Consider the following 71094-nt stretch of genomic DNA (forward strand, 5'->3'; position numbering starts at 1 on the left):
GCAAACCAATATGAACTGCCATGTTTGCTGTTGTGCTGAATTTGGTTTGGGGAGATGTCTTGTTTAAGGGTTCATGCTAAAAGAAGTGTTCATGCTACGACATCATCTATGTAGTGGTCTTTGCATTGATTTACTAGTAAACATGCACAGAAATAATACTGATTTTGCAGATCAGGATGAGGGGCTGACTGCCTTTATAGGCAGAGTGTCTGACATGCAAAACAGCCACAGCATTGACTAGAAAAGGGCACACAAGCTGTCTGACACCAACACCTTCTCTGTGGGATGCTGCTAACTGAGCACTGAGCACAACCTTAGTCATCACTGTCTGAGGGCAGGATTTTAAAGTCCTGAATACTGAGAGTCAGAGACCTGAACAGTATCCCTAAATCTACCACCACAAAATGACTTCTGAGTGAAAGTTATCTCCAGTTTAAGGTAGCTGGGCCATCCTGACAGAGGTTTCAGTGCCTCTCTAGGGGCCTGTATGTGCTGCTGAGGGTCTTAAGGACCATGACTCAAAACTCAGTTCAGATGAAAAACTAACAGCCAAAAGCAACTGCAACAGTACAGGGCTTCTGTACCCTGTTGAATCTTTAAAACCCACCATCTTGCTAAAGGAAAAGACTAAGCGATTAAATTGGCCTGCTTAACGTACATTATCAGAGTGTCCTACAGTGGCCACAAAGTTGTCTCCCTTGAGGAATAGGATGTGCCAGGCTGTGCGCCCAGCACTGGGTCAGGCAGGAGAGTGCCCTGTGCTGTAATACAACAGTTGTGCTTCGGGGAGTGCTGGAGATGCACTGGGCATTGTCACTGAAAAGTTAAAGGAAACATAACACTGGCTTCTAGCCCCAAGATGTGCCCAAACATCCCCCAAGGTCTTCTTCCACAGCATATGCACCAGCGCCTTCAAAACACACGCTCCTTTTGTTCTCCATCTCTTTCAAAAAACTCTCTAGCCTATATTAAATTGTCATATATTTCCTAATCATTAGAAGAGTTGATTTACAAGCTTAAAAATTATTTGCAAAGTTTTTGACTGTGCTAAAAAGAAAAAAAAAGGGGGGGGTTAACACCAATGAATAATGTGGAATGTAAGGACTTCTTGTGGTGGATGTCTGTCCTGGCATTTGTCCCATGAATCATAATGTGAAGTCTAATGCGTTTAGCTTAGGACACATATAAACTTTTGTTGCAACAGCAAAATAAACAGTTACCTTCAGTTATGATTCTAGTTAAAAAGTCAGAGATCTCTGGCATGGGAAAAAAAGCTGGCAATGGAAGACCCTAGCAGGTTCCAGTTCATTAGAATTTTTGAAAGAACGCTGTCATTTTATTGGAACTCAAGAAACAAGATGCAAGAAAACACTGTGAGTATTGTAACACACCCTTTGCATAGTATCACACCGGACACAAAGGAAAAAGGGAAATGTCATCCATGATAACAGAAAAATGAGAAACTGCACCCATTGCACACAGACTTATCACTGAACAAGTGACACTTTCAGGATCTGCCCGAACAGCCTTGTGCCTTGTAAATGCCAAAACAAGCCTGAAACACTCAGATAAGTAGAAGTGATGAAAAGTAATAAAAGGCCTTTCTCTTGACAGAGACTCAAAGAGCTGGAAAGGATCCCTCTAGGATGTGTGAGAGTAAGTTCGCGCAGTGCTAAGTAGATTGTTGTGGAAAATGCAGTTCAATAGGTGGGAAAGCAAAGGCGCTGGATAGGTATTTAGACACCAGGTTGACTGTAATTCAAACCCATACCTGTATTTGGTTTTGCTTGTATTTGGGGACTCTAAAACGAGGGGTGGGGGTGGGGGGGTGGGGGGCGGGCATGAACGTTTACTGCCGGAGTCAGGTGGAGAATCGCTTTGTATTGCTATCGTTGCTGTAGTTTCCCTAGCTACCGTACTTTCTAACTCGCCTCCTCCGTTTCTAGCTCGCCCCAGCAGCCGAGGGCTGTGACCGGCCCCGGGCACGCAGGAGGCCCCCGGAGGCAGGTGGGGGGCGGCGAACCCATAGCGGAGGTAAGGCCGGCGGCGGCGGCCCCGGGCGGGGGGAGGCGGGGGCTGTGCCGGCCGGGCGGGGCTGGGGGGGCACCCCGGGGCGGGCGGGCCGTCTGGGGGTGTAGGTGTGGGGCCAGCCGTGGGGCCGCGGAGGACGCTTTTCTGAGCCAGACACCACCACCCCGCCAAAAAACAAACAAACCAAAAAAAATCGAGGGGGGACATCTTTAGGAGTGTGCAGGGCGGGCCGGTGCGCTCCCCCCTCCCGCCGTGTCCCGGGGTGGCGGGCAGCGGGGAGCCGACGCCCCGCCAGCGGCGGGTCGGTGCTGCGGCGTGGCGCCGCGCAGCAGTTCGGTGGCGGCAGCGGGCGGTGGTTGTCCCGGCACCCCGGCGGGGCTGCCCCGGGCACACGCGTGGCACCTGCCACGCAGGGCGGCGAGGCCGGGGCCGACCCTTCTGCTTGGCATTTCCTCCGGAACCGCCTCGGTTTTCCTCCCGTGGGCACGCAGGCAGCTGAAGAACGCCATGCGGCTGCCGAAACGCCGCTTCTGGGACGAGCATCGCGACGAGGCGCAGAGCTGCGCCCCGCACCTTGGGGAAGGGCATGTGCGTGCCCGGTAACTCCACTCGTCAGGGGCATTTCTTACATCTTGGGGAGTCTCACTGCGCCAGGGCAAGCCGCCCTCCAGCCTCGCCGTGCCTCCCTCTGGTGTGCCAGGGCTGCCCTCCGGCCTCGCCGTGCCCCTGCCACCACAGGGGCATCTTGAACAATCCGCTCGGGCGCTCGGTACCTGGCAGCCGTGGCCGGTTTCCCCATTTCGGGCACCCAGCGCACAGTCTTGACTGCACTGCTCTGTCGGCGTGTGCCCACTCAGAGCCTCGACCCACAGAAGAGCTGTGCACATCTGTAACTCGAAGAGTAGCCGAGCCGTTCAGCTTCAGGGACGGCTCTTATGAGTTAAATGGCTAATGGCCTTAGAGTTGCATTTGTCCAGAGTAGTTTATGATCTGGGACTTTTGGGATACACTGTGTGGATACAAAAGCTACAGCAATGCCAAAATTATGATTTTGGGACTCGGATGTTCATTAGCTTTTGAAATGTCAAGTTGAACTGCCAACATTTTCAAGTTGATTTTGAACCATTAGGAATAGTTGGTTCTTATTATGAATTATCAGACTAGCATCAAGTGATAAATTTGTCTTGCATGTTAGGTTTCCTTTTTTTCCTGCTCCCTTTTTCCTCTATCCCCCCCCCATTTCCCCATGTGTTAGCTTGGTTATTTTTGTAAAGTAGTTGCAAAACTAGTTTCAACATCCTAACTGCAAGGGATCACTCCTTTCTGTAGAGAGAGGATGATTCATGTTTTTGGTAAATGTGGGCCTGGGCCTCTCTTAAACACATTTTATTTAAGTAAAAGAATGATTGGAGCAAGATAAGACAATATTAAGTTCTTGACCTAAAATGTAAATGGACTTCTAAGTGAAAACCCCCATGTCTCTTCCACCAGACTTCTTTTGAAGTGCATGACAGGTCCAAAACATGAAACACAGAGGAAAAAGCGGATCTTTGTTTTAAAGGTGACCTCTGTAAGGTTGAGTAAGTCCACTCATGCTGTCAAATTGTTATTGTAACAGTATAATGGATTTCAGAGTGGTTTAGCTGATTTATAACCTTCATTTTGCCTTTTGTAAAAATAGACCTGAGCTATTTTTAGCATTTCTCTTATCCATGCTAGATCGGGACGAGGAGTCTGTGTAAACAGATGAAAGAGATTGCTTTGTTCTGCTCAGTATTGTGGGATTGTGTGATGTTCTGAAAAGTTAGCAGCTGGATTCACCCACTCCTGGATTAATTTTATTCCTTGGGCTCCAGTCCCTGCTGGGAACATTGCTGGCAACACAATGCGATCTGTTGATCCTCATTCTTAGGGAAATGGTATTTAAAACCACTCTGGAAGACAACTGCAGATGAAGAAGAAAATTAATTCAGTGGTGGAAGCATGCTGTTGGAGCATGCTAAACCGTATGGGGTTGCCTGGCCTATTTTTCTGTTCTGTGCTAAGATAAAATGTAGTGCTGTGTTAGGACAGCCTGAGCACTTCATCTCTGACAATGAGTAAAGCAAACAGGTGGGTTCCTACGCTCAGCTTGAGGCCCAACACACAGGGATCATGATGCCCTAGCCTTTGTATTCACTATGTTCGCAGTAAACTATTTCATTCGGTCCCTTTCTGTAATCAAACATAAGTTTGCTGGTTAAACATAAACACCACAATATTTTGTTGCCTTAGTAATAAAAATAATAAAATGTATTTCTTCTGAAATACACCTTTTAATAGAAAAAATAATCATATGATCTCAGAGTCTTGCTATCTGTTTTCTTGGATGGATGTATGTAACAGGACCAGGGATAAAGAGTGTACCACAGCAGAGGCTACATTTAGAAGTTTTTGTTCTGAATCACGTACATAATTCACTGTTCTGCATTACTTACAGCAAGTCCTAGCATCTGATTGATAGAAGATGTGCTCATATGTCTTAGGATATTAGTTTAATGCCTCTCTGGGTCAGCTACAGAATCAAAGCTTGTAGGTTTGGTTCTCATGGATGTTTAAGACTGGGACTAAGGTACCAGGGTTCCTGCATGGGAACTATGAGTTACATCTTTAGAGGGGAAAAAAAAAAAAAAAAAAAAAAGCAATAAACTTTTGTTTTGAATAGCCAGGAAAACATGCATCAGTTCATGCAAGGAAATGGAATAATTTCTGTAGTAATGAATTTTCTCCATTTGCAGAATGCAGCTGACCAAGATTTTAGGCTCCAGTGGGCATGTTTGCTAAGAAAATAGATGACAAGCATAAGAGTCAACCTTGTCTTTTCTTTGGGGTGATTATTTCTCATGGTACTTTTTTCCCAGATACAACAGTGTTTGTGCACCACCTAGTCTTCCTCTTCACAGCTTGCTGAAAAGAAAGAGATTGCAATCTTGTTTTTTTAAGAAAGAATTTTTTAACGGAAGCACCAGTTACTTCTTAAATGCTGACAGGGTATTCAGCACCTATTTGAATGCTGACATTCACTATTGAAAACATGGGTCCCTAACTGTTTTTGACCCACTCAAACCTACTCACACAAGTAGGTCACACTGAGTAGGTCATATTGACTTACTCAGACAGGTAAAGTTAGGCATGTCTGCTTATTTTTTACCAATGTGCTTGTAAGTTATTGTTGGATTGCTCAAGGGATGCATTTTAAGGAAAATGCTGAATTGAGACACTATGTGGCTGTGTAAATTTTGAAGTTTTAAGCACAGAAAAAAAAAAAAAAAACAACCAAAAAACCAACAACTGAAAAAAGACACGCAGCTGACACTGGACATAGGTCTTATACTGGTGGGGAAAAGAGAGAAACCATCCCACAAGCACGTAACCTGGGATGTAGTCTGTGCCCCACTTTGCCAACTGCATTTTCCTTGGGCTTCTCACTGTAACTCTGCCCTGACAACACTTCTAAAAGCTGTTATGTTGAACCGTAAGTCCATATACAATTGAATGAGACATGTTTTTCAAAGCACCTTAAAAAATGTTGTGGGGCAATGGGAGTGCTGCAGGATGTGGCATCAGTCCTATGTATATGGTGATAGTATTCACAAATGCAGAGAATGTCTTGAAACTTGTTATACAACAGTGTCTTAGCTGAAGATCTTGCAAGTGTTAAAAGCTGCCCTACTTGATTCAGTGGTTTTCTGTTCCCTTTCTCTCTGTATATCAGTATATGTATGTGTGTGTGTATATATATGTAGACACTTGAAGAAAGGGAATACAAAATTGGATGGGTTCTTATCTTTCATAGCATATACATGGAGAGTTATTTAGATTAGCAGGAGTGGACTACGTAGCTCTTCAGTTTTTTGTGTGGCCTGAATCTTACAGTAAAAATGTTCTCACTTTCCAAATCGCATGAACCCCCAAGCACTGATGCTGCCCGTGCCAGCAGGAGAGCCAGTACCTGAATGAGGGCAGCAGTTGCTGTGCTGGGTCATCACGTCATACATGGGACATGCTCCACCTTGGGCTAGGACAGAGAAGGGAGGCTCTGCTCCTACCCAAACCAAGAAGGTTTGTTTTATCTGGATGTATTACATTCTCTATGACAGATTTTGAAGCCCTTACCAAGAGCTGAATTCCTGTGCTTGATTAATGAACATCTGCTCGTATTAATAATTAACAGCATAACATTGCTGTTGTTTATGAATTACAAAAGTTAAGGAAGAAGATGCATAGTGGATAATTTGTAATGGCTGTACTGTAGGCTCTATGTTTGTGTTTAGAAAGGGCAGTTTGGGTCAGGTTATGTAAAACCTCATACAAGCACTATTCTCTGAACACTGTTAGAGGCAGTTTCACAGTATTAAAGCACTGCGGGGGGTGAATCCATCCCAGACTTTGGGCACCATTTGAAGTATTTACCCTGGGTGAGAATAGTTTGAGTTAGAATTTTTTTTTTCTTAGTGAGTGTCAAAAGTTTGGTAAAGTGAAGGTAAGTAGAACAGGTAGGCTTTTTTTCTGAAGGCTTTTATCCAGTCTGCTTGAGAGAAGTCCCACTGAAACTGTGTGCTTAACTTACAGAACATATTTCAAAGTATTCTTTTTTTTTTTTTTCTTCTTTTTCTTTTGAACTCATTGACTAGGACATGGCAATATTGCTGTGTAGGGACATCTGCAAATAGATAAATGGTCAGGGTCCCTGCTTGTGGATGGCTCTTACCCATTAGCCAGAGCTTACCTAGGTTTAATAGGAGGGTGTGTGAAGGACTACACTGTGTTTCAGGGAGAGGTGGGGTAAGAGAAGAACCTCAAGCATCTGAGGTACATATTATCTTGAAAGATGGTGGTTATAATTTCTGTTACAAAGTGCTGTGGAAGGCACAAAGGTTTTGAAAAAGCCAAGTCAAACAAGGAGGGTGTGGAGGGAATTAGTGGCATAGTGCTGACCTGCACCAGCATATTCCTGCTCCCTGGAGGGTGGGGAAGGTATTCCTGGTGTAGGACATGCATGAGAAGTGTTTGCGAGAGGAAGTGAATGGAGTATCAGGCATAAAGAAGAAAGAATTGAAGTGCGGTAAATGTAGAAAATAGAAGATGACTTACATATGGCGACAGAGGGAAGGTGAAGATCCTCAAATCCCAGAAGAGCTAAAATATCAGACTCTGTATTTTAACAGCACTCCCTACTCAGAGCTAAGAGTTGGCCCATGATTGGTGTTGCAATGAGGTCAGTAGCTTGAGAAAGCTGGGAGCTGGATACCTGAGAAAGCATGTTCACCTGGGAGGGCTCAAACGGAAGACATCGGGAACTGAGTTGTGGGCAAAGTTTTATCAGAAAGGGTGGTCCCTGGATATTTTTATATTTTTTCAGTAGTGACTGCATCATACCAGTGAGGCTATACTAGCAATCTAGCCTGAGTAAAGATAAAGAGAAGGAGACAGTCTCTCAGAGAACCCCGATGTTGTGTAGTTCACCGACCGCAGTAGAAACCATCTTGGGACAGCAGAGGCATAGAAAGAGCTCTTTCTTTTTTAATGTGCTTGCTTTGAAAGAGTGACTGAATACATTTAATAACCTTCATCGGATTTACTGTCAGAGATGTTGTAATCTGTAGGAAGAAATTATTTTCTGGTGCAAAACACCAGCACAGGACCAAATGGCTAGAGTGTTAAAAGTGTTTGGTTTATGTTTTGGAAGCAGTTTAAAAGGTTCGTTTTGAAGGGGGTATCAAGCCGTCTTCATCATGAAAACTGATGTCTTAATTGAAATTAGTGACGGTACCATTTGCGTCTGTGTCTTCAACTTGTATCCGTCTCTGCCTCCATTTGGCGAGTAGGTTGGTGTTAATTCTGTGTTTATGCTGAACATGTAGAGTGCACAGAGTATGTGTGTTTTGTATTAGCTGACACAGCTGAACCATGCTATGTAAAGCCCTAGTGCTTTTGTTTCCGGAATGCGTGTGGTTAGAGAGGTGCTAACAACTCACTGCAACAAGCTGGAGTGCCTTTAACAGTGTGCGTTTGGTTGCAACCCAGATGGTATTATTAGGATTTAGAGTAGATGTGTCGTAGACATTCAACAGGTGCCTCTTTTGGAGTCACAGTTGTGTACCATTTGATTTACTCAATTGCATTGCTTAGTTAGCATGGTTTAGTGTTATTTTTAAGCTTTGCTATATAACATAAAAGTTACTTTGATATTTGGTGTTTCCATCTGCCATTCCACTCTCCATGCTTTCTAAACCCCAGCTGCATTTCAAATAAAAAAATAAATACTCTTCTGTTTCTGTGTTTTCAGGATATTTTAGGGCTCATTATGAATATAGAGAAACAGCAAGAAACATTTTGCTTTTTAGTGAGATTAAGTAGATATACATTGGTAAGCTGAATTATCGCATATTTAAAGCACAAGCAAAGAGCAACATCAGTAACCTTTGAGCTATATAACAGCTATGCATTATTATATTTGATTATTAATCATATTTAATAATGAAAAGTAGTAAAAAAAAATACTGGTTATGTTACTAGAAGCTGTATTTCTTTTGCCTAACTTCTGTTGATGTGGGACGATTTTCTGGAAATGCTGTTTAATTGTTCAAAATGTGACAAAGATCTCCAGGCCTGTGCCGCATCTTTTCAGCTAGCAGCAAGGAGAGGGCCAGTTCTACAGAGAAGTTAATAAAGAAGAAGGGACACAAGTTTGCAGAAAAGCATCTCAAAGGTTAATTACAGTGATGGAGCAATTTAAAGCTTGACAGCTAAAATAAAGAGAATGTAATGTAGAGGAGTTAGAAGACAGCATGTGAACAGGATACATGAGTAATCAGCACAAAAAAATTATGTCCTTTTGCAGATAATGGTAGTCATACACCTTTGCTCTGGCACTGGGATATTTGTAGTCAGACACTGCAGAGTCTGACTGCAGTGAAACAGCTTTCCAGGGGCAGGTACCCCTGCCTCTCGGTGCTGTCTGTACACCCAGACAAACCACCCTCTCTGCTCTGTTCTGCTGCAGTGAGACGTTTCTGTTACTCCAGAGCTAGGTCAGATATTTCTGTGCATTTGTAGCCCTGAGCTGTATAGTTTTAGCCCCGTTTGCCAACGGCACACTGAGTTTGCTTCTACTTTCTGCTGCTCCCAGAGAGGGGTCTTGTTCACCCATCCGGTGCATCACAGTAGACCTGTTCGTATTTTGATATCTTTACATGTTCTGCTCCCTACACGTTGTTTTATGGACAATAAAGAATATATGAGTGTGGGAAGCAAGGGGATAATATATGTGGAGGAATAGTTTGATGTACAGTGCACCCAATTCATGCTGAGATCAACACTCCAATGTACTTAATCGGAAACCGAAGGCTTTATTTTTAACATAGTAAGAAACTCTGGAAACCTGCCAGAGCAGGCAGCATCCTTCCAATTAAACATAGGTCAGGCCATCCACATAATCATACTTTCTTTCACCTCCACATTGATTCTTGGACCATCTTAAGTAGCAGGTTTGACACAAATTAGTATTTTTCATATTCTGAAGACTTACAAGCTGAAGCCAATAGTTGACCTGCAGTAAATTGTAAATTAGGGAGAGGGCAAATGGAGTTAGAGACCAGCCCTCCTACCTACAAGGCTGGTGAGAAATTTTGTAAATCAGACTTAGTTTCAGTTTTTGTTCCCCAGCCCAACTGAAACTAGTAAATGATAGAAACAGGACTAGAATTTGAGATACTTCCCCCCCCCCCCCCCCCCAGGAATTTTAGTGTAAATCTCCTCCCTTGTGCTTGCACAGAAATCCTTCCAAATGCAAATCCAGGTTGTCTTCAGGTAGGGTTGTGGTTTACCATTCGGAAACAGCCTGCTGTGGGAGGTGTGAACTTCCACACTCTCCAGTGGTAGAAGTGGAAAGGCTGTTGCAATAAAACCAATAAATGGTTTGGTGGTAATATTAAGTCTTCTACCATCTGCAAAAATCGGTCTTTTTCTCTGTACAGGAACCAACCACATGTGGTACTGATCTAGCTCTTGGACTCACAGTGGTATTACAATAACGCAATTACTGTTTCTTCTGCTACCATTAATGCAAAATAAGCAACAGGACAGAAATGCTAAGTGTGGCAGCGCAAAACTGAGTAAGTAGTATTTACACTTAATCCCTTTTGTCATTAGATGTATATTCAGACTGAAAAAATAAGCTATCTTTAAAGAAATGCCTTATTCAAAAACATGATATGGCTGTTTCTGGGAGAGGCACCCTTCCTGTTCTGCCCATAGCAGTAGCTCAGCATCAATCCCAAGTGATACACAGGCATGGAAAGAAGTGTTCAGTTGTTGAGCAGTATTTTTCAGCTGTTCTTCATCACTGGGAAAGACTAACAAGCTGGTGGGAAGTGTAATGTCAGGGAGTAAATGTTTAACAGCATAATCCAGGAGATTCTTGTTGAAAGCCAAAACTGAGAAATTAAGGGGAAAAAGTTCTGGTTGTGTTATATGATTTTCATATAGCGTCTTGCTGAAATGATCCTGTATATAGAAATTTGTGCTGTGAACAATCTCACATGCACTGTAAGTGTTGTGAAAAGCTGATTGCAGGGCCATGCTCCTTCAGAAACTGCCCTGGTGGTGGTGAAAACAGTTTTTTTTAAGAGGATCAATAACTTACTGCAGTAATAATCAGTGTGAGCAAGCATGAGTACGTTTTAATATCATCTGCTGGAGGAAGAATTGGAGGTAGTAAAACTAGTCTTCAAAGCCACACGATGTAGCATTATTAAGCTCATTCAGTAGAGATGTTCCATTCCCTTTGGTAAACTACAGTGAACAGTCATGATTACAAATGTGAGACCCTGTCTCCCTCCCATCCCCACTGTTCACATCAGCAGGAGCTTTGTGCAAAGATCAGAGGGAGACTCTGACCTCTGTCCTGTTCTTAAGCCAAAGGGTTAGGACAAAATGGCATGTGATCCTGTAGTGCAGTTGGTGGCTCTCAGCCTGGAAACTAAGGATAGCAAGACACTGTGTATGGCTCAGCAGAGAAAATAGTAAAATAAATTATTTTTTCTTAAAAGTTACATAAATATCAATGCAGACTCCAGATAAATCCTAAAATTCATGGTCAGAAGTATTCTCCATCTCCTTAGTGGTCAACAGCTCTATATATTGATAGGAAAAGACCTGAAAGTTCAGTTTTCTTTGACTTTCTGGGGGAAATGAAGCCATGACAATCTTCACAAATTTCTGTGAGCTTCGGGAGCACTTAGTTTTTCTTCAGAAACTAACTGTCCCATCAGGCACATCATACATTCGGTTGTCCTCACAATAGTTCTGGGAAGGACCATCTCCATCGTAGACTTCAGCAGAGCAGTATCATCTGTGGGCAGATTTCCACCATAAGTAAATTAAACTGTGAGGGTTTCGAATGATCTGCAGGACACACCATGGGCTCTTCACAAAGTTACCTCAAGCTCTTCTTTTCCCTGGTGGTAGAATAGGTTTGTACCCCTGGTAATTTTAGTAGGAACCATCGTCACCCGTATACTTTATGTATCCAAAACCAGTGCTTGCAGTTGTTTTTGTAAGGCATCACATTATAGATACCACATTTCTAACTAACTTAGTGGTTCCTGCATTTGCCTCTTCATCAGCCGTTAGAGGAATGGATTTGCTGTGTTATTCATAAGCTGAATGCCTTAGCAACAGCAGCAGCTTTCCAGGCCACTCAGCTCAAGAGGAGCTGCTTAAGGTCTTTAATAGTGGTTGTCTTTGACTTCTTATCTGCTTTTGATGTTGATGAATTTTATTAGTTAGGATGATAATAGATCATATTCATTGGACAAATATTAGGTTAGTTTTTTGTAAAATTGAAGACTGGCCCTGATCTTGCAAACATGTAATTACGGGACTATCTGCATGCCTGTGAGTAGCTCCATTGAAGTCATTTAAGTGTTTGCAAGTAGCTAGTTACCACGTTCTCAGCACCCTGTATACTTAATTCCCTCTCCTGCTGTTTTACTACATAGAGGAAAACTGGGGGTTTGTGTGTGTGTTTAGAAAAGTAAATTTGTTTTCTCATATTTGGCAATAACCAGTCATCTGGTCATTTCCAACTGCAGGTGACAAAGACGACATAATGTATTGGAATTCTAAAAAACTGAAAATTGCATTAGGCATCATTGAAGGAAAGTACCCCTTACATCAGACTGACAGATGAGTGTCCCCAAACAGATACTTGTTGTTAAAAATGACTGCGTATAAAATTAAAGTTCTTTCCAATCCTTGAAAAGGAAGTACGGAAAAATGGAAAGACAACAAATAAAATCAGTTAAAAATAAAATTTGTTTAAATAAATTTACTATGTAATAAATACATTTAAATAAATATTAATAGAATTAATAAAATGAAATTAATATTACTTTATTTTCAGATTAGATTAATTTTATTCAAATCCTATTTTAAAACCTTACATTTAATTTTTAATGTGTTTTGTATGAAGCAATAATTTTTAAAAAGCCTCTTAACACATTTTGATGACTACTACAGCTGTAGTTTTTTTATATAGTTTATGCTTTCATATAAAACCTGTAAAGTAAATTTGTTGTGATTTTTAGAACAGAACACTAACTCATTACATTTGCTGCTGTTTAGAGCTTGTCTTTTCTGTTCCTGCCATAGCATTTTGCTGGGATTATATAGAACTAATGCAGTGTGGCTACTTGGTTTTCTGGCTGCTATTCCACTGAGTTCCGCAGTTTAATAACTCAAACTTGCCCTATAAAAGCTGAAATACCAAAGGTTTTTTAAATATAAAAATGCAACATCCTTAGCAATGATTCCTTCTTACCCTACAATATCCCCGTCCTAAAATAAAATTTTTCAAAGTCTGCTGATATGACTAACAGATAAAAGATAACTTGAAAAATGCTTTTGAGACCACTAAATCAGAACAATTTCATTGCTGGAGATTAAAAAAAAATCCCATCATTTGGACTAATGAGAAATGGGTAATGACTACATGGGGATTTTGCTAACTGGCCATGTATAATTGCCTGTTTTAAGATTCCATAACTGACTATATATCTGGCCTGAATATGCTGTTGTGAAATTACATGCAAAAGACATTGATAGCCCAAACCTTCCATGAAATCACATCATCATATGTCTGGTTTAGAAGAATTTGTTTCCAGTGTTTATGAATGCCCATCTCTACTGCAGATTTCTGGGCACCAAAAGAAGAGGTGGTGTGTGCACTCCTGAACTGACATCAGACTCATTCAGCCCCCAAAGTCTACACAGAGTTAGTGTATCCACATGCATAAACTGTTCAGTGTATATTTTATTTGAAATTCTATAGCTCTCAAAGAAAAAAAAGTGCATTTTAAAGATTAATTTTGACAGCTTGTTGCTTAATAAACTGTTTTATTTGTGTCTTCAGGATGTTGACCTGAAAGCATGTCAGGAAGCTTTGGATGTCTGTTGTCCACACCAAGGAGATGATCAGCTGGAACTGCAAGAGGAGGAAGTCATAAATCAAGTAAATGATGAAAAAAAAGAAGAGAAAACTGTGAAGAGGAAGTGAGGGAGGATATAGATCTTATCAGTGAGATAAAGAGTAAAGTAAACAGAGAGAGTGGTTTTGAAAGGAATATTTGATTTCCTATTTTCTTCTGGAGTGTCCTTTGCAAGGGCAGGATAGGAACAGCGGCTTTAGACAATACTTTGCAAATGATGCCCTTATATACCTTCTTGAAAATTTCCCCCCCTGCCCCATGTAGTTTATGTAGTTGAAACGTTCTAAAGTTTACAGAAATCTCTTGCAACTAACCTTTTTTCACTTTGGTTTTATCTTCTCCATCTTGAAAGGTGTTGTGTCTGTGAGCAAGGATTTTTTTGACCTACAAACACCTGAGATGTGGATGCTAAATTATACTGCTTTCATAATTTATGTAAAGATTGATGCTTAGATGTAGAATTACGTTTGGGAAGCTTGATTGTTCAGATCTTAATGTGTACTGTAACTAGAAGGCAGAGAAATAATCTTAATGATGTTAAAACGAAATGGGTGCACTTTGGGTTTTGTTCTCTGTGAGAACAAAAAGAGTATTCATTCTTCTTGAGACCTTATGAGAGCTGAGAACATCAGATCTGGTTTTCCTGACAGCCCCTCTGTTCACCACTGCCCTGGCAGCTAGGCTTTGGAAAAATACTTGATTTTTCCACAGTGGTGCAGGTGCAGGCTCAGAGAGGAGGAAACCCCAGTTCTGCTGTCGTGGGGCAGAGTAGGATGCTCTTGCCATGGAGTTATTCTGCTCGTTCTAGTAATGTGTCATCTCCCATCAGGATGAAGACTTGAAGAAGGCAGGGTCAGCAGCAGTGTTTCACAAAGCTGTACTCTGCTTCCTCTCTGACTTTGATTTTTACCTCCTTTTATGTAAAATAACTGTGCTTTACAAAGTGTTTGTGTCTTCTGTCACAGAGCAACGGCAACCATATAGATTCCCATCTCTCCTCAGAGGGCTATTTACAGCTTCTGTCATCGCAGGTGGAAAACATGCTAGAGGTAAATGGGAAAATACATGTACTGCTAATAGATTGGGATACAGTCAGTGACTACTGGATAATTATTTGCTCTGTTTTGTCTAATTAAAAAACCCCCAGTGAATATATCAACAAATCAGTGCAGTAAAACATACCGGAAGATGTTAAAGACACTAGCATCCATCTTTTATAGCAGCTGTTATTGGCTCCACTCAAAAAATTTTCCCCAATAATTTGTCTGGGATTTGAAAACTGTAAAGTCATGTCTTCTCTGTCACCAGGTGTTCAGTTGGATGGAGCCACTGGACAACTTAATGAGTTCAACTGATAATTCCCTTTCTGAAACCTAATGCCTGTTCATTTTTATACAGCAGCTCTTGGTATGTTTCTCTGTCTAGCAACACTGAGTTATTAAGCACTAGCAGCTATTAAGCATTTGCAGCCAAAGATTATAGTTGCCATAAATATTTGATCAAGTGCTTACAAAGATACTACCCTCAAGAAGAACAGACCCATCTTTGCTACATTAGCGTCAAAACCATTTTGGGTTTTTTTTTATATCTTCTGGGCTTCTGATACTATTCTTTACTTTCTGGGTGCCCATCTTCACAAATAAACAGTTGTTATCTTACTTGGAATCTCTCTCTTCTCCTACAGCTCATAGCTGCAGTCATTAACCATGAAGCTACTCCCTACATTCCTTAATTTGCAGGACTCCAAGGGCATTTTCTATATGCTTTCCATTGGAGGAGCCTTATAGGGTCATTAGTGTTTTCCATATAACTTCATGTTTATCTCTGGAACAGCTAGTTTTGGGAATCTCTAGGTTGGATAGCACCTCCCAGCCTATAAATTAGCCTCCTCCTCTGCTCAGCTTTGGTAATGGATTCTACACTAACAAGGTTCAGAAGTTCAGCAGTTTAGTTTTCTCTATTCTTTTCATAATTTGAAAGGAATTTGGCTGTAGCCTTTATGTAGCTATAACAATACACGGTTGCATATTTTATTTAAGACTATTAATGCACTGCCATCTTGTGACAATCTATCAGTTGAAAATGGGTTACTTGTTTCTTCCAGGTACCAAGTCTTTACAGTATGGGGGATTTTTTAATAGTTAATTTGCTAAGAATATTTATTTTCAAGGACTTAACTGAAATTACCAGCTCTGTCGCTCAGACTACAGATGGTCTAGTAAAAGGTAACTCCCTAGGAGAAATAAGGCAAGACTTTCTTCTGTTACCTGAGCTCCGAGTAAGCATAGCAGAGAACTTAAGACATTCTGGTCTTTACACCACATCATTCCTTCCGTGTGGAAAATACTTTTTACATTGTTTATTCAATGCACTGCAGTCAAAAAAGTCCTTTCCTGCACCACAGTAGGGATGCTCAGCTATGGAGGAATCATATCATACACTTCCCACTTTATATATTTACATTCTCAAGATTTTTGTATTCATGTATTTTATGACTACTCTACTTGTTAGCAAGCACCCTGAGATAATCTTACGCAGTGGCTTTGTACTTCTAGGGCCCAGCAGCTATAACCCAGGCCCAGAAAAGGTAGGCCTAAAGCCTACTTGTTTATTGTCTGAACTTCAGGACTGAAGGATCATGTATCAGCTTTATTTTTGAAAGTAAAAATGAGTAGTAATTTAAAGTCAAAAGACATTCACAGAAGGTATGATCTGGGGGAGTGCGGCGGGCGGAGGAAGCAAGCAGCCGATTCAATGTGAATGATAGAGCAAGCTTCAACTTTATTGAAAGAAATCACACCTTATATAAGCACTCTACAATAATCATGCATACTACTCACAGATCTATTGGATACATGTAAAAAGCTACATTATAATATCCCAGCCCCCTGTGGCATCTCAGACATGTCACGACATCTTCCCTCTTCTGGCCTGCCTCCTTTCCCAAGGTTGTTTTTACCATCAAGGCCATTGTGTACCTCAGTTTCTCTCTTTGTTAACATAACAGTCTGTTGTTTGGCATAACTGTACCCTGGGTTTTTTCCTTTGTTTACCTCAGATGGCTGCAATCAGCTTTTGCAGAGACCCATGGCCTTGCTCTCTGCAAGCCGTTCTCCAACAGGGGAGGATGTTTTCTCCAAACTGATTAATAAAGGAGCTGAGTTGAAATCAGAACACTATAGACCTTGGTTAAGAAGGAGCTATGCCAAATATGGCAGCTCACAGCCCCAGAAGCTTTAGACACTGTGAAAGAAAAGCAGTGAGAATGTGCCAGCATGACCTTAAGACCTCAGTGTTCCTGTCCTCCTTCCCTCTTTTCTTACACCACTGTTCTTACCGGTTAAGTCCTGCCAGTGAGCTGTTTATCTTCTTTACACAGTTTTCTAACAGTTTAGCACTGTGAATCAGCTCATCCTGGAATCAGATGATCATCAAACCCACTACCCAGGAAGGGGCAGGACCACCTCTCCTAGGCCAGATCAGATGTAACACATAGGCTGTAGCTTGATGTACACTTAGCAACAGTCCCATTTCCACCTCTTAACAATCATCAGTCCCACACTGTCCTTTGAGAGTCCTCCTCCCATCCCTTCAGTCACTTTTCTTCTGCACCCTTCCTGCCTCCTCTCACCACATACCAACGCAGGTTATGCTGTGTACAAATGGGAAACAGTATTCACGATAGCTAGAAGGAGAGTTCAACATACAAAATTTTGACTTTAATAGATTCAAATAGTGGAATATTAAAAAATAAATTGATCAAGCCTGTATAGGTGAGGAATGTAAAGGCACTAATTTTATGAAAGATCCCATTTTTCCCATCTTTTCATCATCTTTTAGGTGAGTTTACTGGAAGATATACAAGTTGCTACTTCTAGTAGAGGCCAAGACCCATCATCTTCACTCTACAATTTAAGTTTGACCCAGACACTTTGCCACTGTTTCAGTCCTCATGATGCCATGCTACTAAGAACAGACTATCCCACTCAATCAAATTCAGAAACAAGACATTTACAAAGGCAAGAGTCTTTTCCTCAGTCAAGCTCTAACATCACAACTCCAGAATCACTACTTTATGAGTCAGATTTGACAGGGCTGTTTTCAGATGCTGATGTTAGAAACCTAACAGCCTATGATGATAATTTGGATGAAATTAAACTCATCTCTTTGGCTTTGGAGGAAGGCTTTCATCCTATAGAAGTTTCTCAGCTCTTTGAAGAACCTGGCTCAGATTTAGGACTGTCTTTGAATTCAAGTCACAGGACTGCCTCTTATTCAGCCTGCAATGAAAGTGCTGTTGGGTACAGCAGTGATGTAAAATCTGCCTCTTCACATGGCTTAGGAGTTGTTGGTGGCCATAGCCAAGAACACAGCAAATACGTTCATGTCGAATATCCAGGTGATTCAGAGTGTTCTAGAGAAGCCACACTTCAGCAGTTTCTTTGTAACCACACTTACAATCAGCTGCCAAGTCATGCAGCATCCACTCCAAAGCATCACCAGCAAATGTGGATGGAGAAACAAAATAAAGTAAAGGATATGTGCCATAATTCTACTGATACAAACCTTAGCAGCGATGAACGCCACGCAAAAGCTCTGAGAATACCACTTTCGGTAGATGAAATTGTGAGCATGCCTGTTGACTCTTTCAACACTATGCTAGGAAAGAACCATCTGACAGGTATGCAGGTATCACTGCTACGTGACATGAGACGAAGAGGGAAAAACAAAGTTGCTGCCCAAAATTCTCGTAAACGTAAACTGAATGCAATTCTTAACTTGGAAGAAGATGTATATAATCTTCAAATACAAAAGGAGAACCTTAAAAAGGAGCACTCTCAGTGTAGCAGATCAATCGGACAGATGAAGCAAAAGTTAAACAATTTGTACCGTGACATTTTCAGTAGACTGAGGGATGACCAGGGTAGACCTGTTAACTCTTGCCAATATGTCATTCATTGCAGTAACGATGGCAGTGTTTTCATAATACCCAAACACTTGGTCAAATCAGAACAGAAACAAGATAACGAAAAAGAGCAGAAACAAAAAGAAGATGGTTGAAGGTCACTTAAGTTTTATTTTTCCTGAAAGAATGATATTTGTGTGAAGACTGTAGGTCAGTGATTACAGTAGTACAAACAGAAAAGACTACATTTGAGGAGAAAAACTGCATGTTTAAGGGTCTGGCAAACCCAGCCAACTGATCTGTTAGAAAGTCTACTAGCTGAGGCTTCTGAATAAGGAAATCTGTTTAATTAGAATTAAAGGAGCTATGCCATCACTGTAAGTGTAGTTATATAGGCCTATGTAATACTAGGAATTTAGTTTCTGGTGGTGGGCTAGAGGGGAGAACATCAGTGGGGGGGAAAAAAGCAAGCTTTAGATCAAAGTTACACATGGAAGAAAAATGTGGTTTAGTCTTGAGCACTTGATACTTCATATACAAAGTGACCTTATTATTCTTTTTTATCACTGAATGAAAAATTGTAGCTTAAATTCATCTTTACCTTAAATTCACTGTGGACTTAGGTATTCCTAGGAGATAACTGTGCTTTGCATTTGTTCAGAACTGTTCTGCTTTTCCTAGTTTACCTTTGAGGAGGGGCCCAGGAAGCTATTGCATTTTTCCTCACTACTTTCACCATCGTAGCTGCAAGCAAACATAATGTACCAATTGATTTTACAACTCATATGGTCAATCTGCAAATAGATTCTGAAAAATTAGTATCCGATTCAATGTTGTCTTACCTTTATCCTCTGCAACTGAATTGTTCTCAACTCTCCTCCATGAAAATTAGTGATAGTGAATGAGTTCCTATTTTGTTTCCTAGTCTGTGATACATTTACTTGTGTACCTTTGCTTTTTCCCCTATTTGGATACCTTCCTAAAGTAGAAGTACTAAAGTTTTTCTTTTTAGCTTCTTAAAACTGGTATTAAGTATCTTCAATGTTATGGATTTTTTTTTTTTTTTTGGTAAGATTTTCCCCAGATCCTTAAAGTAAATTAAATTGAATAAAATTACTATTTTTCTGCACTTGTGATAATGAGGCTACACTCTCATAGTAGTAGCTTTGAAGGAACTTTTGATTTTGATATTTATTTGTGCTGTGAAAAAGATGTTATATTCACTCACATTTATTCAGAATAGCTTATCCTTTTCTATTTTACAAACTGAAAAGGGTCTGTGAAAAAGGTGGCCTAAAAGGCATGTAGAAAATAAGGAAGAAATGTTGAGTTATACTAGTTTGTAAGGTATTAAAAGAATAATTAATATTAACAACTAGATAGCAACAAACACTTCCTACATCTTTTATAAACAAAACCTGTAAAACTCGTATTAAAAAAAAAAAAATCTCACTGGTCATGGCATGATGACAACATAGCAACTTCACAGTCTGGTGTGTTAAAAATCACTTGCACCAAAGGCATAAGAACTACACATCTATGCAATATAAACTTAAATGCCAAATTATACCTTTTGAAGAAATAAACTGTCATTAGCATGTAAATCATGTTGTCTGTTTGCACTTATGTTTATAGTAACTGGTAGCACCAAGTGGTGTTTTCTAAAAAGGGAGCACTGCCTCTGCAAAATGCAGTGAATGATCAATAATGAAATCAGCCGGTCTGAACAATTTGCCCTGCATTTTATATTAAAAGACTTCTTTAAATAAATGTATCTGTTTTATTTATCAGTTTGGCCACAGCCTCAACTTGATAGGGTAAATTCATAGCGGAAACTTTCATTGGTAAGGCCCTGAAATTTCTCTCTATTGGTTAAGTATCAGCATGAGGTGTATCTATGCTAGCTGGTATTCACAGGAATTTCTTGTCATGAACTTCAACCAAAGCATGCAACAGGTAACAGATACGTATGAATTGTGAACTTTATTTCTAGTTCCAGGAAAAAACCCAGTATGTATTTTGAGTCAGCATGATTACCATCTTTTAATTAAATGACATAAGCTTTTTGAATTCTGCGTGTGTGGCCTTTGCAGGACCACGTCTTTTAAGTCTACTTCACGGCCCCGTGTGCACAAATTCTGATAGATACTAGATTAGGCCCGTAACTGATAAAACCAAAACCTTAAGTATTTCTGGTTTAGAGCCTTGCAACACAAGTTTCAACAGTTCTGAAGGGAAGAGAGGAAAAAATATGTAAAAATAGCTAAACCTTCTGATGCCTACTCCTTCAGTAGCAGTAGAGTGAGCACTGCAGACTTTTGTAAAGCCAGCTTCTAATGACATACACCCAACCAATGACATACACTCAACTGGATAATAGTTACATGACTAGATTTTGGCACATGCTGAAAAAAAGGAAGCATGCTGGAACTCTTTCAGAGAGCAATCCTAACAGTAAGCAGTATACTCTAGACGATCCATATAAAGTGAAGACATCTGCCCCAACCCCATTCCATTATCTGTAAATTTCCAGATGGGAAAGTACAATGAACTGCCCTCAGCTAATTCCACTCTTGTTACTGCTCAACGGTTGTGTTTCTTTAAGACATCTTTGTATGAATCTCAATTTCTGAGAGCTCAGCTAAAAACCTCTCAGGTGAATTATTAATTTTGGGTGGACTATGACTTATAGCAGCGCTGATGATGCAGACACCGAGCACTAGGTCTGGACGTACTCATTTTCTCAAACCTTCAGCTACCTACCCACAGAAGAGACAAAACCGTAGGCAGAATTCAATATCCCACTTTTTTCAGTTTTAGTAGACTGCCATTAAGTTACACCTAAAAACTCTCGGTACTTTCTGTGACTAGCTTATGTTTAAAAAACAAATTGCTTAGTCTTGGCTGCAGCTTACATTTTCATGTCCTTAAATTATCTGTGAAAGTTCAGCTAGACAAAAAAGGAAAGCTAATTTTACAGCAAGCTTTCCTCCCAACACAAAGGATTCCTGAAACTACTTTCCATGTTTCAGCCTTAGACTGTATTTTCAACCTCTATACAAAAAGGAGATACTGGACAGGAATTCAGCAGCTATTCAGCTAAACTTGTAACTAAAATGGTTGCAAAAGGTAGGAAACCGCTATCTTAGCTTTACTGATACATTGTAACTTTCAAGAAACCAAACTCCCCAGTGTACAAACCTGGAACTAGGCTATGTAAAATCACATAATGTTGTACCAAAATTACTCCAGAGCCAGATGTCTATTGATAAAGCTGCTGGTGCCACCTCCTACCTTACTGAATACTAACATGGAGAAAGGCATCTCTCTGAAGTAGGAACAATGAAAACCCTTTTAAGACTTGTTACACTGCTAGAATACTGCAAAACTGAGGATTGTAGATGAGGCCGTCGATAAAGCAACAAAAAAATGGAAATGCCAACGTGCAAGCCCTCATTATTGTTCCCATGGTAAAGCTATTAAGCAGTCTATAACATCTGAGCAGTAAACTGCATTTTCCTTACATTAATAATAAAAAGAGGTTATCTGCAAGAGGTTAGGTCATATTAAGTATAGAGGAAAAACACTGGGTGGTGGGGAAATAGCAAAGTGTAGATTACCTTCCCCATTATTGCAGGTAGCAACATGCACAGGCACTACAGAACAGCATTAGCTGGTAGCTGCTCTTAGATCCGTACCTTTTGTAGAGAAGCATCCATTGGAAACAAACACAACTTCAGTACTTTATTAGAACGCAATACCCTTATGACAGGTAAGGCTGAACACTCACGTACAGACACGCCGCAAATAAGCCCTCCCAGAAGAGACATGGCACTCCGCTTTGAATGAGCACTGACAGTGCTGCACTGAAGTGCAGCTTTAGCTCCACGGTTCAGTTTTATTCAGCAGACGCGGCTTTTTACAGCAGCTAAATTTTACAGGCTAAGGTTGTTCCTGCTCAAGAGCTTACAATCTAAGTTTTAAGATAGGGTAACCAGAGTAATGGACTTCAAAGAGTAAAGAAAGGACAAAGCAACTTCATCAGCATGTTTTGTCAGTTTTAACAGCTCAGTTATTTGTCCCAAAATACACATGCTACAATCGTATCTTACGGGAGTCACAAGTATGGTTTTAACAAGAATCTTGACAAAGTAGAGACCTATAAATGAGGCAACATGACACTTGGCACCAAGTTCTAGTGAAAAACTATTTATTAAATAAACCAAATAGGGATGACACATGTAACCATGTGGTCTTACTACCACAGCATACCTCATAAAAGCACTGCAACTCAATACCTGCTACACAGCTACTAGAACTCCATTAAATGCATCAGCCCCAAAACGGACCAAGAAAGAGCAGAACAAGAGGAAGGGGGTGGGGAAGTCATGTGTTGGCGAGAACTTGGGGGAATGACAATTTTCCAGGACTTGCACAGACACCTTTTTCACAGACTGAAGCAGCACGGGAAGTCACACAAGCTAGTTTGTAAACTACATGGTCCCCAAACACTGTTGGCCTAGTATGTTCGTAGCACTCGGTCAGGCAAGTCACACAGCCATTTAAAGTTAAACAGTGTACATTTACTGTTGATATATAAACCAGTTCTTAGTACATTAACTGGAGTAACTTTGACAACACTCAAATGTCTGCTGCAATGCAAATCAACACTAGCTGCAAAGCAAGAACACAATTGTTAAAAGAGATAGTATGGTTTCTGCCAAGACAGATCAGTGTTACCCAGGAAAACCCTTCGACGTTACACTCCTCTGCATTCCTACTAGTATAGCTGTATAAACAAGACGAGAGCCTGCCAGCTCCCTTAGTAAGGAAAAAAAACAGCAGTACTACAGGATTTCACCTTGCATCATGCTTTGAAAACAAACCCAAATGCTGAAGCTACAGGGAATGTAGTGTCCAGTATGTTATCAGCAAAATCACCCTCTTTCACAAATGTGGTCAAGCTGCCAAAACAAACTCAGCTGACAGCTCCTTCAAAATGCAGGTATGTTTTGTGGGGTTTGCTTTTCCTCCCCCAGTAGTATGATTTCATGCCCAAGATAGTATGTATGCTCATCATAAAACTAGAAGAATGCAATCCTCTTTCCCACATGACAGAAGTTCAATTCCTGCTAATTTACAATATTGTGGGGCATTTTTCGCATTTCCCCAAACACTTCTCAGCACCTGAAGCACAAGTAGTAAAAGTGAATAAAATTCAACTTTCATTGCAAGAACACAAAGTCTGAGCATCCAGAACCCTAGGATTGACCTCTCTTCACTTTATAAACGCAAATCATACTCCGTAGTTTTTTTGGGGATTTTTTTTTCTCCCATACATTACCAACAAGTTATGTTGCCTTTCACATTCTTCCCTCAGCTTGCTGCAGTGTTTGCTGGGGGCAACCTGACATCAGTTCTTAGTACACTGAAACATACTGACCAGCAACGTTACCCTTACTTTGAAAACAGGAAGTCTGTAGAGTGACACAAAATCAACTTCTTAGAAATTAAAGGAGGAAAAGTATACACTGTCTACAAATTGAGGACCAGTAATTGACCACACACTGGGGTTTTTTTATTCAAAGTTGCTAGCGTTCAGAATCAGGTTGACTCAAAACTTCTCTCACTGAATTAATCACTAAACAGTGTCTTGTCACTTGCTTTAATTAAGAATATACTGAGAAAAAAAAAAAGTCATCAAAAGTTCAACAGCAAGACAACACGAAAAACTTACTCAGATACTCCAAGCTTTCAAGACTTTAAATATCCAGTAGCTTAGTTTTTGCATACTGCTGTTCCCTATATGCTCCTCCCCCCCACGACAGTATATAAAAATGAAAACATCCTCATTATGGAAAATATAATGTACTTCAGTAAATTTTGAACCTCATTGCAAAACTCAAACAGAAAAAGAGAAGGGTTATTCCCCTTTGAAGCGGTGTTTGTTTTGTTTTTGTTTTTTTTTTAATGTCATATGAATGTAGACTTGGCAACTGTAAAGAAAAACTTCATCAACTAAATCTAAGTTATAGGAAAGAAGGCACATTCCTTATCATCTGGTCAACTCATTCTGTTGGAAAGAAGAAAGTAAAGCAGATTGTGCATGTCTTCATTTTCTGCTTCCGTTGCAGCCCACTGGTTACCTATGCAAATATTTCAAAGTTCAACTTAAGGAACAGAAAAAAATTTTATGTGAATCCTTAAATATTTTGGAATTATATAAAGAAGGTTAAACACATGACGATTCTGCCAAAGCTAAGCATATAAAGTTTAGAATAAACTGTGTTTGTTGGTAACATGTTAAAACAATACAGACTGAAGATACCTTCCCTCAGATACATTCCCCAACCAAAGCTTTCCCAAGCTCACACTTGCAGTTTGGTTTGGTGGTTTTCTGGGGTTTGTTTTGGTTTGTTTTTTGTCAGTTTTTTTCCCCCACAAGATGTAGCTATCTGTAGTAACAGTTCTGGTACAGCAGGAACTCTACATTCCATTCAGTTTGTCTTTCTTGGTGCTAAGAGCTCTTTACAGGTGAAAAGGATAAAGCTATTGTCCTATTCCATTTTGACAAACTTTAAGTCTTTAAGTGGTTAGTTTCATTTACATAAAAGGAGGAGATATTTTTATAAAGTGATATAAAACACAGCCAAAAAGCTATTTTAAAGCAATTGTGTCCAACAACAAAAAGATCAGCATTTTTAATTTGTAGCACTGTTTCTCCCAACAGAGAACAGATGCCTACGGTCAGAGACCCAAGTTCTGTGAATACACTTGCCAAGTTGACTGTTTTAAATCCACCTCGAAATGGAATGTTTCAAATCATGAAAGGGCTAAAAGCTGCACATAAACATTATTTAATGTTAGACACACACTAAGTTTTATTAAGCATTACACTAGAACTACTTTGGTATAAAAAATACTTTATTTTAAAGCTATGAAAGTTATAAAAATATGTAGTTAAACTTTCTACTCACAGAATGTTTGCTATTTTTAACATTAGTGATTTGTTTCTCCTAACGAATCTGAATTTTATTCGAAAGGTTTACAAGACATTATTACTATAATTTTAAAAACCCAGCATTACAGGGAGCTGTACTAATTGTGATGTTTTATCAGTATTCATTTAACCTCTAGATTTTTAATGAAGGCAGCAAAAACAACTACTTTCTGATGATACAGAATTTCTTATTTCTTGAAGCGTTTCTGTGGTTGACCACTTCTTCATTAGTTACCTGCAGCATGGCACCTTCCTGCCAAAGAAAAAAAAAGTGTATCTGAAGATGTTTATCACATATGTCTAAACCAAATTACCAATAGGGGAACTTCAGCCATTTTTTAAAAAAAAAGTATAAGCAGTTCACTGGTGTGTCTAACACAAAAGGAACAGGACTTTTGTTAGCTGAGTCCACGTTCTTCAGTGGGTAGCCTTTTAAAGGCAATGGAACTTTGAAATTAGGGCATTTTTTTGGTTGCCTTTTTTTTTTGGATGGGTTTTGTTGATTTTTATTTAAAAACCAAATCTAGTAGAGTATGCCACCCTTACTCTGAATAACTCATTCCTTGATCAATTTTCATTAATTTGAGGTGCAAACATTCAATGCAGTGAGAGTAAGGCTGACTGAATTTGGCACTAAGGTTTATTAGCTGCAAGAACTATAAAAAATGGTGGAAACCTCAACATTCTAGCCAAATTCCAATTTACATAATTACATTACACGCTTATGAAATACCACCTGCAGTTTCATTTGAAGTTTTCACTTCCCCTCCTAAAGAACTGCTTATGCAGTTGTTAAAAGAAAGGACGACACATTCCTTCACAGAGGCAGATGTATTCTGTGGTGCAATTTTTTTCCTTACACGTAAACAGTCTACAGTTACTTGGGAACCTTCAGGATGAAACATGTTATGTAAAATAGATTACAGTAGACAAGACACATAACAACATAGTTCATTTTCAACAGCACATAACTACCTTCACTGCATTACCTTGCAACCACCATAATGCATAGACTCCCAAGAAAAAATAAAATGTTGCAGGATGCAAAAATAAAGTTGTATGATTTAATTAACTTGTGACCTACCATTTTAACTACCAACACCAGGGATGGAACCCTTGCAAAGCTTTACTAATGGACACTTGCAGGTCTCATTTGTTCAACTGTAGCAGTGTACAGTGGCAGCAGTCTATGCTTGTCCAGGGTTCATATCATAGCTAGATTCCAGTAGGAAAAAAATATGTTAAGTAGCTGAAATTAACAAAAATTTGTTTGTAAAAAATTTAATAATACAAGAAAACAGGATTCACAAATTTCAATTGGTAATTGTTAACTCAATTCATTGCTATGTTAAACTACATAACAATCACTATACTGAAAGAATACTGTCATACAATATTAGTTTCTTGGTTTTGGAACATTAAGAAAGGAAAAGTAAATAAGATCTTACCTAAAGAAGTTTAACTGAAGCTTAGAACTATTTTGCTCTACACCCTCAGCCTTCGTTGGCATCCTTATAAACTACTGTAGTTAAAGCTTTGCAGAAATACAGCGCAGCTTTTTAAGACTGGCTGAACTTAGTGACGTTTTCAAGAGTTCTCTTGTACTAGACCTGTGTCCCTGGAAGAGTACCTCGCTGGGGATATTTCCTTTCCTTGCCATTGAAGAAGCAGCATCTAAAAGATCTAAAAAGGTGTTTCTCCTTGCAGAGATATCCCTTAAGTTATCTAGATATTTTAAACCTGATCATTTACAGACAACATACTTTTTTCTGACCAGCATTTAATTTTACATGTACAACAATAGCTTTATATTATTTGTGGGACCTTATGCTACCCACTCCTTGCCTTATTTTACAATATTAAAAAAAAAATCTAAAATTACACAATAGTTCCTTTAGAATTATTTTATTAAATCATAAATGTACAACAGCTTCTTAACTCTACACACGCACTTAAATTTTTAAAAGGAAAACGTTATGTCTTATTACACCATGATCCTGGCTAATAGCTTTTCAAAACTTTGAGAAAAATCTTAAAAAAGGTTTCACATGTCACCTGAAACTTACAAATTTAACATTATCAAAGGAATGCTTCTACACTTACAAAGACCACTAGAAAGAAACAACAATTAAAAAGCTAAGAAACTGTCTCAAAGGCATTTTTACAATCCTTCCTCCACAGTAAGGTAATGTTATTAAATAATCCAAATCCATTCACAAAATGGCTCTCTGCATCTGCTCTGGTGTCTTCTGCCATATCACTGCATATTTATGCATGACTGAGATAAGTGTTTCCTTAACATTGTTATTTCGATAACCTGAAGCTGTTCTGTTACCTCTGGGCTCTCATCCTCTCCTATTTATACAGTGAAGCCTGTTTCAACAGAAGTAAAGAGTAAAAAAATAGGTTATGAAATTATTCATCTAACCATTTTTTAAAGGAAAGATAATACGATCCTAAAAAGCTTTTAACTCCTGCAGCTACTCTCAAGAATCACTGCAATTTTAACACTTAAAAACATACTTACCCATGACATGCTTGCAAAAACTCAGTAACGGCTCCTCCCTCCATAGCCACCACTTCCTCCACTGCCCCCGGGACCATAGTTTCCTGCAGTTGCAGAAAAAGGACAGAACAAACATTACATCAGTACACTTCTTAAAGCTTGGAATGCTTTTGATTCTGTACGAAGATTAACATCTGCTTTACTTCTAGAGATGGCATATACAATGAAAATTTTAACATTTCACTGTCTTACTCTAAATAACTTTCAAGAACTGCCACAAGAACTACATGCTGAAATTGAAGAATATTCAACAGTGTCACATGTAATTTGATGCACTGTACTGTTGTAAGCCTGTGAGGGCTGAATTTATTTTGCATGCTAAACCTTACAAGAAAGGGCTTAGTGTTTCACATTCCATTTCACAAGCTTTACATGCCGAATTAAACAACATTCAGACAACAAAAAGCAGCAAGTGTCATAAAAAAGTGACACTACAACAAAGGGGGGAGAGGGGAGGAGAAATCCAAGCAAGTTTAATGAACATTAACTGGACTCTACAAATAGTGTGAGCCAACAGCAAAGAATATGAAACTTTGCAGACTGAAAACTACAAAACATTTCATAATGTTCTGGGAAAAGTTAGTATCTTGTTATTAATCTTTTAAGAAATAGTAGAAATTTTCCCAGAGACAAACTTTGCAGTCTCATGATGAGAAATTGTAGACAACTTGCATGGGCAGGGACACCTTCCACTAGCCTAGGTTGCTCAAAGCCCCGTCCAACCCGGCCTTGAACACTGCCAGGGAGGGGGCAGCCACAGCTTCTCTGGGCAACCTGTGCCAGTGTCTCACCACCCTCACAGGAAAGAATTTCTTCCTTGTATCTGATCTTAATCTATCCTCTTTTAGTTCTAAAGAGTTACCCCCTATCCTAGCTTCCTTTCCACCTCCTCAGAAGATTAAATCCCACCCACTGAGGCTCCAAGGCACGTCAGGACATATACAGTACCTCCACCATATGGTCCCCCCATATTCCTGCTGCCACCAAAATTTCCACTCTTCATTGGACCGTAATTTGAAGGTTGTTGGTTGTAATTTCCAAAATCATTATAGTTTCCACTTCCGTAATTGCCTGCATTATCAATACAAAAGTGGAGAAATACCTAGATGAGCTAATACGCATACAGCACCCACAAAGTTAATCTCATTATTAGAATTTTAAATAAGTACAAAATCACACATGTATTCCAACAGTGTATGCAATGAACTACTTTTTCATACTATTTGGAAAACAAGAGCTTCCTTAGACAATGTTTACAACACACTCCCCCCTTAGCCCCCCCATCTCAAATGACTTGCAGTAATCTACAACTGAAATGTCTGGTCGTTTCAAGCCAGTAGGTTACCTCCTCCATAGTTGTCATAACCACCTCCATAGCCCCCACCCTGGTTGCCATATCCAGGTCCTCCTCCACCATATCCTCCTCTTCCTCCTCCGTAACCAGGACTGCCACCAAAGTTGCCACCTATGACAATATAATCCTTTAAAATAAACTTTTCAGTGTAGAAGGCAACCAAATTCTACAGAATCAGAGGGTATTTTCTGTTTAGAATTCTACATGGGAAGAAAACAGTAGGAGTTTTGTAATGAAATTTCTATGAATACTGTTTTTAAAGGAATGTAACAACTCCCACCCTAACTGAACTGTGACCAAAACCCACCAGTCAGACAGCCTAAAAGTCTCAATTAAAAAGCTTAATTAAAATCTTGATTTTTCAGGAAATTTAAGAAACACTGCTATTCTAAAGACAATAAAAGGGCATGGTTACCCAAGAAATAATCAAACAATTTGCCATATAAAGATTTAACATAAGCCAACAGCCATGTGTGCTTCTTAAAGCCAATCAAATGGTTTTGGCAATTAAATGGTAAGGAAATGTGAAAGTGTTTCTGAATGAGAAAAAAATTATCATCACAACAGTAAACTAACCTCCGGGTCCTCCACCATATCCATTATATCCATCACCAAATCCACGGCCACTTCCATATCCATCTGTAGAGGAAAAAACCCGAAGTATTTCAGTTCACCTGTACTCGGAATTCTCAAACCCTATGAGCTTAAGGACCAACTCTCAGAGATTACTGATTAAGCACAAATAAACTTGAATTTAGAAAAATATACGTGAAATAAACACATCCAATAATTGCTCTACATTTTACATTTTCTTGTATTTGTAAGGTACCCTGTTTTAATTTTGGACATAGTGCCTCCATTACAAAGGTCAGGCAAGCGCTGCATAGAATTACAGAGAAGAAACTCTTGAATAGAATTATCAATTTTAGGTTAGTTTTAGCATTTAATAAAATCCTTAAGAAAAGCCCCCAAAACAACAACTTCACTTTCCTGAATATTCACTTAATCCATTCATGTGCCTCAGAAGAGGTTTCCAAGTTATTCTTCCCAAAAACTTCTCTGACTGCTACATCCACATTTAAATTAAACAGCAGTAGTTTACAAAGTTACCCAGAACCAGACAGACAGTATAAATAAAGAAAAAAAAAGCGCTACAAACATGCCTGTCTTACCGGCTCCCCCTCTGAAATTGCTGCCAGGTCCTGGACCAAAGTTGCCACCACCTCCACGTGCATCACCAAAACCAAAGTTCCCTGTAACAGTTATAAATGGTGAGATTATGGAAAGTGAACACAGAATCAACCACAGACCATTAAACATTACTTTGTACATACCTCCTCTCCCACTCCTAGAATTTTGAACTTCCTGCATTTCCTGTCTAGAGAGAGCTTTCCTTACTTCTGCATTATGGCCATTGATGGTGTGATACTTCTGCACTGTAACCACATCAAATAAGAAAGCATCAGCATTTAAGTACTGAGCTGACAACAAGCAGTGTATCAGGCTTCCAAAAATGAAGTAATTTCCAATTAATCCATGCATGTTGTACATTAATTAAAAAACCCCTCAAACATACGATTTTTAAGCAAAGTGGCCAGAACTTATTTAAAATCTGTGTTCCCACACAATTCATCCAAACTATGATGTAGCAAATACTCATGCACATAACTAATTCCATTATCTCTAAGTTTAGTTTTACACAATTATGACTGCAAGGATTAATAACCACCCAACTGAAGAACGAAATGAAGCTTACTTACATACAATTTTATCCACAGGATCATGGTCATCAAATGTAACAAATCCAAACCCTCTCTTTTTACCAGACTGTCTGTCAGTAATAATTTCAATAGTGTCGATTTTTCCATATTCCTCAAAGTAGTCACGAAGATGGTGCTCTTCAGTGTCCTCTTTAATACCACCAACAAACAGTTTTTTCACAGTAACATGAGCACCAGGTTTTCCAGATTCCTGTTAAAATAATCCTTTAAATTACCATCAAGAAAAACAGTTTCACTAATGACTATTTTGCCAGGATTTCAGAAACAAAATACTGATAAGCTAGGATTTTTCAAGCACTAAGATAGCCCTCTTACAACATCTGTCCCTGTCACCTTGCTTGGGGGGCGTTCTGGGAGAGAAGTAACATGGGATAATTTGGTGGTTCTTCCTCCCTCCTGACCTTTATGCCAAAGCCCTAGAAAGCACTGAGAAAGATACAGATAAAAGTGCTATGAAATGCATAAAAGTAAATAAGAAGACTTTAAACATATTTGGAGAAAACTGTTTTAAGCAATGCAAGTATTCAGTAACCTGAATTAAAGCATGTTTTTTATAATTTAAAGATGTGTCAGCTTCCTCTGCCCATTTCCCCAACAGCAGTGAAACCCCATACTCCTATGAACAGCAAAGGTCCTTCAACCCCAGCAATTCCACAGCTATGCATTTTAACCCCTACTCAACATATGAAGACAACTCCTCACATTCATCAGTTATTTTTACACTTTGAGCATGATATCCAAGTTACTGCACTAGGTAAGAATGACTTATTCTTAAAGCTAAGCAACAGCTTTGTCTGTATAAACAGTATGCATGTATGCTGCTTTAATTACCTTTTTCCAAATGCTATCCAACCCTACTTTCTGCAGGGAATGGAAAGAAAACTGGGATAGCTAACAGAGGTACTAGTGGTTAAGTTTTCCATTTTTCTTGACTTCTGGGACAGCTCATTCAATTCCAGTTCATCAGTACAAATGCAGTAAACACCTGGGTCCAACCTGAAACTGGCAAATCCTCCCCGAGCTCCCACAATGTGGTAACAGATGTCACCTAGACTCCTTACTCTGTGCCACAGTAACCTGGCTGAAAAGTTTACAGGTGCACTGCACTCCTGTGCACACACCTAATTTGCACCCTTGAAGTTTAAAACCCAATATGCCTGGGGCTAAACCCAGAGTAGTTCAAAGCTGATCTGGTACACCACCACTGGAAAAAAAGAGTTTCCCACTACATTCCCTGGTTTTAGTCTCTTCAGTTACATACCTTTTAGAAATACTCCAAAAGATCTTGGAGTAGAGTCAGGAGAGATTGACAGGACTTTATTAATTTAGAGGTTTAGTGACAGTAACCATTCCACAGAGAAGAGTTAGTTTGGAATTTGCATAATTACAGGCATTCAACATGTCTTCAGACCCCAGCTGCATCCCTTGCAGACAGGATTCTACAACCAGAATAACTTAATATTTAAACCCAGGCAATTTCAAACAAGAACAAAGCATAACTGTCCAACCAAAACAGAGATTCCTATTTCAAAGCGTACAAAGTATCTGCTTTCAAAGCCATGCTTACCTCTCTAGCCACAGCTCTCTTAGGCTCAACCACCCTTCCATCAATTGTGTGAGGTCTTGCAGCCATGGCTGCATCGACTTCAGCCATGGAGGAGAATGTTACAAAACCAAACCCCCGTGATCTTTTGCTTGCAGGATCCCTCATTACCTAAAAATAATAAACATGTTTAAAAAATTTCTACCTGTCTCATGTTAAGCTTAACACTAACAACATTTGGATAAAACATGTAAACTTAATTTGCACTTTCCTTGATTCAATTTCGAAACACAACTATAATAAAGTAGCAGGCTATGCTGATTTAAGTACACGAACGGCACTGCTTGGCATCACAGAAATTCAACCCATTGCTGTCCTCCAAGACTGTACTGTAACTCAGAAATGCTGCTATATCAGTGACATATGTTTATATTTTTTTATATTAAAAAAAAAAAAAAAAATCAACCACACAATTGCCTTTAAGCTTTCTGAAGACTAGAGACTCTGTGTTATAAAATATGTATTTACTGCTCCCAAAACAAACTGAGTGGAGAAACTTCTGCAAGAGTCACCATCTCTGGAGGTATTTAAAAGATGTATACACATGGCACTTAGGGAGGACATGGTTTAGTAGTGGACCTGGCAGCATAAGGTTCACAGCTGGACTCACTGATCTTAAAGGTCTTTATCAACCTAAATGATTCTGTGAAAACACACAGGAAGACATCCTCCTCTTCCCGCTTTAGTGAGGCTGCTTGGCAGACACCAGCTTTCTGCTAAGGTTACCAATCACACAGATGTTAGTGCTCTGCCTAAGCACTCCCTCAGGCACTTCAGCCAATCATACCCAAGTTAACTTTAAACTGTTGAAATCAGAGGTTAGAAATAATCTACAAAATTTTACAGGAAACAGACTGAAAATGCTCCCTAACTCTACCGCCAGAGTTTGTATGGGAGAAGTCTGTGCATAGTTTCAATGGACTGAATAAATCAACCAACTGTATGCTTAAAAGAATTTAACATTCCATCTTTTTATTAAGCTCTTCAGAAAACAAACTTCCCACTTCTACAATTTCTAAACATTCTATGCCATCATTGTGCGTTAGTATGCCAAACTTACCACACAGTCTGTAAGCTTTCCCCATTGCTCATAGTAACTCCTCAAGCTTTCCTCTGTTGTTTCAAAGCTTAAGCCACCAATAAACAGTTTGCGGAACTGCTCCTTTTCCCTCTGTCAGAGAGCAGAAGATTACATTAATATAATTAATAATACCCCCTCTGCATCAGCATAATTAGGTAAGATTTTTCTAAGTGTCGAAGACTTTCAGTAAGAGATTTTTTCAAAATTAGGCTTGGCTCTTCTACATGTTCCACTATTCAAGAAATTAAGCAAATTATACAATTCTATGGGTTTACTTTTACGATTCAGATTTCAATAATGTGCTTCTTCCCATCTCTTACTCCAAATATTAAGAAGGAAACACTCCAAGACTTCCAGAACAGTCCTCTCAAAGATCTTTAAGAGATGCTTTTTAAAGAAAAGGAAAACAAAAACAATCCCAAGAATTCTCATTACAGATAACACAAATTCATTAATACTGTCTGATTCTATTCCAGAGGACATTTATTTTTAATAACGATTCTGGCTCAAATTACATGAATACTAGCATACTATTTACTCAAAGCATTAAGAACAAAACCAAATGAAGATACGGCTAAAGATGTTCTAAAATGGGTCATCAATTCATATTTTCTCATCAATTATTAAAATTAATGAAAGCTGGGGCATCTGTAGAATTAATCTAGGATCCTGCATCATTTGAATTAGCTGTAAACCTATCCACCCTCAACAGCAGCAGTATAAAAAAAAAAGTGGATTCCCTTTAAAATGAAAATGTGAATAATAGATATTCATATATGTATCTGCTAATTATGCTTTCAGCAAGACTTTGTTGTATTACTTTTCTTTCAGAGACATTATCACTTCACTTGTACATCATTAAAAAAATGCAGGACCGATAATAAGGTACTACATTTACTGTTTTGTATGTAGTATTACAGCAAAGCAGGAAGGACAACCTTCCAACCTCTACTAGTTAAAAATACCTTTATGCTCACTTTTTACACCAAGCAGGCATCAGAACTGTCATTTTCTACACACAACAGCTTTGCTAGATCATACATTTTGCCATTTCATATGTCAAACGGCAACAATTAAGGAAATGCACTAAAAAATAGTCCCCTTCCACAAAACTTAAGATTCCAGAATATTCTTGGAAAAATAACTGTCCTGCTAGGGACAGGAGAATGCAAATGCAATGATTACATCAGCTTTATACTGTTAACTAACTTCAAAAACCAAGACAACGTGCTTGGGTGTTTGGTTTTGTGCTTTCTTTAGGGTGGTGGTTGTTTTTTAAGCAACTCAAAACCTGCACAGTCAGCTATAACTGACAGACACAACATAACCAACTATGCACTGCACACTAATATAAACCTAAAAAGAAAATTAGACAGCCAATGACAAAACAATAAGATTTGGGAAATAAGCAAATTATTCAGTGCACAAATGCTTTTAAAAGTATTAAGCCAATCTAATCTGCATGTAGACCAACATGTTTTCTGAGGTGGTCCAAGGCAGGTCTGTATCTAGATGCATGTCACACGAAGACAATTACTGTAGGTGGTACTGAATCTATTTTTGTTCAAAATGCATCACCCTATTACCAGCTTGAGATACTGCAGTCTGAAAAGGAATTTAACCCTTAGAAAAATAAACTTTTCTCCCCTCAAAAATAAACACTGTATTTGAGAACTATCAGTTTAAATGTCTCTTAAAACCAGTTGGAACTTGCCCCTGATCTAGTACTTTTTCTTCTAACACAGAGGAAGCTAGTACTGTCTTCTCTTTGTACACAGGCAAAATTAGACACAAGAGTTTAAAAGCAGCAAACCCATGCTATGTCAAGTTTCCTTTCACCTCATCTCAAAAAAAAAGGAAAGGATGCTGCATTATCAGACTTGGACTAAAATGTCACATGCTTCAAGTCATACTATTCTTTATAATGAGTAAGTTAGCAGAGAAATTATTTTAAGCGACGATATCACAAAAAAAAAATCCTCCTTTCAAATTACTTCAATTCTGCTGCTTTAAAATTAGGGACTACTTGCAACAGCTTCATAAGCCTGCAGGACACTTTTTCCTATAGAACCAACTGTCACGTGTCTAATAATGAACATTTATATTCTTACAAAATATATGAGAATCAAGCAAATTTAGTAGGCAGGTAGGATTTTTCCAGTGTTAGGTTCACCTTTGAAAACAGTTATAAACATGTCAACAAAACTCCGGGAAAGAACAGTATGTCAGCTGTAACTACTGCATTTGGTTTTTAAAGGACATATACAACACATTACTAATAAACATTAAACATAATAACAACAACAAAACCACACTTTATGGATTTATGAATTATTAGACATCGTATTCTAACATGCATTAAGTGTTACGCAGCACATGCCCTACCCAAAAAACCCCATCTGACACCACACATGTCAGGACAGGGCAGTAACAAAATTCACTACTAGTTCATCAATGAAAACCACCGTGGGAAAGTATCACAAACATGTTATTCCACTAATACATACACTGCCTCTGGACATAGAGAGATCATCTGTCTTAAATGTATCAGTTGTAAGAAACTCTGGTCAGTCTACCATTAGCGTCCCACCAGGGTCCAGACAGCTCTGACCATCTGAAGTTTATGCTGAAGCTATAAAATGCATGATAAAAATTATTACCACACCCATCCCTCTCAAGAATCCTGATGAAAAGCCTCATTTGGTATAAACAACCCCCTACACATACAACCCATCTCTGCCAAGGCCCACAATATAAAAGCTGGAAGAATAACCTCTTTCAAGGTTTTCATAGTACGCTCCCTGGCAGGAATGGACTGTAAAGGGAAATCTTTATGAACTCTGTAGAATCATTAGTGTTTACTTTAAGCTTTCCTTCACAGGCTTAAAACAACACTTCAAAGGACTGGAAACTGCATAACCTTTGCTGGAAAATTCACCATCAGAGCAAGGAAATGTGTTTCATATATAAATAGTGCGTGCACAAATATTCCAAACTGACTTCCTCGGCGTTAAGAACCCGAGTAACAAAAACGGTAAGCAGAGACCACCAAGTGCTATCTCCGAACTACTATGGCTAGGCCTGCGAAAAGCAAAGCTGGGTTTACTGCTCCCGAATTAGAAAGAAACTGCTCCCCGCCCCCTCCCCGGGCCCCGTTAGCCCCTATTACGTTCTACAGGGCTTCGCAATCCAACTCTGGTTTTCCCCCCCCGCCGCCCGACGTTATCAGGAGCGAAGCGGTTCCCGTGCCGGCTCCGCCATGTGGCGGGTATCAGGAAAACAGGGGAAGGGGAAAATGGCGCCCAGAAGCAGCCGTCACCTCCAGGGAACAGCGATGCGGCGGGAAGGAAAAAACTTTTGGAAGCACTGACCCCCGATGGAAAAAAACCCCAACACACAAACGAAAAAAAAAAAAAACAACCCACAAAAACACCCGGGTCCTCGGGCGAAACAGAAACCAAGTGCTGCAAACCGCTTCTACCGCGCACCTACACCCAGGGTACCAGGAAGAGCTTGCAAGCGCTCTTTTCCTCCCCCGCCGGTACTAGACGATTGCAGCTGCCATGCAGCCCCTCCTGCCCCCAGCCTCACTCGCCTTCTCGTCCCCCGGGTGATCCTCAGAGCCTCCCGCACCAGCGCGTCTCGGAGCCGCCATTTTACCCCTCCCCCTCGGCACCGCCATTACTAGCAGTGCCACCCCAGCCGGTCACCGCCTCGCAGGGCAAAGGCGGCCCCCGGGGCCGCGCAGTGATCGAACCCCCCACAGCCAAGTGTCTCTCTCCTCCAGCGCCGCCTTAACGGCAGCTAGGCTAACGGGTACATCAAGGGATTTAAGAATTAGCCACCCGCCATGCACAGCTACCACAGCTTCCGCCTCCTCTCTCAGCTGCGCACTAGTCCCAGACGCCCCTTCCAGAACCTTCCTCCCCACTAACGTTTCCTCTGCGGATAGACATCCAGCCCCCGGCCCGCGGCACCCCAGACCGGCGCTGACAAGGGCTCAAACCCGCTCGCAACGCCCAGACCCAGAAAAACTCCCTCCGCACGCGTAACCGAACGCACCACCCTCCTTAAAAAAAACAAACTCCGCATTCTCCCTTTTCACGTACCATATTCTTCATGATTTACGTATTCCTGCTTGAGAGTACCGTACAACTGGTCAGTAATGGCTGCCTTAACTGTTACGTAATTTGAAATTCTGCTCCGCGTAGTGCTAGCGCCCTCCTTCTCCAGCTCAGGCTCGCTTCGAGCTTTTAAGATTTTTTTTTTTTTTTTAAAAAGCTTGAATCTGGAGCTTAACTATCTCCAAAGGGGCAGCACTTCTGTATAACGCCCCTACGTGTTTTTATCACGTAATAAAAAGTCATCAACTCCGTTAGTAATGGCTGTCTCCGAAATGAGCCGAAGGAGCCGTCGTCGTCGAGCTTATCCGTTTCGACAGTCGCCGGAAAAAGCCGAAAGGGGCATGGAAGCCCATTCGACTCGCTTCGGCAATTTCCGGAATTTGCCGAAGCAGAGAAGAATGGCGCTCGCAACCTGCTCGGCAATTTCCGCAGAAAAAGACGCTGCAGTCCCCGACTATCCAGCCCGTTCGGCAATTTCCGACAACGGAAGAGACTCGTGATACGTGCCCGAACGGAGCCGAAAAGGCCCGATCACGATTAGCACCTTCGTGTGTGGTTTTTTTTTTTTTTTTTTCCTCACGGAAATTGCCGAACTGCCCCGAAGGCTCAAACCTCAAAGCGAGCGGTTATAATTAGCCGAAGGCGGCCTCGCATCGCCGCCGCCCCCCCCCCCCCTCCGTTGCCACCTGTGGTACTGGCAGGGAGCGGGCGGGAGTAGAGCGAAGCACACCCCCGAAATCTCCTCTTGTTGTTGGCGGCCTGGCTCCCCGGCTCCCCTCCGCCTGGGCAAGAGGAAGTCATAACTACCCAGATTTTGGCGCCAGCGCCGACACAACGCGGGGGCCCGGGAGGCCGCGGAGGAAGGCGGACTTCGCCGCAGCCTGCCCCGCTCTACCCCGCACCATCGGCGTCGGGCGCAGCGCCCGCTTCGGCACTCTCTTCTTCCTTCCTCCCTCCCTCCCCCCCTCTCCCTTTTTCTGTCTCCAGCGGCCCTGCACGCACCGCGACAAAGGGTGAGTGCTGCCGCCCCGCGCACCAGGGAAATGGCGCTGGAGCTGCTCCTTTCTTCCCGCCCCCTCTTCTTCCCCCCCGCCCCCCTCCCCCAGCTCCCGGGGAAAGCCAGAGCGGCTTCACCCGCGGCTGCTCAGCCGGAGCGAAGCCCCCCACGGCTGACTCCGACTCCTCTCCCCGCTATTAAAAGAGTTTCTGAGCCCCCCTCCCCTCCTTTCCGAACCCCCTCGCCCCCCCGCCGCCCGCACTAACGACTAGGCCTCCCCGCCGCAACGCGGGAAATGGCCGCGCTCCAGGCGGCCCCTCAGCCACGCCGCAACGCGCTTCAAACCCACACCGGTGCTCCCCGCCCGCCCTCCCTGCTCTTGGGGCTGGCCGGGGCCGCCCTCCCGCACCGACTGAGAGCCTCGCTCCGCGGCGGGCGGCGTCCGCTCGGGCCCAACGCGCCCTCATGGCGGAGGCCATCATGGCGGCCGCAGTTACCGGGCACCGCGGGCCCGCTCCCCCGCCCGCCCGCTCGCCCACTCCCTCCCTCCGGCTCACCCAGTCGCTTTCTCTGTCGCCGCGAGGCATCTTCCTTCTTTTGGACGCCTGACGCGGTCCTGCGCTAGCCCCCCGTTGGAGAGACGTCTTGGCCCCCCTCCTGTGCTGGCGGCGACGACGGTAGGAGGTTGCAGCTCGCGCGTAGGCGGTGTCGTGCGCTCTGCCCCGTCAGCCGCCGGCGCGCAGTGCTCGGCCAGCCCAGCCCAGCCCAGCCCCGCCAGCCGCCGCCGTGCCCGCCCTGCGCCGCGCCGCGCGGCCGCCCAGCCGCTCCCCACCCCCTCCCGCCCTCCCTTCCCCCACCCCCCGCCTCAACCCCCCTCAGATGTCGCTGTTGCCGCCGTTGCTCAGTGCGCGCAGGGCGAGAGCGAGGAGGAGACGGGAGACCCGAGCGGCTGGGCACCATTGAAGTCTGTATCCTTCTTTCTCTCTCCCTCTTTTCTCTCGCTCCAGCCGCCTCCTTCCACGCCCGCCCCGGCTCCCCTTCCCTCCGCGCCCCGCGGCGTGGGCCTCGCCTGCGGGCCGCCGCAGGGAGATGCGGGAACGCAGCCCGCCCGCCCGCTCCCCCCCCCCCCATCAATACGCCGCCGCTTCCTTGGCGGCGGGGGGTAACGGGGGGGAGCCGGGGAGCCGCGGCCCCGGCCCGCACGAGAAGGAGGGAGGGAGGGCCCCGGAGCGAGCGGGCTTTGCCGCGGGGAAGGAGGGTTGCGCCGGGGGGCGGGGGCAGCGGCACCCGTGCGACGGCGGCGGCGGCCGCTCTCGAGAGACAAAGCCAGCCCGCCACTGCCGAGGGGCGGCCTCCGCCACCGGGCGTCCCAGCTCCGGGAGGCGGCGGCGGTGTGTGCCGGGCCCGCGGGAAACGTGGCGGGGTGGGGTGGGGGAGGCGGCGTGGAAGGGGCCCTGGCGGCGGGGGCGCGGCGCGCAGGGCCCGGCGGGCGGTGGCGGCTGCCCGGGGCGGCAGCGGCGGGGTCCCCTCCCCCGGCCCTCGCTGTGGGGCGGCGGGCCGGCCCCGCGCCGCCCGGGGAAGTCCCGTTACCTCGCCCGGGGCGTCCCCGGCGGCTTCACGTGCGCCCACCACAGGCCCGAGGCGCAGGCTCCCTCCACGGGCCTCCTCCGCAGGGCGGCCGGCATTTTCTGGTGGGGGTGGCACGGGAGGGAGGGTGGTGTTTCTTATTGTTGTTGTTTCTTTTCCCCTTTCTCCTGGCTTTCAATCGGGGACAAGACAAGCCCCCCCCGCGCGGGGGCCCTAGCCCTGGCCCTTCTCCCGCCTCACCTACCCCGCCGCCTACGGGACTGCCAAGATCCACCTCCCGTGTCAGGGGAGAATTGGGCGGGATTGCCGAGTCCGGGAGGTTTTCTGGCCTTGCAAGACTTTCTCTTTTGCCTTGCCCGGGCATATGGGGAATTCTAACAGTTCTATAGTTTGCAGTGGGGCGGGGAAAATACACGCCTAAGGAGGTGGCCAGTCCGAGAAATGACATGGAAAAGGGGATGGATGGTGTTCAACATCATTTGCGTGGGTTAGATAGGTAGTATGTACAGCTTAGCTGAGTTAATGTTGCTCTAGGACCTTAACTCTTGCAAACTTGAGAATCAGAAGGCAACGTTATAGTTGCATTAAGATAAATATTTGCTGTTTATAAGCATTTACTATGATGTAAGAGTAATGGGTAACTCATGACACCACAGATATGTAGCTGCTCCCCACCAGATTCGCAGTTAATATACCTAGGTGTATCTCGATTAACTGCTAGAATCTGAATTCCTGTTCTATTGGGTTTAAGGAAATAAGCATCCCTGATGGTCCTCCCCCTTTTCCCTAGAAACATCTCTATGCCTTAGAAGGCCTTGGGAAAAACCTTTTTTCAACCCTATATACCACTTTGTCAGTGTCGTCTATCCTGGCTAGCATAATGGTGCGTTACTGGGTTATGCCAGACAAAGTAGTAACCTACTTTTTGTTCTGGATTTAATCCACATTAGAAATGTTATATGCAGTGAATACATGGGGGTTGGAACAAGGACCATGCTTGTATTGGGATGCCTTTCTTTGAGTAATGTAAACTTCCTTTTAATTGTCATGCATTTTTCTAGTAAAAGCTCTGCAAGTCTGCAATAAAAATGGCCTCCAATAAAACTACATTGGTAAGTTCACGCACACCTAAAGTATATAAGGATTTAATCAACATATTTTTCTTCAAACTTATAACTTGGCATCTCCATTTAAAAAGATACATCCACATCTCCCCTCCCCAGCATTATTCTGACCAAAATTTCAGATCCAGAAAGTAAGGCTACTAGAAAGGACATTGTCTTTGGCTTTAATAAATCTGCCATTTGTAAAGAGACTTGTTGGGAAAAAAAAATATTAAAGGACTCTGCACTATTTCATTTTGTCCTACAGTAGAAAACACTAAGGATTTTTTTAGCCTCCTTTCAGCACACCATGTAATTCATCATATACGTAAAAAATAAAATCCAAATCACGTATTCATTTAATTTATCCTGGTGTATTTGGGGAAGACTTAATTGCTTGAGAAAAGGCAGTCTTTGCAGATGAAAAATACATTATTGGAAAATGATGTGGCGTAGTTAAGATGCCTTTTGAAATGATTTTAAACGAATAACAGTTTCTTTGAATTTCATAGGAGCAGAGATTATCAGATGCCAACCACTCCTGGACCGTTTTAATGATGCATTCATGGATCTCAAGTCCTGTAAAGCTTTGCTTGACATTAAAGTACAGACTTCTAAGGGCAGTTGGTTGCTGATTACCATTCAGCTAATAATGTTACATAGTTTTGGGAAAGAACGAACTGAAAAAGTATAGCATGAGGCGCACCTGAGTTGGAGGCGGGGAAGTAAGCAAAAATACATCTGTACAATTCAGAATTTGGGTTGCAGAACAACTGATCTATAATGCACCCAAAAGGCTTGTTCTTAAATTTACTGAAATGATTGCTGATTGGCCCAGATCAAGATATATTAAAAACTTGTATTAACTCCTGGCTTAGAAGTTCAGTAGAGTGCTGCCTTTATATCATATGATAACAAACTATTTAAAAAGATTTCACCAAGGTCAGTGTCTGAACTTCCTGTTAGTAATTGATTGCCTGCTTTTCCCTAATTTGAGGAAGAGGAGTTAAGTCAGCCTGCGGAGGGGATGCTTCAGGGAGAGGAAAGAATGTGTGAATGCAGTATTTTTAATCTTTTGATGTTGTTGAGAATTTTGCTGCACAGGTCAGGAAAATCAGTTATGGTTCCCATGGGAACCATAACTAATTCTGCTTCGTTATCTATTTGCATGCAAAACCCAAATGTATTAAGCGATAGCATAGCTCTGAAACCGTAATTCTGATTTTGTTACCTTTTGTATGTTAAAACCCTTCACCGCAGTGTCACATCAGTGTTTTAATCTTGCCCCTCAAAGAAAGAGTGATTATCCACAGATCTGCATCTGTCATATGTGACTTCTGAATGCAGAAAGGGAAACAAGTCACAGATGAGCATTCAGTGGTCAAATCCCCTTTAGAGCTTACAACATACAACCCTAGAGAAGGGGGAGCTTCAGGGCTCTAGTGTGTTGACATTTAGTACCCTTTAACTTCAGTCAGGTACCACAGTCACTTGTGGGCCCAGATTTACATTGGTTTGTGTAACCTCAGAATGTCCAGGTTTTTAACAAATGGTTCAGTATTTCTGCAGGCTCTGCAATCAAGTATTATTATAATAGGTTGGAAAGGCTTGAAAAGGAGTGCTGATGCACACAAGACCTAATTAAATTTCCCACTATTTAAACCAAAAATACTCTCAATTTTGTTATTTCTTACTGCACTTCAAGAAAAAAAATACAGACTCGCATGACATTCGTTTCCTTCTGTGGAAGATTATATAGATACTTAAGTCTTAGAAATCTGTTTTAAAAAGTGTTGCTTTGATACAGAAATCCAAAACATTTATCTTTAAGTGACAAGAATTAGTGAAGCTGAAAAGAGTACCAGGAAACAATCTTCCATTGAATCAAAGACTTTTAGTCCAACGGAGAGCACAGATGGAGATGTACCCCACTTGTAGCCTGCTTGCCTCATCACCAGTAATTATAATGTTATTACTATGGTATAGTGAGTCTGTTGGTTTGTTTTTTTTTTTTCCCCCTCTGCTGCTTTTTTTTTGCTTGTTTATTTTCCTCATCTCTACCTGTTTCTCTTCTCATTCCTTGAAAGAAGCTGCCTTCATAGAAGTGTTGGATGTCTTCATCTTTTTATTTTCCTTCAATTTCAGTCTTACATTATTTTTCCTGTGGAGGCAAAAAAAGCCAGTGTGCTGGTTGACACTTTTCAGACATGAATGCTGTGGTCAAAATACACCTGGGATATGCAGGCAGTTAAAATCTAATTGGAAATACATACTCTGCTTTAGATAATCTCTCTTCTATGTTTCCAAATCAAAACAAATGTCACATGAGATATAATCATGTACAGAAACTTGCTATTTGAAGGAGAAACTTGAAACTTTTCCTCCTCTTTGTTGTTTGCACCTTCAATTTATGGGTTGCTAACCAGAGTAAAGCTATTTTGGGAAGGGAGGGAACAATTAATTGTGAAATATAAGGGGCACAGAGACAGGGCTTTGGAAAGAAAGAATCATTTTCAAATCTTCATTTTACAAAAAGACAGTTTTGCTTGTGTGTAACATACATTTTTTTACCTTTCACCACATTTAAGACAAAATTCTACAAAGTCTAAAAATTTGACAGTCTCAGAATTACTTTGCTATATTCTCAACATAACCCACGTTAATTCTAGAGAGGACTAGAGAAAGGCCATCAAGCAAATAGAGGTGCTCCGTGATTTTTGCTTGTCTGTTTTCTGTTCCATAGGAAGTGCATTAGTGAGGAATTAGTTCTGTCCACTTCGATTTAGGGTGCTGCATGACTGTACGTTTTAGGAGCCTAATACTACTCCCATTAGTTTATGGCTGCCACTTTAACAATCTCCTTTATAAGGTGCAGTCCAAAATGGCAAGCAAACTTCTTTTGGTCTGCTAGTGCTCCAGAAATGTGATACAACAATATGATAGGCTTGTTCCAACCCTTTTAAGATTACAAACAAGGAAATTCTGAAATGTGTCCTTCTATTACTATTTAATTGTGCCTTATTAAACTGGGAATGCCTTGAGGATGATGTGGATGTAATATTTATTTTGAGAACTTAAAGAATATTATTTCAAGTATCAGATGTAAACTTAAAACACTTACAAAGTTTTTTTAAGTTAGCAAAATTTAATTTACGTGTTAAGTGCTGTACTTAAGTGTAGCTGTCTTAAATTTTTTCACCTTTGTGACATCTGTAAGTTACATTGGTGCGTGGCTAAGAATGAGAAGGGACTGCAGTAATGGAATGCTCCTAGCATGCATCCTGTTCAATAGTTATGGGTTATTGTTGAGTATTTTGCTTATTGTAGCAATACATCATAAACTTTGCTCCCATCAGCGTCTCTTTTTTTTTTTAAAAAAGGTAGTAACCACCTTTTTTTGAGTACCATCCTTTTTCTATTTTATGCATTTTCACAGTTCCCTTATTACTTTTCTTTACTTCTGCTTTATGCTGTTTCTTGCCCTCTGCCTTTTCGCAGGCATAGAGTTAACTGTTAGAAGCTTCATAAATTTATGAGCATGTAGCACTAAGAATTAAATTTATAAGGGGAGTAGAAGCACTGAGTAGTATATGGACAAAAATATTTCACCTTTTTAAAAACTGATGTTGGGTGTCTCATTAAGCAACTGAAAAAACCCAAAACATTAGCCTCTTGCCCAGGTTACCCGAGCACATGCCCTAACATAAAAGGAGTCTAAGCTGGCTTTAGTGTGAATAAGTACATGATTCTTTGCTGTTTACTGAGCAAAGTTGGGTTTGGCCAGTGAATTAACTGTGTAAAGCAAAAGAATGAATAATGTCATTCTGAATTTATTTTGTAGCACAAAATGGGAAAGAAACAGAATGGCAAAGGTAAAAAAGTTGAAGAGGCAGAGCCTGAAGAATTTGTTGTGGAGAAAGTCCTGGACAGACGTGTTGTCAATGGAAAAGTGGAATACTACTTGAAGTGGAAAGGATTTACAGAGTAAGGCATACCTATCATTTTTTTCTAATAGAATGCTAAATAGTAACCATTTATTTGAAGTAACTATGCAGAGAGGAGATTGGATGATGTGGGTACATTTTAAAGAACCTCAAGAGAAGGACATCCATAAATGCATATTCAAGTGGGGCAGTCAAGTATGGAAATAAAATGGAAGATATGTAGCTTAGTGTTTGTGCTACATAAAATGTTCCAAGACTTTTACCAAGTCCTTAGCAATTGTTCTTTTAGCACTGTTCTTTGATATAGCTTCTGTCAGTATTTATCAAGGTAAGCTAGACTAACAGTTGTTCTATTTGTGTATGTGAAGGAATGAACTTTACTTCTGAGTAAGAGATTTTGCAAGGATTTAAACTGTAGACAGCTCTGAAGTGATGAATTTGAAGCAGATAGTCTGCTTATTATACACTTTTCTGAACTGCTCTCAAATTAGATGAATTTGCATAAGGAATTCTGTGGCATAGTTGCCTTCATCAGGCATACCCAGAAGGTATCTTTTGAGTCTCTTTCCTAGGACATATGGAAGCACAAGAAAACCTTACAATGGACTTAAAAAGTTGATTGTTAAAGAAGGTTCATAGTTGTGACTCCTCCCTCCTTCCCATGATACTTTCTGGCAGACTGCTTTGCTAGCTGAAAAAAGGGTCATGCATCTACCATTTGAACACAAGTAGTTACATACACAGTCATATTGTTGTTGCATACCACTCAAAGTGATTGCATTGCAACATTCTGCATTCTAGCACTCGAAACTTGTGTAGTTTCAGGTAAGTGCATCTGCGCAAAACATACTGTGTTTAGTATTCGAGGGTCTGATTTGAAGTTGTAAAAATATGGTTTAGTAACTGAAAATAACTTGCAGGCATCCTGCTTGTGCAGTAGAACTGGCAGTATTTGTGCATGACTGATGAGGTGTTTAGTTGTTGTAGGGAACATTCACAGACGTCTTAACATTTTAGTTAACAAAATGCACACTTACTGGAACATTTGTAGTGCTCAGCTCTGGATGTGGAACCTTTTTTCCCTCTTGTAGTCAACTGAAGGAGGGAGATAGTTCTAGGTATAGTCGATGTCAGTGCTCAGAGACAACTTTTGAGAGCATTCCTCATGCATAGAAGCTTAGACGTACATACCTACACTGTTTGTAGTAAGTGTTGTGTACATTCTGTTCTCAATAAGTCTTAGTGCTCATATCATATGGTTTGTTTGCATGGACAGCCTTTGGAGGAACCAGGGAAGGGAGTCAGTTTAAATGTACCGGTAGGTTTTGGTAGGGTAGGGATTGCTTCTTTTAACTCCTATGATCCCACACAGATCATGGGAGTTAATGGAGCTGCTTATTCTGTATCTCCAGTTTAAGAATATTGTTTTTCAACAGTAGCAGAGCATACTTCTTTCAGTCATCAGGTGCAGTACATAAAGGATACTAAAGATGGCAAGATAAGCATCTTTAGGTTTAAGAAACCTACCTTACATAATGACAAAAAATTAACTTGCTTAAGGTGAGCCATGTGGCTAGTTTTGTTTTTCTTCTTTTCCTAGTTTTACATACACACATTTATGTTTCAGTGCTGACAACACATGGGAACCTGAAGAAAACTTAGATTGTCCAGAGCTAATCGAAGCTTTTCTAAACTCTCAGAAAGCTGGTAAAGAAAAAACAGATGGTGCCAAAAGAAAATCTTTGTCAGATAGTGAATCTGATGATAGTAAATCAAAGAAAAAGCGTGATTCTGTAAGTATATGTTCATGTGCTAAGCTTTGTTTTTCCTGTGTCTCTTCCCTACCTCTCCATCCCTATCACCCCCAAAATCCTGTTGTGACTTTGAGAATGAGACCAAACATGGGTTTAAAACTGTAAAAATCACATGACATCTGGAACTGTGGTTTGAAAAGGGTAATCATGCATGGTGGATAATGAGACTATCCAAATGGTGGGTAAAAGGTGATTGATTGACATGATAAATAAAAGTTCTTGTGTTGTCCCATGATGCTTACTGAATAATTGGAAGTAAGATTGCTTACGAGTTATTTAGAAATTATATTAAGTGGTCAGTTTGTGTTAGAGCAAAAGGTTCATGAATGGAACAAAGATGAAGTTCTGTTTTGGTTGTCATGTTTAGTATATGATTTTAAATATGTGAGTGGCAAGATGACCAAATGTGAGGACCAGGCAGTTACTTAGATTAGAACCAGACATGATGATGGAGAGGGAGTTAAAAAGGGTGACTGAAAAAGCCTACCTTTTCTTAAAGGTCTGGGTTTCTCCTGCAATTTAAAGGAACGAAAACCACAACAAATTTAGCGCGGATAAGTACAAAATAATGCGCATATAATGATGTGCAACGTAGTTCACATTTTTCTCTGTAAACTTTCAAATAGCAATTTGAAATGGAACTGGTTGGCAATGTCAATGGTTTACTGAAGACAGCTGTTGGATGTGTGATTACTGTCAAAAAAGTTGGAAGGCATCAGAAGGAGTAGTTGGTGAATAATACAAAGAATAGTTAAGTTTTTTCTGTATAAAATCAGTTCTGTGTCTTCATCTGGTACAGTAGTGGCCACTGTCTCCAGAAAGGATATTGTGAACCTGGAGGAACTAGTGCAGGAAATAGTCATGATATTCCTTACCACCAGTGCGATCTCAGTGAGCCAAGAAGAGTTGGTGCAGTTTCACGTTTGGCTTAAGACAACACAAGTCTGTTGTTTTGCTGAAAAAGATGTGTTTTTCCTGCTTCTAGGAGTGCATTTTTACTTCGCCTCTTTGTTACTTTTACTGGCAATGCTCATTTGTTTATCTGCTATAAGGAGTTTTAGGTCACTTGTTTCATCTATTGAGTTTTCAGAAATAAATGGTAGAAACATTGATGTAAAATTCCTTCATTGTTACTCTGCATCTAAATGACTCGGCCTGAAGATCAGTCATTAAAAAATAAAATTAATGTAATCTTCAGACAGTTACATGTAATTATTACTTCTGTAATTATGTAAGGCTATGGTTTTTTGTTCTGATATACACATATGTATATAAACACAAGAATGCACATACCTAGCTCTGATGCCAAAACAGAATTTTATCTTAAACTAGATAACAATCTTCTAACTTACTTAATAGGTTGATAAACCAAGAGGGTTTGCAAGGGGTCTTGATCCTGAGCGGATAATTGGGGCTACGGATAGCAGTGGAGAGCTTATGTTCCTCATGAAATGGTAAGTCTGACATCCACAGTTCTTGTCCATATTAAGGGAGGGCAGGCAGTTGCACTTAAGCTAATGAGACAACTTCATTTCAGGGTTAAGACAGACAAGCTGGTAGTCTGCTTATTAACCTTGTATTCTTACTAAAACAAGGCTTTGATAATCAGTTAGTACTTAATCCCTTTTCCTTCAAAACCCCAAATAACTTTAGTCTCTATTGGTTCAGATTTACAGAAGTAGAAATTTGAAAGGTTAGTGCTAATGAAATAAGGAAAAATTGACATTTATATGGAAATACTGGGTCTCAGTAGTCTTCTTGCTGAAGCAATGGCAGGCAGAAGTCCAGCTTTACGTGTTTCAATAAGCAGAAGCCATCTGCTGGATAACCAACCATTTAACCAACCATAGTGTTAGCTGTTCTGCGTGCAGGGAAGTGGAATTGGAAGCAATTAGTGGAGGAAGCTGAGGCTGAGAAGAAGAATAAACAATATGAAGGAGAGGTTTATCGTTATTGGCTAGTAAGAGGGGAGAGTGATGGGGGAGGTTTTTGTCGTTGGGAGGGTAGGTGAAGACCAGTTTCATTAGCTACAGTGTTGACAGAAGGACTTCTTTCCTTGTGAACAAGTAGCACAAAGCTAGTATTTTTTTTCCAGTGCTGAGAATACAAGAGATTTGAATTAACATTTGCTGGGGTCAGATTTCTTACGGTGGTCAGATGAAATGAGTGATAGCCTGTGAGAAGGGTGTAATTTTCTGAATGGAGTCAAACTGAGTGGTCTCCAGAGAAATGATTTGTCATGTGATGTGCCTGGACTGCTGAAGATCAGTGCTCTGGAAGATTCCCTCTCCCTCTGCCTTTTCAAATTATCTAAAAATTTTATGTGAAACTTAGAAGAGTTACAAAATACTGATTGTGACTATTTGAATTTCTATAGTGTTAATTGGCAAAATCAAACACAAAGGAAATGTACAAAAATAATCTTTTTTTTTTGTTTAGTTCACATGCAGTTGATTAGTTTTTCATAATTGATGATAGGCAAGAAACATAGGTATGAGTATGTATGCACAAAACTGACTTGTAAAGGCAGCATACACTTTAAAACGGAATGTGAAGCACATCAGGCTGCGAAGTGTATTACCCCCAAGGCAGTATCAAAACAGCAGTATGAAATACAGCAAGTTACTTGAATAAACAGTAAATATAATTTGGATGTTACTTGCATAAACAGTAAATACAATTTGGATGTAAGTGCCACCTCTTAAGAACTGATGCTATTGATTTTTAAAAGTCTCACTTCGAAGTTTTGGTTATGCTTTAAAAGACAAAATTAGCAGTTTTACTTGTTTCATTACATACTGCAATAGGTAACTGTATAAATGGTTCCCTTTGAATAGCATTTTTCTTTTAAACAGAAAAAATGTGGGAAGGAAAGGAAAATGCAGCTATGAAGCCTTGCCATTAGCATGGAAATTCTTGGTAGCTGTAGGGGAAGGTTTACTGAAAACTGATTTCTAGCTGACATTCTTTTCAGAACTTATGACCTATCAAGAGATGCTAAATTTATTGAATTGATGAATATGCATTTTCTTAAATTCCACTCTCTTCTACATCAGGAAAGACTCTGATGAGGCAGATCTGGTGCTGGCCAAAGAAGCTAACGTGAAGTGTCCTCAGATCGTAATCGCTTTTTATGAAGAGCGACTAACTTGGCATTCATGCCCAGAAGATGAAGCACAATAATTGTTTGCATTGCTTTTTTATATATATGAATATTAAAACCTGAAATTTGTTTTATTAGCAATGTGAGAAGCATACATTCTAACAAGAATCAAATTTGATATTTTTTTGAAGTAGTATGTTTTGCATCAACAGCAAGTAAATAAAAGCTTTCTGCAACTTGTTCCATTTATCACAAGAGAGCATTTGATACTACTTCCTCCATATTAGGTAAAAGCTTTTATAAAACATTCATAAACTTCCATAGTTATTACAGAATCATAATGAATGTCTAAACAAACTCACAGATGTTTTGTAGTCTTCTATACTATTGATGTGCATGTATCTTCTTTACGCAAACCTAGCCCTTTAAACCTGTAGAATCATTCTTTTTAGTATTTGGGATCACTTGGTCTCAAGAAGACCAGGTGAAAACTAACTTTGTAGTAATTTGAATGTTATCAGACTGTATATTGTTTACTTTATTGTAAATAATGGTGAACAGTGGTCAATAAAATAGTTTTATATTCTTCCTTTATACTGATAGGCTGTGACTCTTTTGAAGCGGTATGATATTTCTGAACTTTTGATATGTTAAGCTTTCAGTTTAACTGTAAGGGTTTTTTTGAGCATAGATTGATTAGTTAATATTACCCCATTGCTACTCTGTAATCACAGTACCAGACAAATACTAGGCTTTGATTCTTTGTATCTTTGTGGTGAACAATGGCTGAAGCATAGGGTTTTTTTCAGTGAGGAAGGGCCTGCAAAATGAATGTGCTTTGGGTACTTGTTTAAGTCACAGATAGCAACTGCCTAGGTATAGCTGCTGGTCTCAAGACCAAGTGGCCTCTGCAGGACTACTAGGAAATATTTGACATGTGTTGACAGTGTCAGTCTTTGCTTTAATTTCAGGTCTTAATACAAGACTATAGTGTAACTAGCAGTGGTTCGGACAGAATTATTCTTCAGGCCACTGCCTGAAGAATACTTCCGTGTAATATCTTAATGAAGATATTTGTCATATACTTAAGTCATATATGACTCATATACATCATCGTGTACAAAAGACTTTGTTTCTAGTTCAGATTAACTTTTAAAATGAGTCCTATAATGAGCTGTTTGGAGAATGCCTTCAGGAGGGCAGAAGTAAGGGGTGGGAACTCAGGAGGGGGAAAGTTGCCTTTTTCCATTCTTTCTCCAGTTGCCATTCCTCTTTTCACTTGGTTTACTCTACACACCTTCTTTTATTTCTGTTTTAACTACCATGGCATAGTTTGCCTGAGTTGTGCCTCTCCATATGTCAATGGCCAACCTTGTTTCAGAATTCCCCTTAATTTAGAGTTTTGACTAAAAGAATAAATCCTGTAATATGCTACTGTCAGTGTCCTAGGTCAGACAGTTAAAATTGCCTAGCTGTCTTTTCTTAGAAGGTTAAAAAAAGATGGATATTCCTGGAAACCCTCATATGGTGTGCTGAGGAGCAAATGAAGGAATTCAGTCTGTGCTTGATGTTCTTTTGATACTGTTTCATAAATTGTTACTATATTTGTTGTCACATAGTTTCAAAAGCTATTTACATTGTGAATCAACAGGTGTCATTGTAAAAGATAGCTAGACACTGCAGTGGCTAAGCTGATGGTAAATTACCTTTTTATGTGTAATTGCTTCGTCTTGTCAAGATATTTTATTGCTGGGTTTGGGCAGAATTCAGTTGCCATCTATTTGTGGCTCTAGGAAAAATCTGATATCTCTGTTAGTGCAGGGGTTCCCTTGCAGCAGGTAATGATAATTTCAGAGCTTAGCTAGCTTCTCTTGTCTGTTCATTAGACAAATTACCCCACCTTTGTCATATGTGTAAGTCTTTTACAGAGTTCATGGCTTAATTCTTTGGGGCCTATAAAAGGAGTATTTATATACCTAGTATATAGGATTCTGAAATCCTTGCTTTTTTACTCAATAGTTTGAGAAATACATGGGCTAAACAGGAATTCCAAAGCAGCTTGCCTTCTGCCTGCTTCTTCAGTATGGAGTGCTTTTTCAAGAGTCTTAAAACTGTTATTCTATAGTTTGTATTTTATTGTCTGAAATTTAGCAGTTTCTATACTTTGTTTCAAGTGTGGCTATCAAGTTTATATGAAGTTGCTGATTTGAAGCGTTAAAGGTTAAACAGTTGATTTAAATTATTGGTTATTGTAAGTAGTAGACATAGAGATTTTTGTTGAAAGGTTGACTCTCCTCAATTTGTAACTCTTAAAATATAGATTTTTCAACTAGATACAGCTTTTACATTATATTTGGTTCTTCCTTCTGACTATCCATAAAAATGCACTGTATTGACATTTAAAGAACTTTACAGCTTGTTAGACAATTACTTAGATTTATAATCTTTTACATTATGATGGTAGAAATGCTGACTGGTGTTTGTTTCCTTTTTTTTTTTTCTCCTCACTTTGTGTCAAATTGCGTTTTGATAGTAATGAAATGCAACACTTTAAAGTTACAAGTTATGTAAAGTTATGCTGAATGTGCTGCATACATATGCAAAATAGTTAAGAAATGTTATTAATTTAAAATTGACTGATTAAATAAATGAGATATCTTCTGTAGTTAGTGAGTTGTGCGGAGGTTTCTGGTCATTGTCCTTTCTTATACCAAAACAAATAGGTTTCAGGATGTCAGTTCATGATCACTCTCTGTTGGTGCTGCTGTCCTGAAAAAGGAAAAAAACAACCCACCAAACAACAAAAAAACCCCAAACCAGTTGTACCTGCTCCAATACCAATCCCTACCTGGCTGAAGAAAACACTCTTTCCAGGTAGTATTAGGTTATGAAAAATTTATATTGTGATCAGTTATGGCATCCTCTCACAGCCTGGTTGTTCTTTGCCAGGAAAAATAAAACTCCTAATTTCTTCACCATTATTGCATTAATTGCAAATTAATTAAAGAGCAGTTGCTGTTAAATGGAATAAAACAATTATTCTTAGTACCTGCAAAAAAAGCCATCACCATTGCAAGTGAACTTTATCAGTTCAGCACAAATGGATTCTACCTGCTTTGTGGGAATTCTAGATTTACAGTCCAGTTCCCTTTAAAACTGCTTGACAGTCTCTTTAACAGTAGGTTATAGTACCTTTCAGGACTCAATATATGTTGCCATAATTTCACATCTAACTAGAAGTATGTTTTTCCTTTAATTGCAGATTATTACTTATTTATTTGGCTGAATTAGGCTCTTGCACTATAAAAGATTGTCCTTCTTTTCTGTTCTAACAGCTTTCTCCAACATCATCAGCATTTTCCTTACCATTGGTGTCCTCTTTCTGTTTGGACTTTCTTCTCAAAATGCCACCTTTTATTCAAGTTTAGAATTTAGCTGCTTATATCTACTCTGCTGACAGAGGCCTCTCAACTTGGACTAGCACCCAAGCCAGATGGGCCCAGATTTGTTTCTGAGGTGCCTCCTCCAAAATGAAAAGTTACTACACACAGTCTTATCACAAGCTGAAGTGCAATACCATAGAAATATGGCTGTATGGTTCCTGGACCAAAACATTTCAGGGTCCAACAGAGCTACGTTTTTCCTTGTTTATTTATGAAGCTGTGTCTCCACTAGCTCACGGATCTGTGCTTTGCTTTGCAGAGCGAATATGCTCACTAGCTGTTGGGTTTATCTGACTCAGATGTATCTGTTTAGTTTCTGTCTGATAGTGTTTGGCTGTTTTCCCAGCCTTTAGTTGTGACAGCACTTGAGAGGGTGTGCAGTGGCTGAGGTAAAAGTGTTTGGTAGTTCCTTCATCTCAGCAGGACCTGGAAAGAGCTGCAGAAGCTTTGAGCTTCGCTCCTGCTCCTTCCTGTTGGGACAATCGCAGCTGTCAGCTTGGGTAACATCAGTTTCTTTAGAAGTTCAAATGGAAAACTTCCCTTTCGGGGACTCCTATGAAATCACTCTGGGCTCTCATTTCAAATAAATGATAGATGGTTTAAACTAAAAAAAAAAATAAATATATATATCAAGCAAAATTGAAGCACTTGTCCCAGAGAAAGAGCTTGCAATTGATCCACCCCCGTGAAAGCCAGAGCAGTCCTTGTAAAATGCTATGGGATTTATTAACATTGGATATGATTCCCAGGGCTCCAGATGGCATCTGCCAGATGGGAGCTCATATTCTTATGTCTAAAGACACTGGTGTTGATGGTATGGTGTTTTGAGAATGCAATAACCTTTTGTCATGGATTTTCTTACTAGATAATGGTTTTAGTAAATGGCCAAGTACTTCCATTTAATGCAGCATCTACAAAATTATTTTAATCTAGTGAAAAGAAAGCCCTTCTCAGTATGGTATTGGCTGGCAAGGTTTGGTTTGTTTCCTTGGTTGAATGTACAAATCCCTCAGATTTGCTGGACCAGTGAAGGCATCATTTTCATCTTTGTCTGCTTCCTCCTTCCCAAAAATGGTTTTCTTATTCAGGTGCACTGAGTTCCCCTTTTGAAATCTGTATGTATTTTTGTTTCAAAATCTTTATCAAAAACCACTGGGCCTTGTTTGACTTTTTATAAGCAGAGTCAACAATCAGGAAGTTCTGTCTTTATAAAGAAAAGGTATGTTAAAGAACTTAGAATCACAGAATCACAGAATCATTTAGGTTGGAAAGACCTTTAAGATCACTGAGTCCAACTGTAAACTTAACACTGCCAAGTCCACCACTAACCATGTTCCTGAGTGCCACATCTACACGTCTTTTAAATATCTCCAGGGATAGTGACTCAACCGCTGCCCTGGGCAGCCTGTTCCAATGCTTGACACCCATTTTGGTGAAGAAATTTTTCCTAATATCCAATCCCTAATATACCTCCCCTGGCACAACTTGAGGCCTTTTCCTTTCATCCTATCTCTTGTTACTTAGGAGAAGAGATTGACACCCACCTCACTACAACCTCCTCTCAGGTAGTTGTAGAGAGCAAAAAGGTCTCCCCTCAGCCTCCTCCAGACTAAACAACCCCAGTTCCCTCAGCTGCTCCTCATAAAACTTGTGCTCTAGACTCTTCACCAGCTTCGTTGCCCTTCTTTGGACATACCAGCACTTCAATGTCTTTCTTGTAGTGAGGGGCCCAAAACTGAACATGGTATTTGAAGTGTGACCTCAACAGGGCCAAGTACAGGGGGACGATCACTCCCCTACTCCTGCTGGTCACACTTTCTGATAAAAGCCAGGATGCTATTGGCCTTCTTGGCCACCTGGGCTCACTGCTGGCTCATATTCCGCTGGCTGTCCACCAACACCCAGAGGTCTTTTTCTGCCACTCTTCCCAAATCCTGTGGCATTGCACAGGGTTGTTGTGATCCAAGTGTGGGACCCAGCACTGGGCCTTGTTGAATTTCATACAATTGGCCTCAGCCCATGGCTCCAGCCTGTCCAGGTCTCTCTGCAGAGCCTCCCTACCCTCGAGCAGATCAACACTCCAACTCAGCTTGGTGTCGTCTGCAAACTTATTGCACTCGATCCCCTCATCCAGATTACTGACAAAGATACTAAACTGAACTGGCCTCAATATTGAGCCCTGGGGAGCACCACTTGTGACTGGCCACCGACTGGACTTAACCCCACCACCATTCTTTGGGCCCAGCCATCCAGCCAGTTTTTTACCCAGCAAGGAGTGCACCTGTCCAAACCATGAGCAGCCAGTCTCGCCGGGAGAATGCTGTGGGAACTGGGTTCAAAGGCTTTACTAAAGTCCAGGTAGACAACATCCACAGCCTTTCCCTCATCCACTAAGCGGGTCCCCTTGTCATAGAAGGAGATCAGGTCAGTCAAGCAGGACCTGCCTTTCATAAACCCATGCTGACTGGGACTGATCACCTGGTTGTCCTGTATGTGCTGTGTGATGGCACTCAAGAGGATCTGCTCCATAACCTTCCCTAGCACTGAGGTCAGACTGACAGGCCTCTAGTTCTCCAGGTCCTCCTCCATCTCTTCTTGTAGATGGGCATCACATTTGCTACCTTCCAGTCAACTGGGACCTCCCTGGTTAGCCAAGACTGATGATAAATGATGGAAAGTGTCTTGGTGAGTACTTCCATCGGCACCCTTGGGTGGATCCCATCTGTTGTGATGTTGCTACACCACTTAGACTTGTGTAGCAGGTCACTTGAATTATGGGGGCTTCATTCTACTCCCTGTCCCTGTCTTCCAGCTCAAGGGGCTGGGTACCTGAAGAACAACTGATGTTACTATTAAAGACTGAAGTAAAGAAGGCATTAAGTACCTCAGCCTTATTCTCATCCTCTGTGACTATGTTTCCCCCTGCATCCAGTAAAGGATGGAGATTCTCCTTAGCCCTCCTTTGCTGATAATGTATTTATAGAAACATTTTTTATTGCCTGTAGCCAAATCGAGTTCTAGTTGGGCTTTGGCCTTTCTAATTTTTCCCCTGCATAGCCTCACAACATCCTTGTAGTCCTCCTGAGTTCTCTGCCTCTTCTTTCGAAGGCTGTAAACTCTTTTTTTTTTTCCTGAGCTCCAGACAAAAGTGTCTGTTCAGCCAGGCCATTCTTCTTCCCCGCCGGCTCGTCTTTCAGCACATAGGGATGGCCTGCTCCTGCAAATTTAACATACCATTCTTGAAGAACGTCCAGCCTTCCTGGACTCCTTTGCCCTTCAGGACTGCCTCCCAAGGGACTCTGTCAACCAGGCCCCTAAACAGGCCAAAGTCTGCCCTCTGGAAGTCCAAGGTGGCAGTTCTGCTAACCCCCCTCCTTACTTGTCCAGGATCAAAAATCTATCATTTCATGATCACTGTGCCCAAGACAGCCTCCAGTCATCACATTACCCACAAGTCCTTCTCTGTTCGCAAGCAGCAGGTCCAGTGGGGCACCTTCCCTAGATGGTTCCATCACCAACTTGTCTTAGATACAAATGCTTAATTTTATCCAAGGAATTTTTACAAAATAATCCTAAAGATAGTTCTAATCTCAAAATAGGATGTAGAGACTTTATGCAACATAGTATCACAAGATTGTAAGTGGAGTACCATTGCCCATCCAGGGCAAAGACAATTTATGTCTCTAGGTGGAAGATGAGCAAATCTCCACCTTGTTCCCAACTTGAAGGTATGTTAAAATCAAGAACTGAGAATATTTGTTCCCACATGTATGTCTACAAGAAGATTGTGGTGGGTTTTTTTACTTCTCAATCATTCAGAAATTGACTCTTTCAGCTAATGCCTCTGCTGTGTACTGTAGCACTGAGCCACTGCCATTTTCTTTTTCCATTGTCCTCTTCATTAGGCTGAAGATTTTTCTTGAGCCTGAAATCCAAGAGTCAGAATTGGTTTAACTTGTTAGAGCTCTTTATTTGTAGGAGTTTTTACAGACTGGAAGACAACCTTGGTTATGCTTATCATTAGTTCTGGTTTTATTTTGATTCTCAGCTAACCTGCTCCTAAGTTTCATTCATGCTTAGTGAAAGATGTATTCCTCTTTGTTTTCTGCAGCAGTTTGATATTTTATGATGGTGTATATAGAGGCAGCTGTTCACAGACACAACATGTACATTGAAGCAAATTGATGCTCTGCGTGAACATTTTTCATACTAGAACACTGCTTTTTGGGCTGTGGTGTTTGACCTTGTCTAAATGCCAGGTACCCACCAAGTCGCTCTATCACTCCCCACCCCCCTCCCTTCCCCCTTTTTTCTCAACAGGGCAAAAAGGGGAAGAGAAAATAAGATAGGATAAAAAACAACCCTTGTGGGTAAAACAAAAGCAGTTTTAATGTAAGTAAAGCAAAGCAAAGGTCCACGCACGGAAGCAAAAAAACCCCAGATTTATTCTCTACTTCCCATGAAGAGGCGATGTCGGGCCTTCTCAGGAAGCAGGGCTCCAATACGCGTAGTGGTGGCCTTGGAGAACCAAGGGTGACCCCACCCTTCCTCCTTTCTCCCAGCTTTATACTGAGTAGACGTCATATGGTATGAAATATCCCTTTGGTCAGTTTGGGTCAGCTGTCCTGATTGTGTCCCCTCCCAAGATCTTGCCCACCCCATCCCACTGGGGGGGAAATGTCAGAAAGAGCCTTGGTGCTGTGTAAGCACTGCTCAGCAGCAGCCACAACACCAGGGTGCTATAAACACCCTGATAGCTCCCAATGTAAAAAACAGCACCGTGGGGGCTGCTATAGAGGAAAACAAATTCTAGCTCAGCCAGACCCAGTATATGGCCATAACTTCTGAAATTGTTTCTCACAGTATTTCTAGCTGAAGGGAGAAGAACAAGGAAGAGAAGTCTAACAGGAGCACGCTTCTCTGGCAAGTCACAGCTCTGCTTTTCACACTCAGCAGATTTAAAACAAGAGTTTATACTTTCTACATGTTTCCTCAAGCTGAAACTTCAGACCTTCCAATGCTCACTTTCTTTGGCTTGATCACTTTTAGATGCTTCACAGGACACATTCTGTTGTAGAGGAATTAGTTTCTCTCTGATCAGTATCGCATTTAGCCACACAGAATGACTTCAAGCAGGATAGGTCTAATAAGGAGCATCATAAGAGATTGGTCATAATATATTAAAATGCTGACAAGCTGGTGATTTTCCTTCAGCACCATGATACTTGAGAGTTTGTATGCTCAATGCTTCTGTTTCAGTTCTTGCTGTAGAGTTTTTTGGCAGAAGAATATAGGCAGAGGAAATATTTGTATCCCAACCTCTCACCCGCTTGACAGGTAAAAGCAGTGAATTCTAACAATCACAAAAGGTAGTAAGTGTAGTAATGCAGTAATTAATGTAATAATGTCATAATTAAATGTAATAATTTAATGCATTATCTTTATGTATCAGCACATGGCATCAATATAACACAGATGTTGGCAGGAACGTTAAGAAGAGAGGTGGTTTGCATGGTCAGGAAAACAGGTGATACCTGTAAAGCTCTTTGAAATGTAGCCTATGCCACAGAAAGCTTTGCAAGTCCTTGGTTTTGATATACGTGGTGTGTATCTGTGGGTAACTATGACAGTAGCAGGACGTCTAGCAGCTCCTGAGGTGTTACGGGCTGTGGACTGCTCTTTCTGTAAAGAGACCATTGGTACAAGGCTGACTTTGGGGCCTACGAATGGATATGCCAGTCAGTGCCGAAGGACACCAGTCCTTCGCCCAGCAGAGCAAAACTTGTCAGTATTGCCCTTTACCGAGCACGCAATGTGTTTCTCTGAGAAGGAGAGAAGAGATTTTGATCCACTGCCTCCTTTCCCCCATGGTCCAGCTCTTGTCCTGGCTAGAGAGATCCCTATTTCTTGATCTTTCCCTTCCCTTTTTGTACCAACTCAGAACATTGTGTGAATCAGCAACAAGCTGTCCGTTCATGGCTTCTCCTGTTTCCTGCCTTTGCTTATGAACAGCCCTTGCAACAGCATTGCTGCTGCAGTTGTGTCCAGCTTGTCTTCCTTGGCCTTGGCTGAAGCTTTGGTGTTTCAAACTGTTGTCCTCAGCATATGCCCCGCACTGGACTTCCCAGTCCCGCTGTGATGTGAGGGTTTATTTGCACTAAGCCAGGAGATAGGTATAGATACAGAGAGATATAGATACAGATACAGATATAGATATAGATATAGATATAGATATAGATATAGATATAGATAGATGTGTGTGGTTGTGTGTGTATGTGTGGTTTTTTTCCTGTTTGTTTTTAAGAGGTGATTATGCTCATTTTGTTCCAGGAGTGGGCAGAGGCAGTAGCATTTTCTACTGTTGTTTTCAATGTGAATAATGGTGTTTTGCCTAAAAGAACAGTTTATTCAGACAGACACCAAAATTTACTAATTTCAAATAGGAATCCAGCTGGAGCTGGATCTGCAGCCCACAGCACCACCTCCAATAACAAGCTTGGTGACTTTCCCTTTTGCCCTGATATAGCACTCCAGAAATAAGCCTTATGAGAGAGAGACCAACAGTCCTTCTGCATTTTAAGGGTTTGAACAAACTTGCCAGGGTGTTTGTTGTCAATCTCTAAATCTCTATCTTCTGTAAAGTACCCTTAAGTGATATTTAGCTGAGGTTTTTTCAACTATTCTGCACAACAGAGTCAGTTTCTTGTTTTTCCTGAGTGTTGCAGGGAAAACCTGCTCAGTCCACTATGGCTTAAACCAAACTGGGATCAAAGCACTTTATTGATCTGTAAACAACATGGAATAAAGCAGCAATGTGTGAAGTGTTGCATTCAAGTGGTAATACAACAGGTAAAGCCCCAGAATAGATGCATGAATGTTAATAAACACCAGCAAATTTCTAAACGGCCTCCATAACAAATGTAAAAGAAATTTCTTAGATGCTACAAGCCTTTGTATGGGAAAGGCAAGCATTGTGCAAAGCCCTGGTAAGAACTCACCTGTACCACTGTGGATGTTTCTCACTACTCAGCTTCAAGAAAGATCAATTTTGTCTAGGATAGAGACAAAGACTAAACAGTTGACTAGGGGTATGGAAAAGAAGACAACTAGAAGGAGCAAGACAAGGCTGGGAGGGCTTCCATCACTTTCAAGAAAGATACCAAGGATAAAGCCCAAAGGAGGAAAAGAGTGATTGACATGCAAGGAAAAATATGTTCAAGAACACAAAACAATTCAGGACTTCTTTCCAGGAAGAAGACCTCACCATAAGCAGTGCAGTAGCAAATGTCACTTGATGCATTGGTAAGGAATGGTGAGGAAATCCTGCATGCCCTCAATGTCTCTGCAGCGTTCATGCAGAGGGAACCAAACCCCTTCCCTTCACCTCTGACATTGTCACAATCAAATTAATGTAGATGGTATAAATGCTCTTATTTACATAATCTGAACGTATAGATTAATTTACAGGGATGCCCAGCAACTGTGCCCAGTGCATGGCCACCAAGGGCAGGGACAGCCCCTGGGCGTCCTGGGCACAGGGACTGCCAAAGGCTTCCTGTGAGGGATGCTGGGCAGGGCTGCGGGGGCCCTGTCACCCCCATGTCACAGTGCTACCACCCACCAACGCCTCAGTCACAGTGCCCGGGGGCAATATGAAAGGGGCATCGTTCTGTGTCCCACTGCCAGTCTGCCCGGCTCGGTCCCTGGGACAGAGCCAGCCTGAGGGCAGCCCGAAGACATCCGAGAGGAATTCCTTGAGGAGCTGGTGGGATTACTTGGAGGGGGCTGAGGGAGGAAGGCTTGAGGCTGGGAGAGGCTGCTGGAGGTTCTGCACTGCAATGCCAGCTCCCGGTGGGGCCACATTCAAAGCTCACCTGATGGATGGAAATCCTGCTTCAGCCTTTGGGGAAGAGAGGCAAGCTCCTTGGGAGATGAGAAGAGCCACCAACCCCTGGAGGTGCCCAAGGATCTTGGGCTGTTTCATCTGGATAACAGCAGCAAGACCAAGGGAATGCCTTCTCGGCACTTGAGGAGCACCGCAGAGCTCGCTGTCCTCATCCTCTGCGGAGCCAGTGGCAGCAGCGTAAGAAATAGGATGCACAGACGTCCCAGTGCCCTCCCCCAGTGCTTTGGAGCTCCCACTGGTGTCCTGCCAGGCACGGGAAGGATTCTGGCCCCCCAGGTCGATCAGATGGAGGCATTTTGCTACACTTGGAAGCCCCTGAGGTGGCTCTGAGGTGGCTCCAAGTTGAGGGAGGAAAGGGGATGGGCAGTGCTAGTGTCTTCTCCTGGGAGGCATGACCAGCCTGTGGGACGAGGAGGAGGCAGGTCTTGCTCACATGCTCAGGGAGTAGCCGATCGCCAGTTCTGGGGTCAGGAAGGAATTTTCCCCTGGGGTGGGTTGGCACTGGTCCCCGGGGGTTTTTTGCCTTCCTCTGCAGCACTGAGCATGACCACTTGTCAGGGCTCCTCTCGTCCATTTTGGCTGGGTTACTGCCTGCTGCTCATGCACCACGAAGTTGGCCTCTTGTGCCCTGCAGCTGGGGGGAGGAAGGCTTTTTTTCCCCTGAGGTGGGCTAGCAAGTGTCTCCGGGGTTTTTTTGCCTTCTTCTGCAGCACTGAGCAGCACAGCCTCTTGCCAGGGCTCCTTTGGGCCATTTTGGCTGGGGGCCTGCTGCTCCTGCTTCATGAAGTTGGCCCTTGTGCCCTGCATCCAGGGGGAGGAAGCTTTCTACACTCCCAGGGTGGGCCCCAAGGGTGTCCCCCAGGGGTTGCTGCTTGTCCTCTGTAGCACTGAGCACAGCCCCTTGTCAGGGCTCCTCTGGGCCATTTTGGCTCGGTTCTTGCCTGCTGCTCTTGCACCACCAAGGCACCCCTCATGCCCTGGCTCTCTGGCTCTTGTTCCTGTTGCAAGTCTCTGGCAGGAGCGAGCTCTGCTCTTCCTTGCCACCATTTTCCCAGGGTTCTGGCTTGTGCAAAAGGGCTCCAGGCTTGCTGCACCATCAGGAGCTGCCACTTTCCAGCTCTCCCTGCATGTAATACAAGTGCTGGGCAGGCACAAGAGTACTTCTCGTGCCTTGCTGGCCAGGAAGCACAGTGAAGAATTTTTTGAAGGCAAAAAGTGTGATTGCCAGCAATAGGAGTTGTATTTTTGAAAATACCCCATGGTACCACACACTTCTTCCTCCTTCTACTTTTGTGTGTGATTGGTATCAATCCTCAGCCTTCAAATTCTCACTCTTAGGAAACATGGACTGCTTGGCCTGTATTCCTGCTGCTACTTTCTGTAGCTGTGTCTTGCCTTTAACAGACTGCAAGGGATGTTTTTTCAAGCTAAACTGAAGCTAAACATTGGCCTGCTCCTGCCTACATGTGCACATTGTCTTCTTGTGAGCATTGTCTCTGAAACAAATTCAGAAAAATAACGTAACAGATATGATATGACATAACATATAATATACCCAATATAATGAAAAGAAATAAAATCACAGAAAAGAGCAGAGAAAAAAGAAGAAAAATGGGAAATGAAAAAAGGAAAAGAGAAGGAAAAGAGAAAGAGAAAAGGAAAAGAAAAGAAAAGAAAAGAAAAGAAAAGAAAAGAAAAGAAAAGAAAAGAAAAGAAAAGAAAAGAAAAGAAAAGAAAAGAAAAGAAAAGAAAAGAAAAGAAAAGAAAAGAAAAGAAAAGAAAAGAAAAGAAAAGAAAAGAAAAGAAAAGAAAAGAAAAGAAAAGAAAAGAAAAGAAAAGAGAAAAGAAAAGAAAGAAAAAAAAAAATGTTTCGGATTTGTGTACTTGAAAATGTTTCTGGAGCTGAAAACCCCCTGGCATTTGAGGCAAATGACAGTCTCATCATTATTCAACTTATCATGAGTGCAGGAAATTAGAACTGAATAGACTTAGAACAGAACAGTTGTGCAATATTATGCATATACTTATGCATGGCAAGCTATGGCCTAGCCTGAGGAGAGCGGCTATCTGCAGTGCAGGTCCCAGGCCCCTTGAGGAGACAGGGTCAGAGAGGAGCACACCCACCACATCGCTCGGGCGGGGACTGGAGGTCTCAGGCTGAGAGGGTGGGAGTCTCGGGGGAGTCTGGTCCCAGCCACTGAGGCCTATGAGCAAGCACCCCCAGGCGCTCATATACTCTCCTGTAGACATTTACAGTTGGCCACTTTGGAGACAGAGTGTTGGGCCAGATGGACCCTTTGCGTCTGGTGGAGTACCGTTGTTCTCAGAGGCTTTTGTGTTTTGACATTTTTCCAAGGAAAACAACTCAGGCATTTCTAAAAATGAGTAAATGAGTACAAGGCAGAAAAATGGACACAGGGAAATGAACAGATACTGCTCACATCAAGAAGATTTGCAACCATTTAGTTCAGGACCACATCCTGCTTCAGACTGGGGGCTTGATCTTTCACTAGTGTCAGATGTGTTCTTTTGTCATCCTGTGGAAATCCAGCTAAACTTCAAAAAACTGCACTTCACACGTGTTTTGCACATCTGTTGAGATGGTCAAATTATCTATAGATGATCCACAGCTCTCACCCCCATCAGAAGGTAAGTGCCTCCTTGCAAAAAAGTGACAGAGACAGTGCCTAGGATGGGACATGATTACCCATTCAGTCCCTTCTGCTAGTGCAGGGCTGGGAAGAAATGCTCAGAAATGGTTTCCAAACAGTAAAGAAGGAGCCCTAGAATCGAGCCCTGAGGAGCACCACTGGCGACTGGTCACCAGCTGGATGTAGCCCCATTTACTACAGCCCTTTGAGCTCTGCCCTTCAGCCAGTTCTTCACCCTGCTCACTTCACGGTTGGACCACTTGTCCAGAAGGATGCTGTGATGGACAGTACCAAAAGCCTCACTAAAACTCAGAAAAACTGCATCCTCTACCAGCTGTTTACTCACTTGGTGAGTGACCTTATTGTAGAAGGAAAATCAATTAAACAGGATTTACCATTTGTGAACCCAGTTTGACTGTGCCTGATGATTGCATTGTTCTTTAAATGTCTTTCAGTAGCACCCAGCATGATCCTCTCCATAATTTTTTCAGGTACTGAATCAGTTTTGCACATGGAGTTGCACACCAGTTTTACATCTCCACAGTAAAGGAGCTGAATTATGTGAGGTCTAATGATTCTACGAGCCCCATGGATGACTGCACTGTGATTCAGGGCTTGGTGTTCAGTGGATTGTTTACCATCATTTGAAACAGCTGACCTAAAACCAAAAAATTGTGCAGATAAGGAGAAAAGCATATATTGGTGAATTCATAGTTACATAAAGGAAGCCTCTTTGCATAACTAAGAAACAGTACTTTTATGAAGTAATTAGTTTTGTGTTATATGACCAGAGTCGCAGTTTGCATTTTCAGTTAATTTCCATTTATTTGATTAATTGAAATAAACAGGCATATACCTGTAAAAGTAGAATTAAGAAATTTTTCATTGGTGCAAGAAGAACTTTCACCTTATATGCTGAACCTTTAAACTCGATACGCCAATTGTTGTACTAAGCCATAAATCCTGTTAAGGCAACCAAATCAGACCTTCGAGGGAAAAACAGCATCTCACCTTGTTGTCACAGACATTCTGCAGGAATGTTGTTGCAGGAGCATCACTGGCTTTTACTGAGCAGCATTTTTGATTATTCTGTATGATTCCGTACGTTGTATCTGATTAAAGTTTTGGATGCTATTGGTGAACCTTTCTCGATTTTGATATGTCACAGCGTGGGTGATTTCTAGTAAGTGCATCTCTCTGAATTCAGGATTATTTGACAACAACTCCATTGCTCTAACTGCAATAAAAATTCCAGTAAACAGGTCAGTGCAACTCTACAGATGAGGAAATTTAAGGAAAAAGATACTGCAAAGATACATCTGAGATGTATGTAAAGGTGAACAAAGAGGGCTTGCTCCCTTAAGAAATTAGGAATTAAAAATGTTGATTTTCAATACAATTCTCAGCGATGTCTGTCCTAATAGACTAAGTTGTGAATTTCCAAGTATTCTGTCACTGATGCTAGAAAGTCGGTGTGGTTTTCCTCACTTAATGACATCCAAAAGCTAGTTTAAACGAGACAACTACAGTTAAATGCAAATAAAACAGGGGAAAACACTGAGAAATACATAAATGCAGTTATCAACTACTGGCGACACTAACACTACAGTAATGTCTTTTGCTGTCCCATGGGCAATAAGAATTCCTCCTTGGCATACACACGCTATGGTTAACAAGGTGAAAATGTATCTCATTTTTGTGGACAATCCATTTCAAAAGAAGCCAGGAGAATTACACCAATAAAGATAAATGCAGTTAAGGAGGCTACTATGAAGGAACCATATGTTTAGACAACATGAGACTGATAAATAAATTATTTTTCTTCCAATGTCTGAAATTCAAAGGCTGTTTGAACTCAACTTAGAAAAAATCAGTTAAATCAATTTTTTGAATGAGTTGTTGACTTAGAAGTGTTTTTACTCCTTCAGGGGCAGTTGAAGATAGAGTTGCTAGGTTTAAGCATTTAAACATGTTGCTAGATAGAACACATAATTAAAATGTGTAGCTGCTTTTATTTTAAATGCTGTGGCTAAATCTAGAAACCCTAACCACAGTGCCATAGGCAATGGTGGTGGTGATTCAGTAGATGGCACTCCAGCCTGGGAGTCATGTAGTGGCCCGCACCCAGCCCTGTCACCCCTCAGCACATGGGGTGGCTGTACACATGCTGGTTGAGCAGGCGCTTACGAGGAGAAAACAACGCAATGGGGAGCCACAGGAGATTCCTGAGCACACCAGATGGTGCATGGTGTGAATGGCATCTTGGTCTTGTGAGGAGTTAGTCTCCCTCATGCCATCCTCCTGTTGGGTCTTCCAAGAGTTTCATGGCTAAAGTGACCCCACGCTGTTGTGTTTTAACAGCAGATTGTGGCAGTCTGTTCCTCCTCTTTCAGAAAGACACTGATTCCTGGGGGCGTGTTGATTGTTTTTTTCCCACATAACTGCAAAGAATTCCTATGTGCTATGCTGCAATGATATACCTTTTGACTGCCCCGTAGAATGCAGTTTACAACCTACCAGAATACTAAGGATTGGGATCAAATTGACAATGTACGTTTTTCCCATGTTCGGTGATCCACAGTGAATTTGCTGCCAACAGTCTAGGTGTCATTTTCAAAGCAGTACTGTACACGATCTTTCTGAGAGCCGCTAATACTCAATAGTTCTTCAGGCTTATTAGCGCTCATCTTGGTGGATGACTTTGAAGAGTTGGAAGGTGCTACCAGCCTGACCACTGTGACATAATGTGGACAGCATTGGAGAAGACGGATCACGAAAGCACCTGTTTCTGTATGGCCATCTCCTTGTGATGCTCCACTTGGGATGAGCTACTCCCAAGAATGGAATGGCAAGCAGTGGCCAAAGAATTTCAGAGGTGAATGGCAGCTTCCCTTGAGATGGTTCCAGGCATTGATATCTTCTTCAGGAATTTAATTGTGCTCATTGCTTTCTAGTGACTAATGTATTTGTTGCCAGTATATCAGCAGTCAGAGCTGCTGTCACGAAGATTAGTGCCTCCATTAAGAGGATGTTGTTTTTATTTAGAGGGAAGTAAGTGGGAATGGAGAATAAAGGTAGTAATCAAAGGTTCAATATTAACTGCTAAAATATGGTTGAAGGATTGAATAAAGAGACGGGTTTTCTTTATCCCATGGCAGACATGCAAGATCCATGAAGTTTGCAAATATATTTTTACGATGAACAACAACTAAATGATGAAGTTTAATAAGTTTAAACTTAAATTGAATAGATATGTAAGATAACATTAATTAGAATATTAAAATTCCTTATCAAAGATATTGTAAAGGACTCAACCTGTCAATAGTTCTAACGAAAAAGAACAGCTTCTCAAGCTGATTTTGGGACAGTCATGGTTACCTTCCTGCTTGTGATTGCATGACTGCTAGTCACATTGGTGGTGGTGTGCTGTCCTAAAGATACACCTTACTATTTGCTTCCTTGGCTTCCAAATGGTTCTGCTGAACATTTGGACAGGAGGCAGAAGCTGTTTAACTTCATCAATGACAGCTGTGGAGTAGCAGTAGGGGTAAGATGTGGACAACTGCAGACTAGCTCTACGTAGCCATGTTCAGAGTTTCCTTGCTGTGCATATGTGCAAGAGCAACAGGAGAACCACAGCAAATGCTGGTAAACATAAATTTGGGAAACTTTCTCATGGGTTGGAAATGTTGTCTCTGCAAAATGCAAATATGTCAAGTTGGTTAAAAGATTACACATTGATAAATCACTATCTTTCCAAGAAAGTTGTGCTAAAACAGACCTTGAAGCAGCACTTACCGAAACATTCCTGTTCCTGTTGCAATAACATCCGTAAATGCTGGACTAGACTCAGAGAGCTGACCTCATCATGCAAGGCTGAGGATGCAGCAGAGTGGCTGAAGAGAATCATGCAAATAAACAAGAGCACTTTATCCAGATGGATAGAATGATTATATTGTACACTGGGGATGTTATGTGAAAAGAACAGACATGCAGCATTTAACTTTTCTTTACACAGTTGCAAGAAACCTACAACACCGACACCATGACAGGCTTGACTCCTACTCCCTCACACTTTCCCATGATAAATATTAGCTGCTCTCTAACAGATGCTGTATTTTGAAAAAGAAGCAAATTTTTTTGATAGGGTGTGCTTTGCAAAGGCAAAACAATTTTAAGGCAATACTAAAGCTTGAATTAGTAGAGGACAATGTATGTACATAAAGCCATCAACACTGGAGTAGATTTCAAAGACAGAATTACAAACTTAAGATACACTCTCTGTTAGTGGAGAACTGAAGTTCAAACAATTGAATGCCTCCTGTTCTTCCTTATCATCATCTGTATTACTTGCCATCTGAAGCCGCTCAATTACAGCTGCTACAGACGATTCACTGCCTGTGTTTTTTTGAATAAGCTCAAAAATTGAACCAACTTAGTCTTTTTGTGTCTGACCCAGTCACATCTCACAATTAAGGCAACTCAGTGGGCTCTCACTTAAAATTTGCATGCCTCTTTCCTGTACTTAGTGAGAAATGAACTCTGTAGTTGCTGAGACCAGTCTGAGTGGAGGTCAGTATATCAAGGCCTGTGCTATTGCAGATATGAAATACAACATGCTCTGGAAAGGCAGGTGAGAGCTACAAGTAAGGGAGAGTTTGCTTATGTACTCCCTCAAAATCTCAGTTCTAACTGTTCCCCAGATATTATACAACATACCTGTAATCAGAGCACAACCAGTGTTAACTGCACCAGCAAGCCCAGCTACTATGTTCTCAATGCACACAGGCAAAATGCTTTTTTTATTATTTGTTTTATTTAAGTAATACAAAAACTTTGCAAGAAAATGAATAAATTACTGCAAAAAGACTTTCAGTTTCTTGCTTAACTGTGCTAATGAGGTGAGGGAGTGCAGCACAGTACAGCATGGAATCACTTATTTGAAATCAGAGCAAGCTCACAATAGAGGCCCACATCACAAACTGAGCTAAGACAGGAGGCATTACAAACCTCCCTAGGAATATCCTATACCAACAAATCCTAAGGTCAGACCAATGAGTTTTGTAAAAATTTAACTAAGAAATTCCCACCACTCTTTCCACCACAGAAGTTACACCAGTATCCAACACTGGTGGTTACAAGGTAATTAAAAAATTAAACACAAATGTTTTAGAATTTGGAGTCAGAAAGGGGGAATCAAGCCACAGGTGGAAACTAAAGAGTCACCCAAATGCCTGAAAGAATGTCTAATTAAGTAACACACACTTCAGATAGTCCTTGGCCTTAGATTTTTGGCCACATAATATAATGAATAAACCTCACATGAAGTCATTAAGGGCAGACAAAGCAATCATCTACACCATAGGACTTGTCTACACAGGAAAGAGCTCAGAACAGCTACTGCAGAGTAGCTCCCCAAGGGGACACTTTTTTGCACTAAGTATGCATTTGTGTGGTTTAGCTTAATACACATGAGAAGTGAACTAAGTTAAAAGCAAACAAACGCATCCATTACAGAAAATAAGAGCTTCTACTTGAGGAACTGGTACACTATAGCTGCCAGGCTTTGAATTGTACACTTCAGATTGTTTCATAGTAACCACCTTAATACAGATCAATCCAAAGTGTGCTACTCCTTCATTGTAAATGTACAAAATAAAGGAAATGGAACAATAGACACATGGCTTCATGATGAGGTAATAGTTAGCCAGAAGATGCCTGTGGTCCTGAGCTATTGCTGCAAATCATGCATGTAGGCTCACAAAGTCCAGGCTGCCAACTGCAAAGAAGCAACAATAGTCCAGCACCACTCATGTCCTACAACATGTTTCTGTGGCCATAAACAGCCGTGCAAATGTTTATAAGACAATCAAGAAGATGTTTCAAATATACTAATGCATATGATGTAATTTATATTGTAAGTTCAAACGTTACATGGATGTGACTGCTTATTCCATGTAGATTTTAGAATTAGTCTGACGAAAATAGCACCATTTCTTCACTGTAATGCCTTTAAGGCAATGGATACACTCTTCTAAAAGCGACAGAATACATGGGCAACAGGGAGGGCAAAGCCTGTCTGATGTAGCTGTGCCAGGCAGTAGAAGGTATCTGATCCACTTGACTTACTATTGAAAGAACTAAGCAAGACCACCTAAAATACAGTGTCAAGAGGGGATTCCGAACAACAGATGGTTTTGCCCACCTGTCTCCTCTGTTTAACAAGCCAGCTGGTCCAGTAGATTTCATCCACATGTACTTGTAAAATTTATTAGCAGTAATGAGGTATTGATACAATTAAGAGTGACAGAGTTATTATTGACATATTAAATGCTGTACTAGAGATTGTCTAAGTATGGGAGCCTTGTCAAAATGTTCATTCAATTGGCATTATGAGGGTATAAGGGAGGCTTATGTCTGTGCTAAGGAAGAGGGTAAATTACACTAATGTATGATAGATTTAAAACAGCATAATACATTAGTGTTAGGATTTGTACCAGTGTATTTATTCTGGTAAAAGATTACTCTCCTAAACAGCACCTATACCAGCACAAACCCTGCATACAACC

General features: G+C 41.2%; 3 protein-coding genes across 6 annotated transcripts; 2 read left to right on the plus strand and 1 right to left on the minus strand.

The window, feature by feature from the left end:
- The first annotated feature begins 2538 nt into the window (after positions 1-2538).
- On the plus strand, positions 2539-25721 carry NFE2L3 (NFE2 like bZIP transcription factor 3). The gene is made up of 4 exons (XM_074897504.1): positions 2539-2619; positions 13487-13585; positions 14528-14611; positions 17403-25721. Exons 1-4 carry the CDS (start codon positions 2539-2541, stop codon positions 18621-18623), a joined length of 1485 nt encoding a protein of 494 aa, XP_074753605.1. The 3' UTR covers positions 18624-25721.
- A 1636-nt stretch (positions 25722-27357) lies between these two features.
- HNRNPA2B1 (heterogeneous nuclear ribonucleoprotein A2/B1) lies at positions 27358-39724 on the minus strand. Of its 2 annotated transcripts, none has more exons than XM_074900438.1 (11): positions 39532-39724; positions 33833-33943; positions 32737-32883; positions 31149-31359; positions 30723-30824; positions 30552-30641; positions 29965-30027; positions 29380-29499; positions 28983-29105; positions 27996-28078; positions 27358-27841 (listed from the first exon to the last, which is right to left on the minus strand). In XM_074900438.1, the coding sequence occupies exons 1-10, from the start codon at positions 39559-39561 to the stop codon at positions 28017-28019; spliced, it is 1059 nt and encodes a 352-aa protein (XP_074756539.1). In that variant the 5' UTR covers positions 39562-39724; the 3' UTR covers positions 27358-27841; positions 27996-28016. The 2 variants fall into 2 exon arrangements, with proteins under 2 accessions (XP_074756539.1, XP_074756540.1); XM_074900439.1 differs by having other exon boundaries at positions 30561-30641; positions 39532-39722.
- A 103-nt stretch (positions 39725-39827) lies between these two features.
- On the plus strand, positions 39828-51119 carry CBX3 (chromobox 3). 3 transcript variants are annotated; one of them, XM_074900441.1, is made up of 6 exons: positions 39828-39938; positions 41623-41673; positions 45506-45648; positions 47236-47401; positions 48782-48876; positions 50479-51119. In XM_074900441.1, the coding sequence occupies exons 2-6, from the start codon at positions 41650-41652 to the stop codon at positions 50603-50605; spliced, it is 555 nt and encodes a 184-aa protein (XP_074756542.1). In that variant the 5' UTR covers positions 39828-39938; positions 41623-41649; the 3' UTR covers positions 50606-51119. The 3 variants fall into 3 exon arrangements, with proteins under 3 accessions (XP_074756542.1, XP_074756543.1, XP_074756541.1); XM_074900442.1 differs by lacking the exon at positions 41623-41673 and having other exon boundaries at positions 39835-39938; XM_074900440.1 differs by lacking the exons at positions 39828-39938; positions 41623-41673 and adding an exon at positions 41861-43621.
- Positions 51120-71094: the final 19975 nt, after the last annotated feature.

Source organism: Athene noctua, chromosome 2, assembly GCF_965140245.1.
Source record: "Athene noctua chromosome 2, bAthNoc1.hap1.1, whole genome shotgun sequence".
Classification (NCBI taxonomy): domain Eukaryota; kingdom Metazoa; phylum Chordata; class Aves; order Strigiformes; family Strigidae; genus Athene; species Athene noctua.

What these genes read in the sequence shown, in the direction of transcription:
- NFE2L3 (XM_074897504.1), top strand. Translation starts at nt 2,539, where the DNA reads ATGCGGCTGCCGAAACGCCGCTTCTGGGACGAGCATCGCGACGAGGCG. An exon ending in CGCACCTTGGGGAAGGGCAT is followed by an intron (nt 2,620 to 13,486) that starts GTGCGTGCCCGG and finishes TTGTGTCTTCAG; the next exon opens with GATGTTGACCTGAAAGCATG. An exon ending in AGGTGGAAAACATGCTAGAG is followed by an intron (nt 14,612 to 17,402) that starts GTAAATGGGAAA and finishes ATCATCTTTTAG; the next exon opens with GTGAGTTTACTGGAAGATAT.
- HNRNPA2B1 (XM_074900438.1), bottom strand. Translation starts at nt 39,561, where the DNA reads ATGCCTCGCGGCGACAGAGAAAGCGACTGG. An exon ending in ATATGGTGGAGGACCCGGAG is followed by an intron (nt 29,500 to 29,964) that starts GTTAGTTTACTG and finishes ATATTGTCATAG; the next exon opens with GTGGCAACTTTGGTGGCAGT. An exon ending in TTATGACAACTATGGAGGAG is followed by an intron (nt 29,106 to 29,379) that starts GTAACCTACTGG and finishes TTGATAATGCAG; the next exon opens with GCAATTACGGAAGTGGAAAC.
- CBX3 (XM_074900440.1), top strand. Translation starts at nt 43,580, where the DNA reads ATGGAGATGTACCCCACTTGTAGCCTGCTTGCCTCATCACCA. An exon ending in AAGTGGAAAGGATTTACAGA is followed by an intron (nt 45,649 to 47,235) that starts GTAAGGCATACC and finishes TTTATGTTTCAG; the next exon opens with TGCTGACAACACATGGGAAC. An exon ending in CTTATGTTCCTCATGAAATG is followed by an intron (nt 48,877 to 50,478) that starts GTAAGTCTGACA and finishes CTTCTACATCAG; the next exon opens with GAAAGACTCTGATGAGGCAG.